Genomic DNA, 63489 nt, shown 5'->3' with positions numbered 1-63489 from the left:
TCTAGGCTGAGTTTTCATGACTTTAGTTCCAGCCCCTCTGACACCATGTATGTGTCCTTCCCTCCTCTGGGCTTCGGAGAGTCTGCCCATCTGGGGACAGGAGAGGGTTCGTTTGGCCTCCTGGCTTCATAAACAATTTCAATCTGCTTGGGTCCAGGGAGATGGAAGGAAGGCCTCTGGCCCCAGCCATACATTTCTCAGCCTTGGTGTCTTTTCGGTGTCTGCTGAGTGGCTGACAAACACCTATAGGCTTGGAAGCTTTACAAACGGCTGCTAGCCCAGCAAACCTCCATCTCCGCAGAAATGTGTAGAGGAAATGTGCAGAAACATCAAAGAACTTTGTGGTGGAGGCCAGTCTTTTCCTCCCGTGTGACTGGGGCGAGTCATTATCCTCTGGGTCCCCTTCCCAATCCGCCCAGGAGGGGACTGGATTTTCTAGATCGCTTATGATTTCATGATTCAGACATAAATTCAACCTAGCTTACTTTGGCACTTAATTTTAGTTTACCTCAAAAAACCCCAAGGTACGAGTTTGATTGATGGGACTTAAGAACAGTGAGGACAAGTGTGGTCCCAGCCCTTGGCCATGAGGAGACAGTCCTTACACACCCCCCTTCCCATTCCTACCTGGTGGTAAGGCATGGACATGCAGCAGAGCCTCTCCTAGCCCTCTGGGCCACTGGTAGGAGGGTGATGCCCTTGGCAGTGCCTTGGCCATGCACTCTGAACACGTGCTGGGAAGCTTACGGGAGCTGACTGCCCAAAGCCCCAGAGAGGGACTCAGAAAGTCACACCACCCTCTGCCAGCCGCATGGCCTTCCAGCTCAGGTTTCCTTTGAAAACGACTTTAAAGGACTTGCCAGCTCAAGGCCTCAGCTCACCCTGCTCTTTGAAAAAGGAGAAAATGATCCCTCTGCTCCCATAGAAACTTGGCAAAAGAACTTAAAAAACAGACAGCTTCAGGAATGACGATTCACAGGCCCAGGGGAGGCTGGCCCCAGGGCCCCTTGGCTCCCTGAGGGAATCCGAGTTTGTTTACATATCCTGGCTGTTCAGTGAAGAGACTGGGGGCAGGCAGTGTGGGTGGCTTCAAGTTCAAACAAAAAGGAAGATCAAAGAGTGAGTAACTGTAGCCAATTGACGATCAATAATAAGTAAAAAGCAAACATCTCTAAACAGATAAGCTTGGGCAAAGGGAATATAAAATTTTTATTACAAAAACTTGACGAGAATGCAACTTGTCACAAATATGTAACTTTCAAAACAGGGCGCCTGAGGTCCTTCTCTATGTTGTGGGATTTTTAAGGGAAAGGTTTCTCAGGACCAGGGCAGTGGTGGGAGGGTAGACCCAGAGAAGCGAGGTGGTTAGCATCAGGCAGAGCTGCTTAGAAGCCAGAGGGGATGATAAGGATCACATAGTCCAAATCTGAAAGGACCTAGGCAGGACACAGGCAGGAACTCACCTAGGGTCACCCACTGAACTGGGGCAGAGAGTGTAGGGCAGGCACCTGCTCCTTACCCCAACCTGAGAAACGAAAGAATAGATATAAATATTCCCACTTTAGAAATGAGGAAACTGAGGCAGGGACTTGTCCGATGTCACACAGCCAAGTCGTGGCCAGCTAGTCTGAGTTCACACAAATGGTTGTCGTTAAAACCTCAATCATTTGTGAGTATCTGTCTGTGTCATTCCTGGTAGTCCTCGTATTGAGCAGTGGTAATAACATCTTGCATCTGTGAGGTGGTTATGATTTTCAAAGCACTTTGGTATCAATGATCACATTCAATTCTCACAGCTACCCCTCAGAGCAGGCATTACAGGGGGGTGGAAACCACATGCCCACCTCAGAAACCCCAGGACAAAGGCCGTGCCCCAAGAGTTACAACTGAACCAGGAGCCCATAAAGGCCGATCAAACCGTACCTGCCCACAGAAACTGTCCCACAAGAAACTGCTTTGTCCTCAGCTCCTGCTGGAGTTGGAACTCAGGCAGCCATAGTCCATATCATGTGACCCACTGCCCTGGCCACTGATTTCTCTCAGGATGGACCCTGGATTCAAGGCCAACCAATCACAGGTAGGCCTGTGGGTCTTCATGTGAGGCATGTAAAGTGCTGCCTAAATAGGGGGTGTTAATAAGTTGGGCCACTAAGACGAGGTGTCCTGGGAATTTGTAGCACAGCGTGGAAACAAGCAGCCCATTCAGTGTCTCTCCAGTGTCAGTCTTTTGCAATCCACCTTCCTGACTTTGCTATAGCATCATTCCTTGAATATCTATGTACTATTTTTCTTTCAATCAATTCACATTTTAGACATAGTTTCCCTAAGTACAAATGAAAGTAAATGGCATCCAAAATAAAAGTGTTCATTCATGTGCCTTCTAGAAATTGTTTTGTATTCTACCAGAGACATTTTGGGAAAACACCAAGAGAATTAGAATAAGGGAGAGAAGACAGACGGAAAGCTGACCCCTGGAGAGGAGCTGGGTTGCGGTAATGGCAGGGCTCTGGAGTGAGGTCCTGGGAGGAGGAAGCTTGGAACAAGAATGACTGTCCAGTATCAAGTTCTAGGAAGCTTTTCATTGATTGTGGACTCTGGTCTTAGCTTTCTAGAAGATTCCAGTCCTCTTATAACCACTTCATCATAAAGTCCCTACCTCCCCTCCTACACCTCACACCATCGTTGGCATGGTCTGTGTGAGTCTGTTTCCTGCAACAAAGGAGTGCAGTTTACACAGGTGCCTGGGTCTCTGGGGAGTCTGCCATTGGGAAGATCCTCACATTCTCTTAAATTGGGTCTAGGCCTCCCGGTAGTGGAGGTTGAGGCATGTTGTGATCCCTCTGAGGGGAGACAAAAAATGGTCCCAAAATACTGTAGCCACTTGGAAAGACAATTGCAGGCAGCTTCTAAGAGGCATGCAGGGGCCGGGTCCTTTTGGGTGCAAGTGATGCATCATCCAGGACCACACAGCTCAATGAAAGAGAAAAATACCTCAGTGATTACCAAGGAAGACACCTCCTACAAAGACAGACACTAAAGCAGGAGGGCCTTGAGGTCTAGGAAGGGGACTGGGGATCTTAGAGCCCCTGAACTACTCTATCACCCTAAATCCCGGGGTTAGCCTCTTATCAAATGAGTCTGATTCATTGAACAGCAATGACTGGCTTCTCAGCACATCTAAGAGATGCATTGCCTGCGTCTCTCCCTGCTTTTTGCATATCAAGCAGGCAGCTTGGTTAAATAACAAACAAGCTTAGAGTCCGCATCATAGAACACCATGACTGGGGGTGCCTTAGCAATTATGATTCCGTTCTCCAAGCTAAGAAACCAGGCCGGAGGGGGAACGGGGCGTGCTTAAAGAGTCACACCAACAATATTTTTTATTTTGAAGAGGTCTCCCGGCTCCCAATTTGGCTTGAAACATCATCGCAGCCTTCAAGGAGTAAGTAGTCAAGTTGGGAAAACCAAACATGGACACATGTAGAAGTAAAAATCACAAAGGGTTGTAACACTAGAGCTAACAACGGACATCCCTGAGGATTCGGGGACTTTGGAGGGGTGTGTTCCGAAGGGCACGTCGTCTCCCAGGGGAGCACAAGGCAGAGGCACCCTCCAGCCTTTCAAGTACTGGCCCTCCCTCCTGTGGAGCTGCAGTGCCTCCTTCCGCCAGGACACAGCTGTCCTCCTTGACGTCACCCGTAGGAGCCCTCTCTCTGGAGGCAGTTCAGTTTGCGAGGGCTGCCAGAATGAGGCGCCGCAAGCTGAGTGACTCAGACAACAGAAACGTACTGTGTCCCCGGCCTGGAGCCTGGGCGTCTGCTCAGGGCATCCACGTTGCTCCTTCTGAGGGCTGTGAGGAAGAAGCTCACTCCACTCTTCTCCCCCAGCTTCTGGCCAATCGCCGGCAAACCTTGGCACTCCTTTGCTTGTGGGGCATCACCTTGCTCTCTGTCACCATCTTCTCATGACATTCCTTTCCCCCTGTGTGCATGTCTCTGTGTCGAAATTCCCCCCTTCTATACGGATACCAATTAAATTGGAGTAAGGCTGTCTGAACGACCTCATCTTAACCAATCACACCTGTAACCACCCTATTTTCAAATCAAGTCACATTCTCAGGTGTGAGGCTTAGGACTTCAACATGTGAATTTGGGAGGTGGGGGACACAACCCCACAACAGGGGTTGTTTGTGGGAGGGGGGCTGGTGACACGCTCTCTGAAGTGGCACCATCCTCACCACTTCTTTGCACTTTGTCCCTGCTGCCAAAGGCAAAGGGAATTGAGGTTTGGAGGCTGGGCACTGGACCTTGCATTCAGGGTCTCTGTCACCTTCACAACCACCTGCAGAGAGGGGCAGGTTTGATTTCTCAGAAAGGGGGAGGTGAGAAGCAGAGAGACCAGTCACTTGGCTGAGGCCAGGTGTGCTCTCCTCTTTCCTTTTTAAGCTGTGTCTTTCATATCACGGGTGGGTCTCACCTTAAAAGAGCACCAGGGGACAGTGTAGCTACGCTCAGTGAGCAATACCACTTCGGTTACACAGAAGGGATCAGGGAATGTTTGCACTTACCCCCTGTAATGATCTAACCAAGCAGCTTTCTGCCATACAAAGCCTTTAAACGTACTCCTGCCCGCTCCCCAGGTGACATTCATGTGCAGCCAGAGGCGAGAATCTCTAACGTAATCCACCCCCTTCAGCATAGGTAAAAGGAAGCCGAGTGACTTTGAACAAAGATACTCTACAAGGACTTGGACACCAGTCTCCAAATACCTGAGCCAATGTTCTTCCCACTAAAATCACTGCTTTCCACTGCCATGATTTTCTATTCCAAAATATGTCAGTGCAGCCCCTACATGATTACATTCTTCATGTATCCCCACACTTCTAATCACTTCTTTGGTGTGACCCCAGGGAAGCTAAAGTTGGACCAAAGGGTAGGAATTATAAAAAGGCAGAGCTCAACTGAATGGAATCAAGGATTTCCAAACAGGTATTTAAGGATGGAGTGGGCTTTGAGCTTATCACTGAGGTGACTAAACAAGATTCACAACGAGTTGGCTGTCATGTTGACTTGTGGGGAGGGGTGGACTAAAGGACACCAAGGCCCCTCTTGAGCTTGCTGTTCTGTAAGATCCCAACCCATTTACAACCTGGTTTCGACCATGCGAAGAGGTCAGGAATACAGGCCCGATATGACTCTCAAGAGATAAGGCGTGGTCTCCAGTTCTAGGGCCATTTTGTTCAGAGTTGGACAGCTTCTGTGGCCTTGAACTGAGCTGCACTCTAGGGGTGGCCTGTATGCATCCCGTTTTGTCCCAGCACACCTTGGCTTGGGGTTTCACACACATCATTTCCTGAGAGTGGGACTATACTCTTCGCCCACTGCTTCTACCTGATGTTCCCTAACTTTAAGTCACGCGGAGAAATGCATCATTTCCCAACTGTACTGGCTTGGGTGGCTTTGTATCCCTCATACACCCTGCTCAGCGTGTCCTTTTTCTCCAAGTCCCGCCCCTCCCCCCAAACCACCGCCCGCCATCACCTCTACCCAGGACCTCCTTCAAGATTGGCCACCTATGAATTTCCTCATCCTGAAAAACAATCTGTGCACATTTGTTGAATGATGGAGCGACAGAGTGAGTGTGTGATTTAGAGTTCCAGTTGGATTTACAGCTCTTCTGGCACCGGGGTTTTAAGAGGCAGTCCTACTAGTGCAGTGTAGGAAACAGCCACAAGGTGGCAGGACAGGTCAAGCAGTGCCGGCTGCGGTGCCACTTTATCTGGTTCCCAGGAATTAAGGTGTGAATGGGGTCAGTGCTATTTTTTTTCTAGGTGGCCTCCAGTGCCTTTGTGCCTGTTCCCTTCCTATAACCCTCTTCTTCATCTCAGTGAAGCCATCCAACGGAACTGGCTGGTGGCCTTATGGGATGTGATTTGAGGTTCGCTGGCCCCAGAGTCTCTCCTTTGGAGACCTACTTGGGTGTGTAAATTTCCACTCTGAAAGTCATTCCTTTGAATTTCAGGTTTGCAGTTCTCCTTGGAAATGAGAGAGTCATATCTCAATTCTCAGACACAAGAGGCCATTCCCTAATAGAACCCTGGAGGGAGGCAGGAGCTTATGTGATGACAATAATAATACATATAACTAATGTTATAGATCACAAATGGCTTTCATTTTCAAGAGGCCACTTAATCTTAACCACATTCTTGCCAGTTAAGGAAGTAAAAACCTCACTTACCAGATGAGGAAACTGAGGTTCAGAGAGGAGGGCCTCACCACACGAGGCTGGTAAGTGGCAGGGATGGGGATGGGCATTCACTTTCTGACTTGCAGTCAAGGGCTTGCCTAGCACCGATGACCTTTGTGGGTCGGTAAATGAGTGAACAAAAAGACGCCCCTCTCTTCATGCACCCTGGTGCATAGCTTTTTGACTGTACAACACAGTCCATGGAGAGAGTTTAGGATTTCAGAACTGGAATTGTCTTTGAGTCAAAATCTCAGATTCTGAATACGGAGAGGGAGCCCTCTGGGCATGTCAGGCACCTTGCCCCCCCTGCCACCGTATTGCCCTGAGCTCCTGATGCTCGGTACCAGGTGTGGACTGGCTGCACACCGGACACCTCTCTGCTCTCCTTTAATGCCTGAAGGGTGTTCCCTAACCTGTCCTCTGCTGATCATAGTGACCCTGGGTAGCTGTGGGGAAGAGGGGGGTGGTATCATCCAATCCCTGTTGGCCAGGGCCCCATCACAGTGAGATCCAGGACAAAAAGGTCCAGCCCTGATTCAAGGTCACTGGTCTTGGTCAGGAAGCTTCTCCGTGGCCCTCAGTCTCTGACTGTAAATGAAAAGACTACAGAGGATGGTCCCCCAAATCCCTTCTGGAAACCACAATACGGGCTTTTCCAGCCTAAGTGACTGGGAGACAGCAATGGGCGACTGCTGTCACTAATAGAAATCCCTTATCATGACCACAGAGTCTAATTGTTGGAGGCAATTTCTCATCTACTGTTTCCAGAGTTTCCTGTGTCCAGACGACCAGCCTTCCCAGACCCAGGATTTGGGGCTTCCTTGTGCATGCCTCTGGGTATCATGACAGTTCTGAAGGGGTATACAAAACGACACTAGTTATCAAACACTAACCTGCTTCACAGTGCATGGGGGCTCCGTTTCTATATATTTAACAATAAGTGTCTTCGTTGAGGTATAATCTTTTCTTAAAAATAACATTTACAGCTGTTTATTTAATTTCAAAATTTATATATATTAAATGTAGAAAAACTAAATAACTTTTATTGAACACTCACAATATGCCAGGATCTTTTTAAAAAAACTTCTGATTTTCACATAATTATAGGGTCACAGGAAGTTACAAAAATAGTACATAGAGGTCCTGTGTGCCTTTCTCCTAGTTTCTCCCAGCAGTAACGTCTTCCATAACCACAGTGCAATGTCAATGCCAGGAAGTTGATATGGTTGGTACAATCCACAACTTTTACTCAGGTTTCACAAGTGTTACAGGTGCTCATTTGTGTGTGTGTGTGTGTGTGTGTGTGTGTGTGTGTGCAGATTCACAGAACCACCATCGCAGTCAAGATGCACAACTGTCCCCTCACCACAAAGCTCCCTTAAGCTACCCTTGGTAGTCATCCTCTGCCCCTCCCTTCATCCCTAACCCCTGGCAACCACTCACTTGTTCTTCATCTGTGTAATTTAGAACCCGTAACTGGCACAGTGGAGATTAAAATCCAGATCTGGCTTTACTAGCCTGAGGCTTTCATTATAATAGTATACTATCTCTCTAAATAGATTCAATATAAATGTTTAAAAACTAAATACAGAAAAGGGTAATAAAGAAAAAACAATGGTGGCCTCAGAAAATGTCAAATGATGAGAACCATACAGACCACATTCTCTCACAACAATGCAATGAAGTCCAAAATCAATAATAAAAAAGGAACTGGACGAATTCCATTTGTCTGTAAATTTAAGAAAACTTCAGCTCTAAACAACTTGCGCGCGAGAGAAGAAGAGGGCAGGAGTTCATTCCAGCAAGGGAACTGAGGGCTGACGGATAGGGTGTCTCACAGTGAAGGTGCGATTGTTTCAAGGCTGTAAACAAAGACAATACGATGCCGCCCGAGACTGAGTCCAGGAGGGCAGGGACGGTGTTTTGGTCGTCCCAGTAGCCTCGGAGCCTCACCCGACACTCCGCACTGACAGGGAGTCAGTAACTGTTTACCAGTAGATTAAAAAATAGTCTCTGCAGTGCACTCGAGCTCCACTCCCTTGGGCGCGAACGTACAGCAAAGCGGAAGGAGCTGTGGGACACGGACAACAGAAGCGAACAGAAACAGGAACACAGGTGTGCAGAAATAGCCCAGGGGACGGATGTCTGTACCTCGGTCCTTGAGAGCGCTTTCCTTTTCCTGAAGCCCTCCGCACCAGTCTCCGCAGGGCATCGGGCTGTAGAGGTCAGCACTCCTGAAATCTGCCAATAGAAAATCCATGCTCAGGAAGTGAAAGTGATGGATCTGGGTGATTACATGTTTGAGACAAGAACTGAAGTCTCCTGGCTGTCTACAAACTTGGTGCCAATAGAGCAGACCCTTGACGTTGCGAGAGAATATTTCCCAGGCTTCTAGGAACCCCGAGTCAAAAACTCTGAAATATTTGCAAAGGCTTTCTGACTTGTGCTGAAATCACAATTAGAAAGAATCGTGCGTTGCCAAATCATGGTTTCACATCAGAAATTAACTGCTTTTTCAACTTTTCATAAAGTTTCCTCCTTTTGGTAGTGATTTTCACACCGAAGCGACATTATAATGAATTAGCAGGGAGTGCCTGTGCAGTGCCCAGGGGGACGTTGCTGCTGAGGTGCTGATTGATGCTGGCCTCAGAAGGGGGCGCTCAGGAGCCAACACAGACTCATAGAGAAGACTTGCTGTTTCATAAATCATGAACCAAGCTGTAAAAATATTGATGGTGTATCACATTTTAAACAATTGTAGAGACTGAAACACATCAGGATTCACTTTTAATCAAATACATTTTATGATCAAATGAATTCTAACGTTTTACCAATAACTTGGTAAAAAAAATGAAGGTCAGAGAGAGAGAGAGGGTGAAAACAATATAAAACTTTCATTTATTTATTAATATGCATTTGTTCAAAATGTTACAATGAGTTGGGTGGATAAATGCAGCAGTTAGTAAGCCAGACTGGATATAAATTCTGGAGCTGTCACTTACTAACTCTGTCACCACCAGTAAATTACTTTGCCTTTCTGTGCCCCAGTTTCCTTATAAGTAATGGGGATAATAACTACATACAGTATTGGCCTCACACAGTGCTCGTGTAAATGAATCGATATATGCGAAGCACTTAGAAACACTCATGCAAACTAAGTTCTCTATCACTATTAACTTTGATTATAACTGAAGTTTATGAGGATTTTCCTCCCAACAACTTTTGAAGATGAGGAAATGATCTGTTGTTTCCTTGCCCAGTTCCTGGTGCCACACAAACTCTGCTGCAGCTTCTGCTCTGTCTCACATCATGTAAAGTCTCTTGGAAGAATGACCTGGGCTGCCAGGTGGCAACTGCTGCTACCCATGGTCTGGTGTTGTCCTCTGACCAGTTTCCATCAGTTGAAGCCCTTCTGGACTAAGCCTTAGGGTTTTCTCACCTTCTTGGACTTTGTTTCATTGCTTTGCAGGGAGCAGTGCAGATTAAGCAACTTCTATGTCTCTCGTATCTGCCTGTCTACTTGATCATCACAGAATTTACTCTCTAGTATAAATTATTTTCAAACTCTCTTTTTCTCTGCCAACCAGCATAAATCCACAGTAAGAAGTTCCTGTCCTCCTATTTCATCTTTTAAAAATCAGCTAGGAGACTTAAGGCACTTCAATACAGATATCCTGTGGATGTATGTGCTCATTGGATGTGTCCTAATGGACCGATAGACTTAGGTGCATCAGCGGACCTACTTCGTGAACCTCCTTTGGGAAAAATGGCCTATAGAAGGGTTATTGACTATAAACTCATCAGAAAACATTTACTGTTCAAATTCTGTGTACAGTTGCTTTCCAGTACACATATCATAAACTGTTTTTCTAATCATCTTAATGCAGTAGGTCTCAACTGGCCATGCACAACATAACTCTGTAGGGAGTTGTTTTTAACTTAAAAATATGTAATAATTTATTATTACTATTTCTTTATTTTTTATTGTTGTTCAAGCAGAGTTTTCTGCCTTTCCCCCCCACTCCTCCCCACCACCCCAGCCATCCCCACCTCCCTCCCCTGTTTCCACCCTGCCCTTGTTATTGTCCATGTGTCCTTTATAATTGTTCCTGTAAACCCTTCACCCTTTCCTGCCATTATCCTCTCCCTCCTCCCCTCTGGTCACTGTCAGCCTGTTCTCAATTTCAATGTCTTTGGCTATGCTTTGCTTGCTTGTTCTTGTTCATTTTGTTGATTAGGTTCCTGATAATTGTGAGATCATATGGTATTTGTCTTTCACTGCCTGGCTTATTTCACTTATCATAATGCTCTCCAGTTCCATCCATGCTGTTGCAAAGGAGGGGAGCTCGTTCTTTCTTTCGCTGTGTAATTCCATTCTGTAAATGTACCATAGTTTTTTGATCCATTCATTTACTGATGGGCACCTAGGTTGCTTCCAGGACTTGGCTATTGTAAATTGTGCTGCTATGAACATTGGGGTGCATAGGTTCTTTTGAATTGGTGTTTTAGTATTCTTAGGCTATAATCCTAGCAGTGGAATTGCCAGATCAAAAGGCAGTTCCATTTTTAGTTTTCTGAGGAAATTCCATACTGTTTTCCATAGTGGTTGCACCAGTCTGTAGTCCCACCAACAGTGCACTAGGGTTCCCTTTTCTCCACAACCTCTCCAAAATTTGTTGTTTGTTGCTTTGTTTATGATGGCCATTCTGACTGAATGTGGTGTGAAGTGGTATCTCATTGTGGTTTTAATTTGCATCTCTCTGATGCCTAGTGATACTGAGCATCTTTTCATATGTCTCTGAACCCTCTTTATGTCCTTGGAGAAGTGTCTGTTCAAGTTCTTTGCCATTTTTTGATTGGGTTGCTTGTTTTTTTAGAGTGGAGTTGTGTGAGTTCTTTACTTACTTGGAGATCAAACCCTTGTCTAAGGTATCATTAGCAAATATGTTTTCCCATACGGTTAGTTCTCTTTTCATTTTAATGCTGATTTTTTTAGCCGTGCAGAAGCTTTTTATTTTGATGAGATCCCATTTGTTATTCTTTCCTGTATGTCCCTTGCTTGAATAGAGTTAAGATCCTCCCATTCCTCCTAAAGAGGCATGTGGATTTGCAAAAAGCTAGAAGTAATCAGAACCAAGGCGAGAGTATCTTGGGAACAGCATTGCTAACTAAGCACCAGCCAATTCATGGGGAGAGGGAGAGAGAAGACACCCTTACAGAGCCCATTATCAATATGCAAGTCTGATCGGGTAGTTGAAGCTTAAAGCAATTCAGTGATTCCACATTTTCTCTAAGACAAAATTCTTAACTTTTTGCATGACATTTAAAAGTCCTTCATAACCCAGGTTCCACATATCTCTCAGGCCTCAACTGTTATCACTCTTCCCCGATGGAGATGTATAAATGATGGATAGGGAGTTTCAAGAATGATTTTAGGTAATTTCATCTTCCAAATCTTTGCTGATGGTTTTCCCTTCTTAGAATACATTTACTTCCTTTTGGGGGGCAGCTGTCACTTGCTTGTTCTTCAAGGGTTTATTCATGCATCATCCCTCTGGAAGCCTCTTTTGAATGTATGTGGGACACATATTTATCCAAGCACATTGCGTGCTTAGAGGAAAAGTTTGGTAGTGTTGCAAAGGAGGAAAGATAAATGTGAAAACTGTGAAATGAAGACAAGATTATCAATAAAAGATGTAGCACATTTGAGGCTGAGTTGGATACATCTAAAAAGAAGGGTTTTAAGAACATGTATCATATTCTCCTTGGTCTATAATTTTGAAATCCATGGTAGATTGGCTCAAATTTAAAATCAAGAGTTCCAGGTGCCACATCTGAAAGGTTCTTAGTAACAATACTGCAAGTTTTATGTCCATTATATACAATGAAAACCAGTTAGCGTTCATCCAGAGAGGGTTCCCACAGCCAAATGAACATAGTAAGTGTATGTGGAGTCACTCAGACAAGGAGTGTGAAAGACTCTTGGGCATCACTATGGGGATGAGGCTGCTAGTATTTTTTAAAATCTTCCTTTACTCTCCGGTAACTGAATGCTGTTACCAAATAAAAATCAATAATGCAAGTTATTGCCATGTGAGTATTACAAGTAAGAGCTCTGAAACCTTTATGGTACAATGAATTAAGCAATTAAACTGGATACAAACTTGAATATTAACTTGAGTTTCTCAGACTTTAACATCTTCTGAACCTTTCTCTTGATCTTCCCTAAAAACCCGTTTCTCCTGTCTGCCTCAGAAATGGACACTCAGGTGCTCAGATCAAACATGTAGGGGGCATCTTTCTCTCTCTCTCATACTTATCATTTAATCTTTTGGTTCATCTTGTTAAAATATGTGAGGAATCTGGCTTTATCACCAAAGTTTGATGTCATCACACTGTCACCCTGGGCAAAACACATCTTCTCTTGTATTGAATAGCATCCTAGTCCCTAATCCACTCCCACCACCCCCACTGCATCCTTGATCATTCCCTGCAGTCTATTTGTAACAGGGCACTTGGATGATTGTATTAAAACTTAAGTTACATCATGCAACTCAGCTGTTGTACACCTTTTCACTGACACAAACGGCCTAGCAGGCCCTGTGAGACCTGGCTGTCAGCTTGAGCACAGTTGTTTCGTCTCCTCCCACTCTCCTGGCTGGCTTGCTCAGCTCCAGCCCCACTGGCCTGGTCACTGTCTCTTGGGCACAGAAGGTGCACTCCCACTGAGGGGCTGTGGGAGGCTGAGAAATGGCTCCCCTAGATTGCCACTCTTAGTGCCTGGCACCTGTGAATGTTACCTTCTACACAAAAAGGGTCTTTGCATGTGAGATTAAGTTAACAATCTTGAGATGGGCAGAGTTTCCTGGATTTTCCTGTGATCCCCACATGCAATCGCATACACCTGTAAGAAGAGGGCAGCGGGAGATCCTACTACACACAGAGGAGAAGACGATGCAAAGACAGAGCAGAGAGAGGTTCTCAGGTGCTGGCCTTGATGACTGGAGGGACGTGGCCCCAAGCCAAGGAATGGGTTCTTCTCTAGGGCTTCCGGAGGGAGTGTGGCCCTGCCAGTACCTTGGTCCTGCCTCAGCAATACTGACTTCAGACTTCTGGCATCTGGAACTGTGAGAGAACACATTTCTGTTATTTTAAGCCACCAAGTTTAGGGTAAGTTGTTCCAGCTGATGCGTGGATCACCGGCCAGCAGTGATCATGGAACGCTGCGGATGGCTCGTCAAAACTGGAGAAAAAACATGCACAGAGACAGACCAGTTTCTGTGGAGAAGTAGGGATGGAATGGCCACCCCCTCTAGTGGGGAGTGCGCTGATTTACCGTCCAAACCTACTTTTATTGGGATCATTTTCCATAAGAATTCAGGTAAAGCACATTACTCTTTGCGAGGAAGTAAGGATCAAACGATAGGTAACAAGGAACTCTGAGGGTCTATTTTGAGTCAGGGTCAAAGAGCTGTAATACTTTAAGGAACAAACTAACTTCCTCCTTGGACCCTTCTCATTCAACTGAGAGAATTCTAAACAAAGAAAGTTTCACAGGAATTTACATGTTCTTTCTTAGGCCTGATCACCCAGGGAATCTGCCCTTTCCAGTGCAGGGAGGCACCACCCTGTCATTGTTTCAGGCTTAGGTGGAGCAAGGGAAGTAAGGCAGCCAAGAGATTAAGAGATTTTCTTGCAGAGCAGGAGGACTCGGGCTTTGTCAAAGCCAAAGGGCGAGAGTCCATCACCCCCTTTTGCCGTAGCCCCCAAAGTCCTTCTTTTGGGGGGCCTCCCACATGATCGTGCCTGTCTTAGATTGTTACCCCCTTGGGGAATCTTACCCATCATTGGCTAACTGACCAAGCATTGGGGTCCAGGCAGGGTGAGGTATGAAGGAGCAGAAGCGGCACTCCTGTCAGGGAGATAAGCTTGTTTCCTTGCTGGCTTACGGTTCCAAGGGCATTCCCTTAGCCTTAGCCTAGGCGGGGGTTACAGTTTCTGATACCAGGCAGGATGGTTCCCAACATCCAGCAGCCTTGGGAATCTGATACATGGGCTTCACACTTGCTGTTACCCTGACTAAAATGTTCTTCCTCATGTTTGCATGACTCTCCTCTTCATTTCTGCTGTGTTTTCCTCAAATGTCACTCTCAACTGAGACCTTTCCTGCCACATGGTTGAAGCTGCAACCTTCCTACCCCTTTCCATCCACACACTCCCTTTCTCCCATCCTGTTGATTTTCTAAACCTACGTTCTGTTAACATCTACCATAGTTTTTGTTTTGTCATTTTTTACTCTCCGGGAGAATATAGCTCCGTGACTGCAGGGATGTTTGTCTTTTTTGCCCCATTGTCCTCAGCACCTAGAAAAGAACCTATACACATATCAAGTACTCAATAAATGTTTGTTGAGTGTTAAATGAATAAATGAAACTAAAGCATATAATATATCATATACATGATTAAATTACCAGAACATAAATTACTTACTACTCATAGCTTGAAATAAAGTGATTTGACTGTATGTAATGAGTAGGACATACAAAAATATTAATGATTAACAATAACCATAATTACTGTAAAATTATATAGCATTTTGATAGTCTTAACAATGGTGTCATAATTTTAAACTTTTTATTGACAGACAAAACAATGATTTATATTAGTAAAACTAATTTATGACATCATTTTATAAACAGAAAGTTCTGAAATTATAGTTGGGCTAAAATATTTTTGCAATAAAGCAATGTTAAAAACACCATTGGAAAATGTCAGCATGAACTTATATGATTTAAAAAACAATGTCCTTCAAGTCCAGCTGCTGAAGGGCTTTATGAGCAGCAGCATCACCCCCAGCGCGAGACTGGTCTGTAGCCCCAGCACAGGGATGCTTCTCACAGTGGTGTTTGCCATGTCTGGTATATCTGAGTGAAGCAAGAACTTTATTTAAAAATTAGCTATCCTCCTCGAGAGCAGCTCCGGGTAGATTCAGAGCCTCCCCTCTTTCTGATAACTAGCACTGTGTTCAGATGACAGTGGCTGGAAGAACAACCTTCTAGACCTGTGACTGTGAGCCCAGCTCCAAGAAGCAAAGAGTGTCACAGCTCCCCTTCAATCCCACTCGTGAAGACGGATTACATGGCTCCTGTGTTACTGGAATTCACATCTAACGTGAATTATAAAGGACATACACAGTAAGGCCTATTTCAGCCTAACAGTGCTTTACCCTTCTGTCACATTATTAACACTTTTAGAAATAACATTTTGAGAAGCATTTTAAAACTGGTTGTCATCAGAAAGCTTGTTCCTTCTAAACCTGTCTTCCAAATATGGGAACTAGACTGAGTAGCAGCATCCTTGCTGCCAATCTCAAAGATGCTGTCCTCTGAAATGTTGTAGTGGTGCATGATTTATTTTGTTAATTATTATTATCACAAATGTGTCTTTCTGCCCAAATATGCAAGAGAATTCAGTAAAAACCATTTTGCTAGGACTTGAGGGCTGGATCTACAAGGGACGAGATTAAAGTTCACCATATTTATGTGCTGACCCCAGTTTCTCATGGGCTTCAAACTACATGTACTTTAAGAGAGATAAGGGCAGCGGCCTTGAAATGCAGATCTTCCTGGAGAATCTAGAATAGGTGGTCCTAGGATAGGACACTGAGTCCACAGAGCAGTTCAAAGAAGAGTCGGAACTGAGCCCAGGGTGCCTGACTACACCGCACCACAGAACCCAGGTAACTCCATTGCTCTAGGAGGGTGCCATCATTCAGGTGGATGCTGTAATGGATTTTATTATTGTCAAAATATTTGGTACCCCTCTGCAAAATGCCCCACCCACCTTTGGCAAGATATATTTCCCTGCTCCATTGCAGGGTTGGCTTGATTTGGCCAATGGAATGTGAGAAAAAGTGGCTAAAGTAATTTGAGAGTGGAAGCTTGGAGAGCTAGCTTAAGCTTGCCCATGCTTCCTTTTTGTTCTGCCATAATCTGTAGGACAGTCCAAGGGGAGTTGTGGCTGTGTGTGTGTGTGTGTGTGTGTGCATGTGTGGAGCCTCGGCTCCTCAGAAACTGGTGGGTTTTCTAGGTATCGCTGAGGAACTCTGGTGGAGGCCCTCAACCTCCTGGGCAGAACTTAGTGTAGGCTGTGTCTCCTAAAAGCATCACCAGGCCCCTGAGCTCGACAGTCTCTTCTCATGGAAGAACTGATATTTTTCCTTCTTGAACCACTAAATCCCTTACTCAACCCATGCTATTGTTATTACCACTATTATTATTACTATTGTCATTATTATTTTCCTTTCAGGAAATGATCCTGTTCCCACCCCACTCTTTTGATTTATGTACTTCCCATAAAGAGCATGACAATTCTTCACCAAATCTCTGCCTAGAATAATAAAAAAGTGACAGTAGATGTGGCCACCCTTCACAGAGACTTGGGGGTGCCTGAAGCATGGACAATAGCATTTGGACCCTTGAATACCAACAAGAACAGAATTTGCCTGCATCATTCTGGCTGCAGAAAACTGATAGTAGAGCAACAGGCAATCTCCCCTGGGAGTTGTTTCACTGCACACACTGCTTGAAAGTTATGAGCTGTTCTGACTATGTGAATGCCCCCTCCCTCCCAGGGGCAGAGGTCACTCCCCACCCGAGCATGGAGCTGGAGCCATGCCACCTCTGAGCACTGCACCCTGGGGATGAGAGGCCTTCCTAACTGCTCTTGAAAAAGATTCCTTGGGGACTTCAGATTTGCCCAGTGGCACCTCCCATGCACCTTTAATTTGTGGAGAAATAGGGAAGAAAGAACATAGCTTGTATTTCTCCTATTTTTTTCTTAAGAAATATTCTGAACTACTCATTCAGTTTTTCTCAACCTCCTCCCCCTCCTCTACCTTCTCTCCCTCCTCCTTCTTCTTCTCCAGCCCCAAGATGCCTGTTGTTACCGCCTATACTCCCAGCAGTAGCAACGGCTGTTTTTTCTCAGGACTGGGGTGGGTTGAGGTGGTATTACATACATCCCAAACGCCGCCCCGGCCAAGACCATGTGTTAAAATCTCGGGTAAGCGTATACAGAGTTTTCAATACCCCCCAGGTAATATCTACTTACACTCCCCCCAGCTCTTCATTTCTTTTATATTTTAGGCTCTGTATTGACATTCTCTATATTATTCTAATAAGTAACATTTAAGTAATGGATGTTTTACAAAAGTATTTACTAACCCTCATTCCAAATTGGAGAGGGGACTAGTTCTCTTATCCCTATTCTCCTTTGTTAATTTTGTTTGCAGAACATAGGTTAATAGTGTTTTATTTTATGATAGAGTAAAAATTCCTTTATTTTAAACAGTATTATATAAATTAACAATACCACAGCAATGCATAACAAAACTGCCAGTGTGCAATGCGGCTACAGCTATAGACATTTATGCCTTAGTGAACTTTTAAACTCTAGCTTCTACAGGAACCCAGTGACATTTTCAGAAAATTGAAGTGGTAACTGTGTTCATTAATTGTATCACAAGTGAGATTTTTTCTTTAGAGAAAGCAGAGCTGTTGTACAGAGAGGTGAATTATATTTGTTTCTGCTTAGAGGGCTCCCACTCTAAATTAAACCTGATTCTAGGCCTAAGGAGCATGGCATGGCGTCACTTGGGCAAAACGAAACAGGTAAACCCTGCCAACTCTCACCCTCCATCATTTCAGGGGTTTTTTTCTTTGTCATTTGTTCTGGGAACAATGGAACAGTATTTCTCAGAGATTTACTCCTCAAGTGTGCAAAATATGACTGGATTTTAAGGCCTTAAACTCCTCAATTCATCCCATTCCTAGGAACCCAAGGGTCCTCAGGCCTCGCCTGGGTGATGGCTGGCCCAGGGAGGTGGGAGCAGCCCAGTCCTGAGACCTGGGCCACTCACTTCCCATTTCCGAACTTCAGATGTAGTAATTCACTGACAAGAGAGCTAGATTAAGAGGTAGAGAATTTAATTTAAAAATCATATTTTAAAAAATAAAGTTCCTTTCTAGAGCTGTCAGTCAAGGGCTCTAACTCATAGTTTTGTCCCTTCTGAGGTTGTCAGTACAAAACTAGCAGATGACATCTCCCCATTCCCAGAGAAAACCCAGTGGTCTTGTCCCCGACCTTGCCTCACCCAAACATCGCCCGGACACAAGTGCCAAGTCTGCAGCTCAACACTGGACACTACTCTGTGGTTCCCAGCATCCCTTCTCGTTTCTGCATGGTCTTTGCTGCGTGTGCCTCCACGTGTCTGGGGGCCAATTACAGACAGAGGAGGCCTTGGCAGCCTGCAGCATAGCACTACCTGTGCAGGTGAGAGGAGTGAAGTCCATGGGGGAAGTGACCAGATGTTAAGGCCACACAGACATTGGGGCGGACTTGGCATAAGCTGCCAAATCACCTAATCATTTCTCTGCTGAGGTTGCCTCTCTCCCTCTTGTGATTGCGTCTTCATTTAGATTATGCAAATTTGTGGTCAAGCTCCTTCCTAGTCCCTGAAGTCTCTAAATTGGGCCTTTGGGAGTTGTGGGTACCCTACTGCTTGGCCTCTCAACATCAGCGCAGGCAGCGGGACGCTGCAATCCAGAATGAATTTGTTCCTGCAGCAACTGCCTCAGGGTGGCCTGGGACCAGGCACCAAATATGAGTTTCAATAATTCTACGACTCTATGACTCTAAAATGTTATTACTGTGCTTTTCACAGCAGGTTAAATTACATTCTATCTCACTAACTAGTCTCAGATCTCCCTGAGCAAAAGCACCATGTCACTTCTTTCTTGGTCCCTGTGCGCTGGGAGCTCAACAGTACTGCGATAAATGAACAAACAAGATTCATTCTGGAAGGCCTGCTGTGAGTCTTGGATGAGCTACATAGAGCTGTGTACACTTCAGTTTCCTGATCTGGACGAAGCTAACCCCAGCCTGGGATGGCACACAGGTCAAGCAGTTAGTGCCTGGCACATGGTAAACGATGGTCCCAGCTCATCCGGGGCGTAGAAGCTGCAGGCTCTGCATCTCCATCCCTGTTCCTTCTTGGCTCCCTAGGGTGGCAGAGTTGCCATGGCCCATGATGGGGGGAATGCCTGGAAGGGCAGTAGGGTGAAGCAGGGCTGCTGAGTTGTCATTGCCTCCTGGAGGTTTCTGGAAGTGAGGGTGAGTTTGGTCTGGGCTGAGCCTCCCACCCCCAGCTTGCTTTATTTAGTTGGTGTTAACACCCAGCCCTGCCTCCCAAGCTCAGCTCAGGGCCCCATAAGTCTCCCTGGAGACCTCTCTCCTCCTCAGCCCTGCCTTTTGGCCCCCTGCTTAGCTGCCATAGTAACAGGCTCCAAGGTGACAAAGGCGGTGGCTGGGTCCTGTTTCCTCCTGGTCCCAGTGATGAGTATTTTCAGACCACAGAGACTGAACCACTCTGCACCTACCTGGGCTGCTTCTGTGTTCTCACTCAGGTGGAGCTCAAACTTCCACCCCTGCCAGCAGGGCTATGTCTACCAGTCTGACCACTTGTGAGTGGAAGAAAGTCTTCTATGAGAAGATGGAGGTGGCAAAGCCAGCTGACAGCTGGGAACTTATCATAGACCCCAGCCTCAAGCCCAGTGAGCTGGCCCCTGGCTGGAAGCAGTACCTGGAGCAGCATGCCTCAGGCAGGTGAGAGGCCCGGAAAGCAGGCCCTGCAGACAGCCCCTGGAACACAGCCCTGGGCACCTTCCAAGCAGAGGCAGAGATGTGGGAACCTCCTCTGGCTGTCAGGTCAGGGTAGGGGGCAGAGAGGAAACTGTGAGGTAGGTCAAGGAGGCCTTGCTTCTAATCCCAGCTGTACCACTGACTCCTGGGGTGACCCTGGCAAGTTATATTCCTCTCTTTGTTTTCCACAGTAATTGAAGAGCTATAATATCTTCAATGCCCCTGCAGTCATAATCCCTTAAAGAGTGGTGGGAACTGAGGGGAGGAGGCTGCAAGGTCTACTAGGGAAAGCCTTAGCTGAGGATGGGAGCTGGTGCTCTGGTCCCAGGTCTGTTCAGTCAGCTCCATCCAGTTTGATTTGAATACAAAACATGTACTGTTCACCTGGATCTACAACTAGCTAACTCTGCCCACTTGGGCAAGTCACTTTCCTTTTCTGGGTCTCAGTTTTCACATTTGCAAAATCAGGGGGTTGGCCTTAGATGATCAATCAAGTCCCTTCCAGCTCCATTATCTGGGAGTCTGTGACAAAAAGACTTAGCTTTAGGTGGGACTTCCCATAGGTCTATAGGGCCCAGCATCTGACATACCTTATAGGAACTGTGTGTTTGCCGTTAGTGCCAGCAGTCCTAAGGCAAAGGAGACTCATCCATCTGAAGCCCACATGCCTTTCCCTCTTCTACTCCGTGATGTGAGATTGGGACGACAGCATTTGCTGCCCAAGCTGCCTCACACTCATCTCCAGGGTCTGTGCAGACCTCTTCCCTGGGTCCATCGATTCAAAGACAGGCAGAGCTGTTAGGTCCCTGGGAGGCCAACAGGTGGCTGTGCTCCAGGGGTGCAGACGCACAGTGTGTTCAGACATGTTTTGTGTGTGAAGCCCCTCAGGTGCCCTGTGATGTGGACGGTGAGAACAGGAGACAGACTGTGAATGGGGAGTTTACGTTTGTGTTCTTGTTCCAAGACCTGTAACTGTTGGAGTGAACCTGTCTTTGGGACAAAAGACAGAGAGGCGGAGGTTGGTTGGTTCAATTCAATTCAAATCAGTTCAAGAGACAGGTATCGGACACCTGTTGTGTGCTGGGTCCTGGCTGTGTCTGACTGGCTGTGTGCACAGAGAGCTCTCGTTCTCTCCGGGCTTCTGTTTCATCTCAGTAAAGTGAAAGCCTGATGGTCCTTAAGGCCCTCTACTGCTAGGTCTGATATTTTGAGATTTACAATCTGAGGTTTGTCTGGGGGGTGGGAAACAACTCTGAATTGGTCTGATGTAAGGAGGTGTGGAAGGAGGAGGCTACAAACATGAAGCCTCTGAGCTGGCTGGTGGGAGGAGTGCAAAGGGCTGGAAACTTGGGCGCAATGGCCCAGGAGTTTAGAGGCCGAGCTCCCTTGCCTCAGGGATCAGCTGGTCCTATTTCTGGCTGGTGACCTGTGTCCCCCACCTGGCCTCAGGCAGGACTGTAGGACTGCTGCTCTGTCCTTATTCTGTGCATAGGCTCGCTCTACCTCTAAGCCTTGGGACACGAGTCCTGGTTCCCTGCAGCTCTGGCCGACATGGAGGTAAGGGCCCTTCTGGCTCAGGACCAGTCAGGCTGCTCTCCTGGCATCTGTGTTTGGGCTGTGCTAGGTACAGTTCTGTGCTTATGCGGGGTGTGGGCTGCAGGGCTCAGGGGCAGGCTTCCCCAGAGTGGGTGAGCAGTGAGGGCAGACTCAGCCCAATAGACCCTTGACTGCCTGTGAAGCCTCTGTCACAGGGGCCTGTGAGAGGTTCATCTCAGGGATAGAAAGAACTTTCCTGGAGATATCAAGTGCTGTGTCACTGCAGGTGTGAAAGCATTGGGTGGGGGCTGGTGGTTGGATGATCCCCAGGCCACTTCTCTCTGTTTCCAGAGGCTAGGACTCTAGGGGACCCCAGGTTAGAAAACATGGTAAGTGTTGGTGTGTGCACGTATGTGAAAGGGGTGCAGAGCAGGATCCGCTTTTCCAGTTTCCGCTGCAGGGTGGAGTGGGGCGTAGGGATGCTAGGCCAAAGAACAGAGCGTGTTCTTTGTGAAGGAGCAGGGACCAAACTCTACAATCCTCCTCCTGCTTGCCTCTCACCCACCCACCTGTCCAGCCAGTGGATTCTTGGTGGTCTGTGCTTGGCACAGTTAGAGGGATCTCCTCTTCACCCTAGAGCAGACATTCACTAGAGTGAGATATGCTGGTCACCGCCCCCCCCCCCGCCCCCCTTATCAGAGTCACAGGAGGTCTGACCTTTTTTATTGGACACTTTCACCCTGCATTCCCCAGAGGAGGAGTAAGGTCCAGATCAGGGGAGTGAACACTGCAACATCCCATGCCCGTCCCGAACACATTAGGCTTGGAGAGAGCTGGGGCCACCAGTGAGTGTGCAGATGGCAGGCTGGAAAACGTAGCAGGAAGCCAGATGGCTCCTGTGCCAGGCTCCTGAGGATGCTGTGCTGCTCTAGGTCCCCGGGAGCCAACCTGGGGAGGTGGAGCTGGCAGGCTCAAGTGCTAAGGAAGCCAGCGCGCAATAAACTCTGCTTCTAGCTAGAAGCCCAAGTGCACAGGCACACAGGGCCCTTTCTTTTCGGACTCCTCCAAGGCAAGCTGCTGCTAGGAGGGAGGCCCATCTTCTCTATATCCCTCTCCCCTGCCCCTGTCCCCGCAGGTTCCACTGTTCCTGGTGCTGGCACACCTGGCAGTCGTCCCACGTGGTCATCCTCTTCCACATGCACCTGGACCGTGCACAGCGAATGGGTTCGGTGCGCATGCGCGTCTTCAAGCAGCTGTGCTACCAATGTGGAACCGCAAGGCTGGATGAGTCCAGCATGCTGGAGGAGAACATCGAGGGCCTGGTGGACAATCTCATCACCAGCCTGCGCGAGAAATGCTACGATGAGGACGCTGGCCAGTACCGCATCCACGTGGCCAGCCGCCCGGACAGCGGGCCTCACCGCAGCGAGTTCTGCGAGGCCTGCCAGGAGGGCATCGTGCACTGGAAGCCCAGCCAGAAGCTGCTGGAGGAGGAGGCGACCTACACCTTCTGTGATGCCTCCAAGACAAAGGCCCAGGAGGGCTCGGGCTACAACTTCTTCTCTCTCCGCTGGTGCCTCTTCTGGGCCTCTCTCTGTCTACTCATTGTCTACCTGCATTTCTCCTTCCGTAGCTCTGCCTTCCTTTAGTGGAGCTGGCTGGGGGTGAGAGGATGGCACCTGTGGGTGAGAGAGAGGAAGACCCGGTTCTGGTCCTGATTCTGCCACAGGTTCAATATATGATGCTGGACCAACTCAGTTACCTCTCTGGACCTCAGTTTATTACTCTTCAGAGTGAGAGGTTTGCTCTCCTCTAGGAGATGCTTAATGGTCCTTTCACTGAAATCTACAGTGATGAGCCCTGACTGGAGTGGCTCAGTGGGTTTGGTGTCGTCTAGCAAAGTGAAAGGTCACTATTGGGTTCTGATCAGGACACATCCCTGGGTTGCTGCTCTGTTCCCAGTCCTGGTGCATGGGAGAGGCAACCCATCGATGTTTCTCTCTCACATGAATGTTTCTCTCCTTTTTTCCCTCCCTTCCTCTCTCTAAAAATAAATGAATAAAATCTTTAAAAAGAAGCAAATATAATTTACAGTGATGGGGTAGGAGAGAAAGTTCTAAACCCACAGAGAGGGAGCTTCTCTCTCCACCTCCATCTCTACCCCATCTCTTGCTTCCTTTCCGTAGCCCACACCCCAGTAGGACCTCATTCGGTTCGGTCTGGCCCCTGCCTCATTCTCAAGCTCATCTTCAGCTGCTTCTGACCATCGTGCCGTGGTTCCCCTTGGAGAGGTTAGTGGGCCCACCCAATGCATCTTCAGTCAACATTCAATGTGTCTTCACCCAACCTAGGGATCTTCCAGGTGACATTGTGGCTGTCTTTAAAAAAAACAACCAAAACTTTATTTTTATTGTTTACACTATTACAGATGTCCTCATTTCTCTCTCTGTGGCCTCCTCCACGCAGCCCCGCCTCTCCCCTCCCTCAGGCCATCGCCACCCTGTTGTCTGTGCCTGTGAGTTATGCACATATGTTCTTTGGCTGATCCCTTCACCTTCTTTCATCAGGAGAGGCAATGGTCAAAAGGAAGCCTGAGCAATGAAGACAGCACCTGTCTCCCAGCACCTTCCCCTTTACCCCTGGAGAAGCTGAAAAGGCTCAGTTTTGTGCTCCAGCACTAGAGTCCGCTTGGTTGGAATTATTTAGAGCTGCAGTGTCCAATATGTTAGTCATTAACCAGAGGTGACTATTTAAATTAATTAAAATGAAATACAATTTAAAATTCAGTTCCTCAGTTGCAGCAGCCACACATATCAAGTGCTTAGTAGCCATGTATGGCCAGTGGCTACCATATTGTACTATGCGGGTATAGAACATATTCACACAAATTTCTATTGGACAGCACTGGTTCAGAACTCGAAATTCCCACTTAAATGTATGTGGACTCATAAAATAAAAGGTAGGTAGAGATTTAAAGGTGCACATGCAGCCTTTGGGGGCAGGGACAATCACGGTGGTATGCAGTAGAAACACAAATGAGTATGTAATGACTGTACGTCTGGCTGTCAGTTGGTTGGGATCTGTGGGTCTCAGTGTTGCCTGAATTTATTTCCTGGGAAGAGAGACCTGCTGAAATTCACTGCAAGGCATTGGCTCTGTGTGTGTGTGTGTGTTTGTGTTGGCTTGGGGCTTGGAGAATATGTTCCTGTGTTCTGTAGAAATTAGAAGCTGTGGCACCGCTACTCACACAGGATGTAGTATCATATGTGACACTGCCATCCTTATGAAAATGCCTCGGAGCAGATTCTATAGCTGTCTAATTTCCTGGGGTTGGTGCTGGAAGGGGCAGATGAAGCAGATCTGTGAATGTGGAACTTCCAAGGACAGTGGGGTTTTGTGTCTCCATTCAGGGGAGGCATGATTAGTGAAGACAGCACCTGTTTCCCAACCCTTTTTCCTTTTCCCGGTTCACGAAACCACCCTGTTGGGGGGAATGCATTTGCTGTACCCATTCCCTCAGGCATAGCTGTGACTTGGACAATTTGACTCATGGTCTGGTGTCAGATGACCATGTGTTAATTACTGTCTGGAATAGGAAACAGAATCTCTCTTATTCATAACCCAAATTGTTCTCTGACATTCACACCTTACTATACCCTACCTTTAAAGTCTCGGCTCTAAGTAGGGTCTGAGAACTGAAGATGAACTTCAGGGTGGGTGTGTTTGGCTAGATGTGTTCACAAGGACAGAATGCTTTGGGTACCCTGCCATACCTGCCCACTGGATGTGCCATCTGACTTTCTTCTTCTCCAGCTGTGGCAGGGGGTTTCTGGTGGCTTGACCAGATTCCTCTGTGGACCTGTAGAGAGCTGGGCAATCAGGAAGAATTTACCTGTATAGCATCAGGGTGGAACGTTTGTGAATGAGCAGGCATGTGAGGTGAGTTCACCTCTGGCAGCTACCAGGGATGCTCAGCTGGTCCTGTACAGTGTATGTGCCCTGTGGGGCATTGCTCAACTGCAGACACATGGTAGCTTCTGGAAAAAGAAACACCAGGGGCCCAGGAATCAAGCAGTCTCCAGAGGACTGCCTGTCCCCTGCTTTGGTCCACCCTGGGAGTCTCAAAGGGACAGGATTGGGATGAAGTGACATTAACAACACCGCATACTGAAATTGTGGTATGTGGGGCTGGGGTTACACCTCCAAGCTGTGTAAAAGCAGGGGCAGGCCTCAAGGGTCAGAAAAGCCTCTGAGGTGTGGCCTGGCAGTTGAGGGACAAAGAGCCACTGAAAATGGAAGTGATGATGAGTAATTGAAATGAGATGAGGTCCAAGGAATGTTCCAGAAAATATGCATATTCTTCTCTTTTTATCAGCTCATTATTCTTATTCCTGTATCTTTCATATTTAACTAAAATGACCCTCCTCTGACCTCACATCCCTCTAACTATTGCCATGTATTTCATTTCATCCTCCGAAGCCAGGTTTCTTAAAAGAATAGATTCTATTTATCTCTACCTCTTATTTTCTCCTTAATTCCTGGAAGTTTCACTTCCACATCCCTGAAACTCGCCCCATACCTCATTGCCCAAACTGCTGGCCACTTTTCTGTCTGTGACTCACTTGGTCTTGCTGTTGTTGCATTTTGCATTTTCTCCTTGAAAATTCCCTGACAGCCCCAGCTCCTCACTCCTACTTCTGTTTTCTCTCCACTGTGATATTCTTTCTCTTGCTCATCCTTTGTACACTGCTGTTTCCAGGGAGTCTCTTACTCTGCTAGTTTTCCATCAGGAGCATGTACCCGCTCATGACTTACGTCTTCACTGCATATGAATTCCTGGTTGTGATAGCTCCTCTAAGCATCTCTACTGAGCTTCAGGCCCTTGACGAATTGGCCTCTCCCCTAGGAGCACCCTTAGCATGACCAGAGCTGATCTCATCGTCTTTCCATCCAAACTTGCTCCTTCTACTTCTCAGAAATCTGGGAGTAATTCTGTGACTTTCTCTTACCACCTTGTCCCACCTTACCTGAATCAGTCACCATACCCTCTTATTTGTTCTTTTCAAGTACTACTGGGGTTGGTCTCCTTTCTTTCCTTCCTGCTTACTGCTGCCCAAAAACATCATCGGTGTCCCTAGCCCCTATAGCCTCTTTAATACTCATCGTGTCTGTAGATTCCTTCCTTACAGACCATCCTCCACCCTACCACTATCTGGAAGTGATTTTCTAATGATTAGATATGACCAGCTTACCCTGCTCCTTAAAATCTCCCAGAATTCTCTCCTGCTAATGGTAAAACTTAATCTCATTAGCCAGGCACATCTCATTTCCTAGATAATATTAATAACACAGAAGATTTATTGAGAAGGTGCTTAGTAAACATTTGCTATTACAATAATTTCCTGTGTGTGAAGTGCCGTGCTAAACACTTTGTGTGCATTGTCTTATTTAACTTTTGAAACCATGTTTTGAGGCAGGCACTACTATTTCTATTTAATGGCTGAGGCTTAGAGAAGATTAGAAATTGGCTCATGGCAACCCAGTTATTATGGCACAGTGCTGAGGTGGAAGTTCAGGGTCTCTCCAATTCCAGAATTAGGTTCTCAGTCACTTGGCGATCCTGTCACTCGGGTTAAGCCAGTGCTCATCTAACTCTGATGCCGACTCTCCTACAACACGTTTCCCAACTGTCTTTCGAGAGCTTTCCATTCAGCGTCAGCCTGAACACTAGCTGGCACGTGAAGCCTCCTCTCACAGCCCCAGGTGGCGTCAGGGCCTCACCACCTGGAGGCTACCTGTGCTACTGTACTTACCGCGTGGTTTCGTCACGCTGTTGACACGTGTGTCTGCCCGCCGCTGCCAGTTGTTTTTCATCGTCCGTCCCCAGGACCTGGCACAAAGGAACTGCTTAATCAGGGTGGTGGGCTGACCAAACTCTTGTCTTGGGTGCGGTATTCTCCACCACACCTTTCCCCAGCGAGAATCATCCTGTGTGTATTTCATGTACAGCGAGACTCCCAAGCTGGAAGTGAAGAAAATGCTGACTTTGTGCCAGCCAGTAGGTATCATTTCCCCTGAACTGCAGCCCGTGAAATAGGCACTATAATCATCCACACTTACAGAGGGGAAATTGAGCCACATCAAGGTGTCCAGTTTGGTGAAGTTTGTGAGCTCGTTGGTTTTCATCTGGTAGGGAAGCCCAGCCTGCCAAGAAATACATAAATAATTAAATAAGCCTGTTTGACAAAAACAAACTAACAAAACCCCGTAGACACGGACAACAGAATGGTGCTTACCAGAAGGAAAGTGGTGTGTGTGAGTGGGGGTGGGGGGTGGGTGTTGAATTGGGTGGAGGGCGTTCTAATTCGTGGTGACGAAAGGACACTTGACTCCAGGTGGCGAGCACACAATGCAACATGCAGATGATGTTTTGAAGGACTGTACACCTGAAACTCACATAATTGTATTAACCAATGTCATTCTAATAAATCAAAAAATAAGCCTGTTTGGGCTCAATACATTATATACACTGAGACTCCGGTCAGATCCTGGACAAGGACCACAGTACTTTGCCCAGAGAGCAGAGTCACCCGCTGACATCCAGGTGACAGCTGGACTTCATGCCAGTACCTGAAGACAGAGGGGAGCTAGGCTTCTAGTAACCTGGCAGCAGAGATGCCCGAAAAATGTGCAGAAGCTTCTGCCTGCATGGCTGACAGAGGTTCAGAAGTGAACTCTTGCTGGTCCCCAGGTAGAAATGAACAGTGTGCTCACAAGCCTCATCGCTGTCATAGTTGTCCCCCACCCCTCATGAGGCCTGTATGACCTGTCAAGAGAGGCCTCTTACCATTACGATTTTGTTTCTGCATGTATCCTGTCACCACACCTGTGTTGTAGGTGCTACAAGAAGGCAGTGCTCTGTAACCCTGTGCCGATTTGACGCCGTTGAGAAGGCAAACGCGGCTGCCCTGATCGCTGGCCGGCAGTTGTTTGCAGAGTGCCTGAGGGAGAGGACAGTGAGGCATGCAAGGGATGCGGTGCTGAGCCTCCTGAGATCTGGGTACCAGTTCAAGCATACAGGGGAATGAGTCGAATAAACCCATTACCACCCCGAAAAAACGGCATGGAACATATTCTAGGGTTATACAGCTATACTCCTTCAATTTCCATTCATAAATCAACATACCTCTGCTCTGTTCTACTTTATCCCTGGCCTGTCCTAAACTCCAGCAGTACAGAGACAGTCGGATTTAGAGGCTCGCAACATGCCTCATCGTTCCTCAGGGCTGAAGGGCCAGCGATGGCCTCTCAGGAGCGCAGTCATGCAGGGCTGCGTTTCGTAGAAGTGGTCAGGAGGTCAGGCTGGGGCTGGCAGGGAGCTGAGTACAGGCCAGCTGAGTGAAGAAAAAGGAAGATGTCCTGGCTGGCGTAGCTCAGTGGATTGAGCGCGGGCTGGGAACCAAAGTGTCCCAGGTTCGATTCCCAGCCAGGGTACATGCATGGGTTGCAGGCCATAACCCCCAGCAACCGCACATTGATATTTCTTTCTCTCTCTCTCTCTCTATCTCCCTCCCTTCCCTCTCTAAAAATAAATAAATAAAATCTTAAAAAAAAAGAGAAAAGAAAAAGGAAGATGTTTCACATGCAGGAAACATAAGCAAGTAAGTGCCAGAGAGGACGGAATAGAACACAAAGGGCCAGAGGAACCTAAGAGTGTAACAGGGTGCGGCCAAGGTGGGGCCCCAAGTAGGGATTTGTAATGGGGTCCAGAACTTGGTGTCCAGGAAATATTTAAAAAAATAATATATATATAATATATATCTATGTCCTCACCCCCACAAGTCTGAGCTGGGGGATGGGACGCTTGGAGCAGGGCCAGAGTTGTTTTGAATACCAACAGTTTTGCAGCTAACCTCTAGAATGGTCGTTTAACATATCTATAACTTTTAACTGGTTTCATAGATATGTTAAATAGCTGTGGCTGTGCTTTGAGCCAGGGGGATGGGAGTGACTTCAACCCAGGATATAACTGGGAGCCAACTTCCCCCTGGTTAAAGCACCTGCGTAAGAGCTTGGAGATGATTGGCTCCACATGACAGGGCCACACCTGCCCAGACTTACTTTGGTAGCCCAGTAAAGCTGGAAAAATAGAGGAATGCTGGCAGCTGTGGCCAATTGTGGGAGGAGTTGGAAACGGTGCAGCAGAGGAAGATTGGCGCTGGGATTTTAACCCAGGCAGGCAGCCATGCGGGGTTTTTTTGGGACCACATGGATTGGACAGAGAAGAACCACAGACTTCTATTTCTTTTTCAGAGATATGGTACCCCAGACTGGGCAGAGGGGGAAGGAGGGACTGTGCGTTTGTGGGTATTCTAAAGGACTTTGGGAATCTCAATGAAGACATTAACTCATTACTCTTAAGTTTGTATAACTCTTTAAATAAATAATCCCTTTCCTTTTCACCAATCTCTGGCATTGAGAGACCTCTTTCCCTGGCAGTGGGCAAGGTGAACCTAGTACGGGGTGGGGGACCCCTGGAGAACAAGGGTGTTTCCATTCGGTAATAGTATATCGTTCACCCCACCCCCGCACATGGGTCTCTTCTGTAACAGGAGCACTAGCTAGAAATAGGGCAGAAAACCAGGTAGGCTGGAGGTGGGTGAAGACAACTGTTCTTGGCTCAAGCCAGGAGGGAGGGGGGAGAATAATAAATATTTTATTGTCATTTTAAAAATGTGTCTTTGAAAAAACAACAACAGTAGTGCTGAACAGAGGTCCTACCCTTGTGCCATCTACAAACATTGGGATGACTAAACATGCTGTGTGAGGCTCTATGTCTATATGAAGAGGAGCATGCGGTTTCCCCTCCTCATTCAGATCTTTCTCCACACGTCTTTCCTTCTCATTCACGTAGCTAAGAATATTCTTAGTTCTTCCTTTAGGTAGAGAAATGAGCAATCTCTTCAAGTGTTCCGTGGGCAATGAGATTTTGGGCTGCAAGTCAAAAAACCAATAACTTGAGTCAAACAACACAGAAAGCTTTGTTTATTCAATGCTGGAAATAAGGGCAATTAGCTAATTGATTAAGCAGTGAAAGCAGGTGATTTGTTTCTGGTACCAGTTGTTCACGCATGTTGAATCTAATTGAGAACAGTTACAGTATAGAGGATTTTCATTTTTGCATATTTGTTCCTGGCTGTTTGATTCTGCAATAAGAATGAATTACTTTCTTAAAGATGCACACAGACATACATCAATATCTGCTATAGCTAGCAAATTCATCAAACAAGAATACATATTCCTAGTAAGATAAAATATATAAAACCTTTTATTATGTATGTACATGTGTTCGTGTTCATGTATGAAAATGTTTTTAAGAAAGATGAGACAGTGAAAAGCAGCCCACGGCATCTGGGAGCTGGCCTGACACTCACAGCCAGGTCGCGATGCTCTGCTGTTGAACATAAACAACTCCACAGGACGTCAACCTCAGATAAGACCACTCTGGGCTGATGCCAGGTCAAGGCAAGCATAAGACCACTCCATAATCGTGTCTGAATACAGACTGAAGCATGAACATGGTCCAAAACACAAAAATGACTACACCGCCCCCATCCTGGCCAATATTAGCGGCTGCTACTTCTTTACCCATAATAGCTTTTGCCTTGTTCTTGTCTTCTTACCTTCTAGGTGAGAATTATTGATACCCACATTGAATTAGCTCTACTTTCGGATATCATCCAATTCAGAGCAAAGCCTGCATAACAAGAACCTCTGCCCACCTGCTGTTGATACATGCCACAGTGCTATAGTGTGCTCTTTCTAACTTCCTCTTCCTGAGGTGCTTCATGCTTCCTGAGTGCACCCTCACTCACTGCAATGAGTACAAGAACCCAGCTCAGTTCAGTAATGCATGGGTTCCTGGTGACCTTTGGCTGAAGGGCATGGACAAACGACACATCTCTTCTTCACTGTCTGTGGGGGTACTCAGATGTCTCAAGGAACTTAAAAAATAAAACAAAAATATGCAGAAAGATTTTTCCTGACTGAGACATTTAACTGTGAAAATCAAATCATTAACCAAAATAAAATAAAATTCAAGTGTTTGGAAATCTTAAAAGGGTGTTCCTATATCTTAGGATAAAATAAAAAATATATATTTGCAGTTTATTTAGAAATTAAGGAGGAGAATGCTACATATAAAATTATTTTGTTTCAATGTTCATTAATTGTATAAAACCTTATTTTACGGTATTGTTACATTTTTAGAAAATCATTTTTTCACAGAAAGTTATGCAACAAATTTTATTTGATTATTGATTATCTTTGCATTTTTAGAAAATATATTTTCACCTATATTCTTGTATCTATTTCATGAAAATTACATAAGCTATTAATTCTTTTGGTAAATGAGGAGGAATTTCACATACATACTTCCCTGCCAACCTGGATTTCCAGTTTTTTTAGAATAATTTAGTATTTCATAATTAATTTTATAAAATATTCATACATTCTCTTTCAAGAATTAGTTTTAAAAAAGAATTAGTTTAGACATGCATTTTTTCATAATATATGAAATATATTATAATCATATAATATAATTATATTATAATTAACAATAATAATAATTATCATTCCATAATAATTATTTAGGAATCAACTTACATTTTGCATATTTATTTCTCCCCACCATCTTTATTGCAGCCCACTCCACTTTGAATTTTTAATTTTGGTTTCTTTCCTCTCTTTCATGTGAGGTGCTTCTGTGACTAATATTGTCAGAGCAGACATGTGGCTGGTTTACTGGCCTCGGCCAGGCCTTCTGTTGTCTGTTTGTGGCCCCCACCCCACACAGCCTGGCCAAGCATCACATTCTCTGATCACAGTCTTTCACATGTTATTCCTCTCCAAATCTGGTAGGCATTATTTCACTGTTTTCTGGAATTTATTGAAGCAGAAAAAATTATGGTATCAGCCTAATGTATCTTTTCTATTACATTGTCTGAGCTAATGTAAAAAAAATTACTGCTGCAATAGCCTCACAAATCTTGGAGAGCATTCAAACTAGAGTTGGGAAGGTTCTGCTTGTTTCTTTGTTTTATTGTTTCTTATGGTAATTTTGTCCATAGGGGAGAGGGAGGCATTTACTCTGATTGTTTAGATTGTTCATGTGTTTGAAGTACAATTTTTCATCTGCTCAATGACTATTCCCTGCTGATGTTTATAGCAGGGGAACTGGGGAGTATTCTATTAGAGATTGTGTTGTGTCTCTTCAAATTATTCGGTCTCAGACAAAGGAAGAAAGAACAGGCCTTATTTTACTAAGGTTTTATTTACTAGAAAGGAGGTCTTATCACCGAGGGAGTGGTGGGAGTGAGCCTCACTCAGATGTGGTCACCCTGCATGGTCCTAGGAGCATGGCAGAACATTTCATTTTTTGTGTTTTGTTGTAGATCAGGTCATAGGAGATTCTCCCACTGACTGGCATGAGTACCTTATTAGGAGCTGACTGTAGGAGACAGCACCCTCTTCCTTAAAATTTCATGCAAACTTATTCTGGCAATTAGCTCAGCGACCAGATGCTCCCTGTCTGGGGACCTGGTGCAATTCCCAGAGTGGGATGGGGATCTGCCCCAATGGGCTGACTGTCTGTTGGGGACTGCCCTGACTGGTATCAGAAGCTGAAACCCCCACCTAGGCTAAGGCTAAGGGAACTGTAGCCTTACAGAACCCTTGGAACCGTAAGCCAGCAAGGAGACAAAAGCTTATCTCCCTGGCAGGACTGCTGCTTCTGCTGCTTTATTCATAACTGAACCCCAAAAAGCTTGGTCAGTTAGCCAAAGACGGGTAAGATTCCCCAAGGGGGGAACGACCTAAGACAGGCACGATTGCTTTGGGAGGACCCCCAAAAGAAGGACTTGGGGGGCTGCAGCAAAAGGGGGTGATGGACCCTTGCTCCTCGGCTTTGACATAGCCTGAGTTCTCATCGTCTGGGAGAAAATCTCCTTATCTCTTGGTTGTTTTAGTTCCCTTGCTCCACCTAAGCCTGAAACAATGACAGGGTGGTGCAGCTCTGTGCTGAAAAGGGTGGATTCCCCCGGTGATCAGGCCTAAGAAAGAATATGTAAATTACTATGAAACCTTCTTTGTTTAGAATGCTCTCAGTTGAATGAGAGGGGTCCAAGGAGGAAGTTAGTTTGTTCCTCAAAGTCTTACAGCTCTTTTACCCCAACTCAAAATAGACCCTCAGGCTTCCTTGTTTTCTATGGTTCCTTACTTCCCCCTAATGAGTACTGTACTTTACCTGAATTATTATGCAAAATGAGCCCAATAAAAGCAGGTATGGACGGTAAATCGGTGCACTCCTCACTAGAGGGGGTGGCCATTTCATCCCTACTTCTCCACAGAAACTAGTTTTGTCTCTGTGCATGTTTCTTCTCGAGTGTTTTTGTCGAGCCATCCACAGTGTTCCGTGGTCACTGCTGGCCGGTGACCCAGGCATCAACTGTCCTTTCACTTGCCCTCACCTCCAGACCCTTCTCTCTAAGCTTGAGAATGTTAGTGCTCTTCTGCTAGGGTCACAGAAGTGGTCTGTTCCTCTTACTCTTTAGGTCAGCTCTCTCTTTGCTTATGGAGATCCACAGGTTGGTCCACACTCAGTCTCATCACAACTGCCACTACATCGCATGTACGTTTTTGAGTGTTTCGGGAATGCTGCATCTGTGGTTTCCAGTAAATACAGATTTCTCCCTACTTTGCATCTAATAATGTGCCCATGGGGGGGATTTGAAGAAATTGGAAGGTTTTGGAAGTAGGTGCATGGGCTGAGTTTACCACCTTAAACCTAAACTTACTACTTCTAATTTGCCTTAAAAAAAATCTATCCCTGTAAACTAATTTGAATCTCTACTAAAACAAGATAATTGTAAATAAACAACTGATATAGATTTAGATGCCTACTAGGTCATCTTTAAGTAATTATTCTTTTAAAGATTAGAATATTGTATGTGTACATCTCTATTCTTTAAGGAGTTCCTTTCCTAGCAGTGGCAGATGGCTGGTTATCTGTGAACACTGTTGTCCCCTTTCCCATAGTGACAGGGTATTAGCTGGGCACATGGCTAATACCTAACAGCAAAGGGGTCTGAGATAAGCAGTATATTAGCTGGAGAACAGAGATTGCTTATCTCAGACCCCTTTGCTGTTAGATATGGCTACAGGACTAAGTTCTGGCTGAAAACTATGCTACATAGAAGTTTTATGTGTTGGGAACTGCCCTGCCTGGTATCAGAAGCTGTAACCCCCGCCAAAGCTAAGGCTGAGGGAGTGGCCTTGGACCATAAGCCAGGCAAGGAGAGAAAAGCTTATCTCCTTAGCAGGAGCACTGCTTCTGCTGCTTTATTCATAACTGAACCCCAATGCTTGGTTGGTTAGCCAATGATGGGTAAGATTCCCCAAGGGGGGAACAATCTAAGACAGGCACGATCACATGAGAGGCCCCCAAGAAAGGACTTTGGGGGATAGAGCAAAAGGGGGTGATGGACCCTCGCTCCTAGGGTGTGATAAAGCCTGAGTCCTCATCATCTGGGAGAAAATCTCCTAATCTCTTGGTTGCCTTAGTTCCCTTGCTCCACCTAAGCCTGAAACAATGACAGGGTGGTGCAGCTCTGTGGTGAAAAGGGCTGGTTCCCCCGCACCCCCCCCCCCGCCCCCCGCCGCCCCGCCCTGTGATCAGGCCTAAGAAAGAACATGTAAGATCCTGTGAAACCTGCTTTGTTTAGAATGGTGTCAGATGAATGAGAAGGGTCCAAGGAGGAAGTTAATTTGTTCCTTAAAGTTTTATAGCTCTTTGACCCAGACTCAAAATAGGCCCTCAGACTTCCTTGTTATCTATTGTTTGATCCTTACTTCCTAGCAATGAGTAATGAGCTTTTACCTGAATTCTTACTCAAACCAATAAAAAGCCTCTCCGGAGGGGGAATGGTGCACTCTCCCCACCAGGGAGGGTGGCCAAGTGGCAAGCTCCCCACGTGAGGAGTGGCCCTGCTGTTCCTACTCCCCCACAGGACCTGGTTGTCTCTGTGTATATTTTTCTCGAGTGTTGACGAACATCCGCAGCCGAGATGGGTACTGCTGGCCGGTATCCTCTACATATATGTGAAAAGTTTTGAGGTAATTTCCTAAAGAGAAAGCATTTAGGTTATCTACTGCTGTTCAACAAAAAACTTAGTGGCATAAACAATAGCAATCATTTTATCATCCCTCATGGTTGCTGTGGGTTGGGAAAGACTCAGCAGAATGCTTCCGATCCTGGGTCTCTTAGGGCAGTTGCAGTCAGACAGTGACCAGAGCTGGAGCATCTAGGGTTGGCTGGGTAACTCTCTTGTTTCATATGGTGCCAAGACTTCTCCGTGCGGGCTATTGGGCATCCTCACAGAATGGCCACCTCGGGGCAGTCAAACTGCCCTGGTGGCTGAAGGCTTTAAGAATGAGTATCCCAGAGAAGGAAGCAAAAGTTAATATTTCTTTTATGACTCAGTTTGGCAATCACAGTTTCAAAAATAGGAGGCAAAGACCTTCAGTTTGTAATAAGAGGTATGGTAAAGGCACTTTGTAGGAAGACCATATGGAATGGGAGGTGTTACAGACATGTGAGGGCAATGCGCCCTCCCACAGATAAAAACATGTGTCCTTTGCTCCCTTCATCTTTCTCCTCCTCTTCCTCCTCCTCCTCCTTCTTTTTTTGCCATCCTGCTGCCTCATATGGATGCTGCTGTCTTTGATCATGAGGTCAAGACCCCACATGGGAGAGGAAAAAGACAGAAATGATCTGGCACCTGTTATCAACAAGGAATTTTATGCAAGAGAGAAATAATATTCTCTGCTTTTAAAGTATCCTTTGCTGTCTTGAGTTTTTGGTGACCTGGAGGCAAAAAGCAAACCCAGCCACAGTCTCCGGGTTCCTCAGTCTGTACACGGGAGCTGCAGCCACAGCGTGCCACATGTTGTACCGGAACACTCTGTGTGTTTTTGCTATTCCCTGCCTTCCAGCACAGTGGTCTCCAGGCCTGCCATTCTCTGGTTCTCATTCTTTGCCCAAAGCTGACTTCTTTCCTTCTTTTAAGTAAAAATGTCGTCTTTTAAGCAGCTATCTCAGACACCTAGAGACAGAATTAAGAACATCGTTCAGCACATTCCTACAACCTGTTTCCTGAACCTATACCTAATAAATTCACACTTGCTGGTATGATAGCCATTAGCATATTTTTATATCTCCTGCTGCATTGAAAATTTCTGGAGGGCGAGAAGCACTTTACATTTATTTTTACAGTCCTTCTGCTGGATTGTTTCCAGCACACTTACCTTAAAGTCTTCCAGTGAATTTCAATGCTTTTGTTTTATGAATCCCTATTAATCTAGCTCCATGGTGATATGAGAGAATTTTGCATTCATAATTCTGTATATTTTTTTTTCTTAAAGACACCCCTGCTCCACACCAAATTTTTCTATGCACTCTAGGTCCCAACATACTGGGATTCACTTTTTTCTAGAAAATAGGAAATTAGAAATGGTCCCCAAGGTATGAGTGACTTTGAGAGAAGGACTTGGATGTGTGTGAACTGCGAACAAATGGGATAGGAGGAGGTTCGAGAGAGGCTGAAATGTGTGGCCATTGTAGGGAGCAGAGAGCCCATACATTTCCTAAGTGTGAGGCATCATTGGGGAATAAAACTGAAGAAGTTGGAACCACATTCCTGAAAACCTCAGAAACCTGTGTAAAGGGTATGGACTGACTTGCATTCGGAGATTTGAAGGGAGACAATTATGTGATCAGATGTGTTTTTAGAAGGTGAATCAGGCCATGCAGTGTAGAATGGGTTTGAAGGGGTGGGGTTATACAAAAAGAGAAAAGGTAAGTTTAGGAGCCAGTTGTGTAAATGTGATCACTGAAGACATTGATTGGCATTAGGGTCAATATTCAGTTAATATTTGACCAGTACTTTGTGAAAGCTTTTTAAAAAAGATTTTTAAAATTTATTTTTAGAGAGAGGGGAAAGGAGGGAGAAAGAGAGGGAGAGAAAAATCAGTGTGTGGTTACTTCTCACATGCCCCCATTGGGGACCTGGCCAGCAACCCAGGCATGTGCCCTGGCAGGGAATTGAACCAACAACCCTTTGGTTTGTAGGCCAGCACTCAGTTCACTGAGCCATACCAGCCAGGGCCATTTTGTGAAGATTTTATATGTTCTGGGCAATCTTCTAGGTAAACCAGGATGTTAACTCAGCCTCTGTTGTTGAGAAAAGTCATTTTGCAAGGAGCCAGGCATGCAAACAAATTATTACTAGACAATAAGGTGATTGCTACAATGAAAAAAAAATATGTACAGATAGTCCGGTTTCAAAATTATTTAGATGCATGGATCTGCTTTGTGTGCTGTAGCTTCTAGGACAGGATGTATGTGGTTTGCATCAGTCTTCTGGAGTGACCAAGAATAAATCTGTGCAGAAATGTCCAGCCTCTTTTTAAGAAGAAATGGGAATTAAGATCTGGAAGGCACAGCTCCATGTGGGTGTGGAACCCAAGGCCTGGAGGGTACTAGAGCTCATCTCCTGCGTCCTTGGATCTGAGAGCACAGTTTTCTGCAGCATTGCTCAGAACCCAAAGCTGACAGCTGTTTCCCTGTGACTCCTGCTGTCCAGTGTTGCTGAGCCAATGGTTTATTTTTTTCTCAAGGCATGGCATGGCACTGGCTCATCAACTGATCAGAATGGTTTCTGAGTAGGGTGTGCAGAGCTGGGATCAAAGGAGACAGCAGCGATCCCCCTTCAGCAAATGAAGCAGATGGTGATATAAACAAGTTGAGACTGAGTGGTTGTGAAATATGCCTGAGGAATGGCGGTTTGGTCTTTTCTATCTGGAGAATATATTTCTCATAATGCTGGAGGAAACCCTGAAACTCTTTATATTTATGTTGTTAGCATCCAGATCAACAGCCACCTGCCACTAATTCACTGTGCGGCTTTGGGCAAACCATTTCACTCCCCTGGCCTTTTATCGACACACCCACCCACCACTCCTAGTGCCATGCTAAGCCTGGTTTCTGGTTTCATCAACTGATGTACATTACATGGAAACTGAGAAACTTCCTGGGAAAAATTCCACTGCATTCACAGTTGGGATTTAGTTAGTCAAGGTATTTGTCAGAAGGAGGTGGGGTGAGGTGGGTTCTTGCAATAACAGCCAGATTGCAAGAGATTCTAAAGCCTCTCAGGAGAGTCTACTGTTTGGAAGAAATGTCTGGAGGATGACATTGACTCGATGAAGGGGCTTGAGGTTTGGAAGGGAGGAGTGGTCCCACGTGGAGGATGCCTGACCCTAATCCTGCTCCATGTGGTCCCTTGGAGAATAGAAAAAAGAGAGGTTTAGCTAGTCTATTAGTTTTTCATAGCTGCTGGAACAAATGATCACAAATCGATGGCTTCAAATAACAGAAATTTACCCTCTTGCAGCTGTGGAGGGCAGAGCTCTGAAATCAAAACATCAGTCAGGCCACAATTCCTCCAAAATGTCTATTCTTTTTGCCTCTTCCAGCCTCTGGTGGCTCCTGCCGTTCCTTGGCCTGTGGTGGCCTCACTCCAACCCCTGCCTGCATCATCACATGGCCTCCTCTGTCTCTTCTGTCTCCTGTAAGTACACTGATCTTTGGCCCTAGGACCCCCTCCCCCCCGCCCCCCCGCCCACATAGTCCAGGATGTCAATCAGCCCGACATCCTTAATTTAATTAGATTTGCAAAGACCTCTTTCTCCACTCCCAAATAAGGTCACATTCATTCACAGGTGGTAGGGGTTAGGATGCGGACATATCTTTTGCAGGGCCACCATTCAACCCGTTACAGTTAGTAAACACTAGTTTTTAACAGCCAGGGGCCTCAGTTAATAATGTAGGCCCTGGCTATTAAAACAACAGTGAGATTCTCTAAAAGGGTAGGAAGCAGAGGGAAGAAAGGAGAGGAGAGGTGAGCCCAGCACTGAGTGGTAGGGCCTAATACCTGGTGCCACACTAGGATCACACAGCAACCTATACACTCCAAGGATCTGGGAGAGAGCAGCACGCATGGACCATGGTCCAGGGCAGTGCATTTCAAAGTGAGACTTATGACTCAGTAGGGCGCACAGTTAATTTAGTGGGTCATGGCCAGCATGAAAGAGAAACAGAAACAGAAAAGAATGGAATGTGCCAGAGTTTACTGCCAGTAATAAAGGTAGGTATGTTTTGAGAACCATGGGTACAGGTGGGTGGATTGGATTATGATGTAAAATACATTTCTTATGTAAGTTGTGGTCAAAAGTTTGAAAACCGCTGGTATAAGAGACCCTGGTGTGGCACTTTAGAGCATCACAGAGAGAGAGCAGTGATCCAGGGAAGTGTCCTTGGTTCTGGGCACACCAAGTGTGAACTCTCAACAGATATGGGACACCCTTGGGAGCCTCCTCCCTCTTGGAGGCATCTTGCAAAGGGAGTGAGATTCTACTGTGTGGGTATAAATGTGACTACGTTGGTGACTCTGAGACCAGCCATAAGTGTGACATTGATGGTGAATACAGGCTCATGAGGCTGGAGGGCATTCCGATGACAGGTAAGAGGACCATTTGTATTAGGCCTGCGGTTTTGGAATCGCGTTTTCCCTTCAAGCCTTTGTTCCTCTGAAGCTTTATGGCAGAATCCAGTTCAATGAAACAGAATGCCTGTAACACGCTCCCCCGCCCCACCGCCTTCCTGCCATTTGGTAGTCCCTCAGGCCTGCATGCAGGGGGGTCTGGACCCATTTTGGGAAGCCTATAGTGACTAACATGGGTTAGAAGGTGTTTGCGGTCCCTTCTAGTGCTAATTCTTTGGTTCTAGGGCTCAGATAGAATTCTGTATAATTTACCAGATCACTTCTTTTGGAAGGCAACGATTGAGTTTTTTCATTTTTTAATCCTCAGCACAGAGTTTGGCATGCAGTGTTCAATAATCACATGTTTGCAGGAAGAGATTTCCTTTGTGCACTTCTTTGCAACTCCAACATCAAGCCCAGTGTTCTCTGCATAGTGAGTGCTTTTAAAGAGTTAGTGGGATACATGAAGAAATGAGTAAAATCCCTCCCTAAAATGTTAGCTGAAGCTGTCTTCTGCAGTCCAGCCAGCAGAGGGCAAGAGAATTCAGTTTAACAACAGCTGCCTGTTCTGTGTGCTGCAGCAGTCACACACAGCCACCGCCAGGGGGAGCATGTTGGGTGGTTTTACGGGATTAGGAAATGCACATCTGGAGAAGGATGGAGACACCAAGCATGAAGGCCTGCCACATTAATCCCCAAAGCTTTCTCTGTTGGATAATGTTCTCATCAGGGAGTGGGGTTTTGCTTCAGTCTAACTGTGAGGTACATAGAGGCCAGGACCGAATCATCTTTTAACGAGTTGGCTCTAAGGTATTCAAGAAACTTCACAGAGCACTCAGGATGTGGAAAGAATACACAGAGAGGCTCTGATTCTCTTATGTCTGTGCATATTCTTTCCACGACACAAGTGCACTATGGAGTTTCTCGGATCCCTTCCGTTCTCTGGACTTCAGTTTTCCCATATGTAAAGGAATGGGTAAAACTAGGTAATTTTTTCTTTTCATTTTTTAAATTAATTAATTTATTTTTACTGTATTTTTCCATTACCATTTATTCCCCTTATACCCCCCACCCCCCACAATCACCACACTGTTGTCCAAGTCCATGAGTCCTTTTCCATTTTTGCTCAATCCTTCTACCCCTCCCCTCCCCTCCTTTTCTGTTATCCTGCTCTCTATTGATGAGTTTGTCACTATTTTGCTTGTTAGTTCAGTGTGTTCATTAGATTCCATGCATGAGTGAAATCTTATGGTATTAGGACTAGATACTTTTGAAGGCCCTGGTCTGTGGGTGCATCTCCTTCTGGCCCCAGTTCTGTCTCTTCCCTCAGCTCTTAGTGTAACATCAGGACATTCCATGGAGCAGAGTTAAGTTTGCCACGTTCAAGTCAAAGGTGGGATGGGAAGCAAAGGAAAGTTGGGGTTAAGTGAGAAAAGATATGAGCCATAGAATAAAAGGAAAGGTGAGGAGATGATGAGTGTAAGAGCAAGGAGGGGAGAACAGAAGATATACAAGCTTACATGTCAAATCTTCCCAGTTGGGGCCCAGGCACCAAAGGTTTTCGGTGTTTCCCAGGCAATCCTGGTGCAGAGCCAAAGCTAAGAGCCAGAAGCCTAGATTAATACTCACGAGTCTGAGTATGGGGAAAGTGAAGTGGTTGTAGGGACACATTCACTCCACAGGGCATTTCTATGACTATATAGCCTCTATCATTCTGTTTCAATGTACAGGTCTCAGAAGCACCCCAAAAAGGACTTTGCCCTCTCTTCCACACTGTTCCAGGGCATAGGACCCTTGGTTTCTTGACCCTATTTTTCCAGACCCAGCTGATCAGGATAGCCTCTCTCCTGCCAACTGCCCTGGGGAAGCTCATGGAAGGCCTCAGATTTCACACCTCATATTTGGCAAACTAGGTCAAATGCTTGCTCAAAATTTTTCAGTGGTTTTCTTACCCCAGGCTTAAAGGATCTGCCTGCCTCACTGGCCTCATCTTCTGTCCCTCTCTGGTTCACCCAACCTACCCTGGTTCTCTTGCCTTGTTGCTGATGTTCAGATGAACCAGATACGCTTCCACTTCAGAGTCTTCATTCCCTTGTCTGGTTGATAGTGACTTACAGTAAATGTGAGACTCTACAAAGAAGTGAGTTAGCCTTGTTATTCACTTCTATTGTGGACCATGGGCATATGCCTACTACAGTGGTTAATGGGTGCATCCTCCCTGGGCCTTTCAAAAGATATAAAGACTCTTACATTTTCAATGCTTCAGTTAGTTCTAGTACATAGGAACAATGACATTGAGCAATGTTTAAGGTTTGGTTTTGTTGGGGTTTTTTTTTAAAGCTCAGAGTAGATTTAGGGATCAATAAATATGTGTTCCTAAATGTATCAGCTACCTAGAGTGGGGGTCAAATGATACAGTCTTCAGTTACCTAAAGCTTATTATGATGCTTACATATAAGACTTCACATGTAAGAAGGGAGAAGTTTACCTCCAATCCAACCATTATTTTTAGCAACTACTCTGTGCTTCATAGTTTTATGGTCTCTGAGGAGGATACAAACATGGCTGAGACAAGGTTCTGCTCAGGGAATCTCTCATGGCTGAGACATACGGACATCCACAGCACAGAAATATAAAGTAATCTGTGAGGGTCTCTACTAGGGGCACAAAAGATAGTCTTGAGCACAGGAGAGGCCACACTGATTCTAAAAGAGAGCTTTTTGGAAGCATCTTAGAAGAAGCTGTAAGAAGAATGTTAACACTCAGAGGCAGGTCAAAGGTATTCCAGGTGGAAGGAACAGTCTGCACAAAAAATTGAGGCAGGAGGCTGCAGGGCACACACAGGGCACAGCCGGAGGGTGGTGCCTGGGGGAGTGGAGCAACAGGGAATGACGCAGAGTCACACTGACCAGGAGAGACAGAATCTGAGGAAACTTGACTGCAGGCTGCTGTGTTTGCACTTGAACTGGTTGGCACTGGGCAATCATTGAAAGCTGTTGAGCTAAAAAGTGACATGACAGAGACCAGATAGGAGACTACTGCAAGAGATCAGGCCAACACAGGACCACTCAGTTCTTCTCATGTAAAAACATTACCTTTATGGGCTTCATTTATTCCCTCCTTCGCTCTTCATTATCCATTGCAGTCATGCTAGGCTAGGCTTTGTGGAAGTTGCTGAAGGCTAATTTGATAGGAAAGTCTAACTCCTCTACTACCAGCCACTGTAGGGGAGAGGGGTAAGAGGATGACCTGGGACTCTTTCAGCATCAATCCAGTCTTGGAGGACTGAAAATTTTCATTGTTGTGCTCCATGGTGGTAGAGTTGCTATAAAAAGAACAGTCCTTGTAGTATTGTCAGGCCCTTATCCTTCAGCAAGAAGTCTGTATGCTCAGCATAGCCTGCCCCATGCTTGATAACATTCACCAAACAGCCTGCCCATAGTGGGTGGGTCATTTACTCCAAATTGATCTCTTGCTCCCAACATTAAAGTCAAACTTTAAGTAAATGTTGTTGACTTTCTTTAGCCAGCTGTAAATCTAGAAGACAACTGAACAAATGAATTTATACTAAAGTGTTAATAGCTGCCAAGTTTTAATGTGCCATATCTCCAAGAAAAAGTAAATAAAAGAGAAGAGACTATCATTTAATGGGTCAGTCTGAGCACCCATCTGCTGCATTTTTGTGGAAGAGATCGGCCTGAACCGTCAAGTCACATCCTACCTGTCCCCAGTGTGTGGAAGGCCTGCCTGCCCAGCCTGCCCAGGACATCAGTGGGGACATTCCAGCTCCAAGGGCTGGCTCATTGAACAGCACTCCTGGGCTTAGGCCTGGCTGCCTCCATGAGAGCAGCAACAACAAAAACATGCCTTTTATTTTTAAATCATGTTGCATGGGTTACTGAGCACTTCCACTTAAACTGTCTGATATGGCTCTTAAATCATATTTTAGCAAAAGCAAGCATTATCAAGCCCATTTTAAGTGGGAGAAAGCTACACACTTAAGTCTAAGGTCTCAGACATCTAGTCCAGGGCTCCTTCCACTATTTCATGTTTCTTCTCCCCACTGCCTATAATTCTTATTCTTTTCTGACTGGGAAATAAAAAGGCTTTCCATTTGCAAAACATCCAGGAAAAGTCTTTGTCAGAAATCTATTTCCTGTACTTTCAGGAACATGTGGATCTTGAAGGTATTTTAGAGAATGTTACCAATTGTTCTCATTTCCTTACTTTGATATTCAAACAAGCCATCAGAATGTTCTGTCAACTCTATTTCAAAATAAACCTCAGACATAATGTCTTTGCCTCATTCAGGACAAAGCCACTCCATCGACTCTTGCCTGAACTAGTCTGGAGCATAAGGTGCCCAGCAATAGCCACAAACCACTTCCCCTACCATGGAGACAGGCCCTGGTTGGGGAAGTATGAGATGCCTTCACACTAAGTCAACCAGCTGGGCCATGGGTGTCTAAGGGAGAATGTGCTCTTCTCATCCTATCTCCTCCTTTCTCTTAAAAGGTTTTACATTCCTAAGTTATCTCCCTCTGTTTACTCCCGCCCTCCTGCAGTTAATTATTTATCTAGCAGAAGACATTACTTGAAACAACCAAATTAGTTCAATTCCTTGTTTGAAAACCTCCAATGGTTTCCTCACCACAGTACTGAAGGCTCTCTGTGGTCTGGCCCTGCTGCCTTGCTGGCCTCAGCTCCTAGCCCTGTCTGATCTGTTTGGTTTCCCTTGCCCCCTTGCTGTTGTCTGAATGTACAGCATACTTCTACCTGGGGACCTTTGCACAGATTGTTCTTTTACTTGACAAGGAAGTTTCTTTATTCAGATATTTGCATGGCTAGCTGCCTTGCCTCATTCAGGTCTCTCTTCTTAGACAGTGCCTCAGAGGGGTCTTTCCCAAACCATTACACTCCATACCTTACTTTAATTCCTACCAATTTGAATATATATATATATATATATGTCTTTCTTGTCTTCCTCACTATGATGTTTTCTATTTACCTCCCTAGTATATCTTAAGCAGTGCAGATTCTCAGTCTTAACTGTAGAAAAAGTTTGAGTTAATCAATTTTATAGATGGAGGAAACTGAGGTCCAAAGAGGTAAGGGCATGTCAGCAACATAAGCAAGAACTGAAAAGCAAGTTTTCTTCCAAACAGGCCTGTGCAATCACCACTGAACTGCCTCCTCCCTGTGTTTATATTGGAAAAACACAGGTTTGTGTTTTTCCAGTATAAAGTCCTGATTTTGCAAAACAAACAGCATTTTAACATTGCAATACATTCTATTTTGTCCTTTTATTTTTTCTATTTTTAACTCTTTGATTATCAGGGAAGAAACTGTGAAGGTTATGCATCAAGCCTTCACTTTTGCAGACGGGAAACCAAGGCCCAGAGAGGGAGTCCACAGCTGGATGGTGGTAGAATCAGGACTAGAACCCAGGGCTGTCATCTCCCAGTACCAACACTTTCTACTTCCCTGCATTGGTTAATATTGTACATCTGTGTTCACTCGCAAGTTTTACTGTTTCCCATTAAATGAGTTTCTACTCCTCATATTGGCAGGTAGTCACCCCAAAAGTACATTTCACAGGGAGGTGGCAAACCCTGTCCTGGCCAGAGGATCTGCCCAGGAAAGAGGCCTGGACGCCTTCCAGAGACACTTGCAACCTGGATGCAGGCTGCTCAGCCGGGTGTCTCAGACATTTCCAAGTCAGGGGCCCATGAGACAGTCTAAAGCAGAGTGACATACTCCCTTTGATTGTGCCACTTCCTGCTTCTGTGCCATGTGCAAGGCATTTATGCTCCCAGGACTCCAACTTCCACCTGTGAGATGGGATTAGTCTGGCCTGATGTGAGGATGACAAAGTACCTAGTGAACCACGGGGCTGTGTAAGAATGGGGGAAAGTGACTCTTGGTGACTCCTGGTAACTAAGGTCTGGGAAGTAGGGTTCCCAGTACAGCCCCAAACCAACACCCCCTTCCAGCCACTGGGACTTGGGTGGGGGGTTTGGGGGATTGTCAGGAGGGGGATCAGGCTGAGGGAGTTGGAAGGACCTTTGTGCTAAATCAAATTCTATGCAAAACTTGGCCATGGGGGGGTCTAAGGAAGAATTCATGTCACCTTTTGTCCTGGCACTATTTCTCTCTTAAGTGGTTCTTAGACTTCTAACAATGCCAGGATTACAAAACAAAACAAAACAAAAAACACAGAAGTCTTGTCATCCACAGCCTCAGCACTTCATCAGGGGCATAAGGGAAACCACTCAGACCTCACTGTTCCCACATAAGTGCTTAAATAGCTGGAGATCAGGAGTGGGTTTTTTTGTATGTGGTTTTTTTTTTTTTTTTTTTTTTTTGTGGGGAGCAGCTAAGGAGAGATGGAAGAGGAAGAGAGCAGAGGCAGGGATTGAGGTAGGTATTGATTAAGCAGGGTGGGAAGGAATGGAATGATGCAGAGAAGGTAGGAAAAGAGCCAAATTAAACCAGACTGAAGTCAGAAATTGGTGGTGGAGAGGGAAGAACAACAAAGAGGAATGAGGACAGGAAATGAGGGGAGAAGACAAAAACAGGTTGATTAAGGAAAATTCTGAGAGAGGAATTCAGAGAAAGGTTAGGGGAAAGAAGCAAGAGGACAGAGGGGAAAGTGCAGTAGAGAAGCAGGAGAAGGATCTGGAAGGAGAGCAGCAGTCCAGGGAGGGAGGTTGAAGAGATCCCAGAACACAGAGTGAGATAGTAAGACTGCTCTTTGCTCCTTGGCTGGGTGCTATTTTAGCAAAGCTCTTCTCTATTCAGTGGGGCTGTCTAGGGCCAAGTTCTAAGTGCAGGAGATGTAAAATTATTTAGGGGTGCCTTGGGGCAGTTGGGTTGATGTAAGTAGACTCTGAGTCCCCCCAGTCAGGAGCCAAAGAGGTTCCAGAAGAGAGAGAAAATAACATGTATTCCCCAGGTTGGATCTCTCAGCCTAGTGTCCTTGTTCTCCCAGACTATGCCAACACATGTGAGTGACTTTCAGTGCCCCACTGGGGCTTAGCCTTTCTTGCCTGGATTTGTCAATCCCAGGAAGCTCTAGCACAGCATCCTGTGCATTCTCTCATTGCCTTGGCTTACAGACACAGAAGGAAGTGGTGGCAGTTATCCAAGACACCGAGGAGGCCCCTAAACCCTCCTGTCTATCAGCATCACGATGTGCGTCTAAATATCGAGAATACATATATGGTCCATGGTTGGTGATTGTGTTAGCCAAGTTCTTTACTTCATTTTGTTTCTGGAAACACACATGCTTTTAGCTTTTCATGAACTTGAAGATCATAAAATATCAGCCCTTGAAGAGCTTGCAGGGATTACCTGGTTCATGCCAGGACTTTAGCTGGCTTTTCCTTGATAAGAAATTATTTTGAAAAAACAAACATTAGAACTGTCAGAAAGCTGATCTGGACAGCAAACAGCTAACCACAACTAGAATTCTAAAGCAGCATTTGTTTCTTTCTTCCTTTTCTTTTCTTTTTTTTTTCAGTTGATTCAATTCTTTTTTAATTTTATTTTTTAATTGCAATTGATATTCCATATTATTTTAGTTCCAGGTGTACAGCATCATGGTTAAAAAAAGGGTGAAAGAATTAAGAAATACAAATTAGTAGTCACAAAATAGTCCTTGGGATATAAAATAGAGCACAGGGAATCTAGTCAATAATATTGTGACAACTATGTATGGTGCCCGGCGGGCACTACACTTATTGGGGGAATCACTTCATAAGCTACATAAAACAGCACTTCTTGACCTTCCTTTCTATATGTGTGTGGAGCAGGGGAGTGCCGGGTAGAACTAAGGGTCTGTCGATCCTTGCCCCACACACAGACACGTAATGATGGTCCCAGGTGTGCAGGGAGTTCCTGGACTTTTGCATTCCAGACTGGGGTTGGTTTCTGACCTACAACTACTTCTACTGGCCAGGAATCTGTTGGAAAACTCAGAGCTGAGTGGAAAGAACCCTGGCCTTGGAATGTGGAGGTCTGGACCTTGTTCCAACTGTGCAGCATAAGATCCAGAGCACTTCACTGCCCACTTCTAGGCTTGGTGGTTAACACACTGAAGTCAGTAGATGGTTTCTGAGACCATTCTTCATCTCCAAGTTTCTAGCCACCAACATGAAGACAATGTCATTTTTTTTTTTTGGTTTGGTAATTTTTCTTTTGGTCACGGTAGGAAGACAGGTTAACTGGAAGCTTCTCAGTTGCTGAGAAAGAGGAAGAGAGGGTGCCTCTAAGGCAACTTCTCCATCATAGGGGAAGTATAATTCTTTTACAGTGCATTGCATCATCGCCTACAAGACGTTTTATGGAGATAACGAAGAAAAAATGACCCCACTTTTCTAACATCCAAATTCCACTCTTAAATTCATTCTTAGAGGAATGGCTCTGAATTTCTGCTTGTCACCCACATATACTGCTGCCTTTGTTCAGCCCTTCTAACATGCTGGAGTATGGTGATAGAGAGTCATCCGATACATTTCTGTGTGTGCAGTTGTGTGTGGCAGCGTATTTGTCTCTTTGGGCTCAGTATCTGAGCTTCTGTGTTTAACTGGGTGCGCATGTACGTGCGTGAGTGAAATTATGGAATGTGTATTGCGTAGCACTCAGTGAATATCAAAGACTGTGTAGAGAGTGTGGCATGGATGGAATCCTGTGGGCCTGGATCACATGCTGTGGGTATGCGGGATTTTTTTTTTTATTTTAAGTAAACCACTTTGGATTGTGTAGCCTCCTCTCACTTCTGTGATTGATTTCACGAGGCTAATTGTGCGTAAAAGCGCTAGAGAGATCTGGGGGCGCCTCCTAGTCTGACGTCAGAGAGAGAGTTTAAAAAGCAAGGAGACGGTGGAGAGCACACAAGCCGCTTTAGGAGTTGGCAAGGTTCATAGCCGTAGCTGCAGCCTGCAGGTCCGCTCCTAGAGTTTGACCAACCGCGCTTTAGCTAGGCTTCCCGGCGCCCGAGGAGATGCTGTCCTGCCGCCTCCAGTGCGCGCTGGCCGCGCTCTCCATCGTCCTGGCTTTGGGCGGTGTCACTGCCGCGCCTTCGGATCCCCGACTGCGCCAGTTTCTGCAGAAGTCACTGGCTGCTGCCTCGGGAAAACAGGTAAGGAGACTGCCTCGACGTTTTCTTTCTTCTCTCCGGAATCCCTCTTTTAGCCTTGCCCCTGCCCCCTTGGGTGGACTTAACAGGTGCTCCTGAAGAGTTTCGGTGCTTTTCTGGGTCTCTCAGCTTTCAAAGCTGTTAGGAAAACTTTCCAAGTCCAGAATTCCCTCTTACCACTTTTTTATCCCCCCTCCCACATCACCCCCTAATCAGCGCAGCCCATCACAGGTGAGTTCCGTGGCATTCAAGAAAATTCCGAGTCCTGGGTAATTGAGCAGGAAGGTATTATGGCATCTATCCTCGGTGCTGACCATGGGAAGTGCTGACCCAGGTGCTGAAACAGCGCACCTCTAATTCTGCTACCGTCCTTAGCAATAGCTCCTTCCCATGCAGTCGATGGAGGGATACCAGGTACTGTACAAATGAAACAAAATGTATTTAAGACTGTGAAAGGCCTCATTCCCCACAGTTAGTTTAGTAAGGACGGTAAGAAGAATTCCAGTTTGTAGCTTATGTTGTGGAAATTCAGTTAAACAAACTGTTGGCTCGTGTGTTTTTTATCTTTGCAGAACTGCTTTAAGGATCTGTCATTTCTCTCTATGCGTGTGTTTTAAGCCTGCAGAGACAGAAAGCTTGCAGAAATGTTTGATTTTTTCAAGTCTCTTTGTGTAACTTGGTGATTATAGCAACTATCCGTATTTTTATATCCTTAATGATTTTAAGTGACAGAGGTGCACAGCTGTGAAAATTGAGTTTTGGGTGTGGCTGACTCTGCTTTCCAAACTGTGCTTTTCCATTTCTTCTCCTCCATCATCGTTCTCCTCATTCTCTATCTGTCTTCCTTCTACCTCGTACAGGAACTGGCCAAGTACTTCTTGGCAGAACTGCTGTCTGAACCCAACCAGACAGAGAATGATGCCCTGGAACCTGAAGATTTGTCCCAGGCTGCTGAGCAGGATGAAATGAGGCTGGAGCTGCAGAGATCCACCAATTCGAACCCAGCCATGGCACCCCGAGAACGCAAAGCTGGCTGCAAGAATTTCTTCTGGAAGACTTTCACATCCTGTTAGCTCGATTAATCATTGCTGTCCGTATAAGACCTCTGATTCCTTCCCCGAAAGCCCCATCTCTCTTCCTTAGTTCCCCAATCCTTATAAAGACCCTTACATTAGAAATTGAAGACTGTACATACAAAATAAAATTATGATGAAATTATGAAAAGCAAAAATTTGATTTTTTATTGAGTAAATCTTTCTCTTCAATAATACACAATTAACTTCCATTATTATTTCAGTTGAGTTATTTGAGATATGCACTTCAAACCTCACAGACACACTATTTAGAATTCCTTGTGCTAATAAAGGTTATGTTTTAAATGGTAACCCTTTTAGTTGGAATGATTTCAAACTTAAATAAGTTCAAATAACTCTATGGATGATAATTTTAATCCAGTGATAATTGTGGAAAGGGGCTATCACAAACACCAATTACATATTAAAGCAAATTAAAATTATATGTGGAAGTGGATATTAGTATTTATGGGTAGGCAAGCTGACACATCCAAGCATTTACCAGTCTGATATGTAAAATACATCATATATGGAAAAAACAGGGGAAAGCACTTAGAAATTAGAGAAAAAAAGCTGCCTTAAATAGCTAAAATAAAGGTCTGAGGCTTTAAAATTTGTTTGCAGTCTGTGAACATTTATATAGAGAAATACCACTGCTTTTATATCTTCTTTGACAATCCTCTCTGTAACTGAACAAGGTTAAATGATTGCCTCTGTTTAAGAGTAAGATCCCAAAACTTTCTTCGGGGGGAATACCAGTTTCATTGTGAATTCAAGCATCAGAATACTATGGATTGCAATAAAAAAATGTGTGTTGGGCTGCCCTGTGAATGCTACACTGCTGAAGTTATCGGAATACGGTATCATAATCCCAGAATAACTGAAGAAGAGATCCTAACTGGTCTTTTGATTTTATCAAAGTGAATCAAACAAAAATGCAAGCAATAATAAAATATTCAGTACATGCTAGCTATTATTATTAGCATGGTAATACACTTAATGGTACTGCTAAAAATAGAGATAAAAAGATAGTTAATTTATCTTACAGAGATCTTAAACAGATATCCCTTCAGGGATGTGTATTTTAACTATTGCCTCTATTTCTGAATAGCTGCTAGAAAAATAAAGCAAGTGTAAATACATAAACTCAATATAAGTCTCCATAGTATGGAAGCATATCAATATCTAAGAGGAACTTCATATTTTATAGAAAATATTTGTTAGAGAATATACATTTTTAACATGAATATGGTTTAGTTGATGTTAATTCCTGAATAGCTGATCAAACAAGAAAATCCAAGCCACTTTACTAATCTCTGTGAAAACAGAACATCCTTTCTTTATCTGGTGCATCTTTTATTTACAATACATTCAGAAGGGAATTAATGGGTGTCCACTTAGGGGATCTGCCTGTGTTAAATGCCTTGTGCACATATGGTTACCAACCAACTCCGTGTAGTAACAGAATCACATTATTATGATTAAAGCACAGAAGGGAACACGACTTAATTGTTTTCTGAGTAGTGCATAGATTGTATGAGTGCCGGGGGAGGGGTTAAGTTTTATTATCATCGTTAGTAGTCAGTTCCCAATAGTAATATGGTGGTGACAGACAAGAATTATGTAGTCATGTACATTTACATTTGGGAAATGTATAAGTACATCCACATATACATTTATTCTTTATTTAAAGCTTAAATTAAATGGGACATTTGATCAGGGTTAGTTATCTTTTAGCCTGTTTTCCCACCTTCATGAGTCACACCCTCTGGTTGTGTTAGCAAGGGGACTTTATATCTCTTCCACATGTGACTGCCATCATTTGCTTCAACAGGCTAGAGAAGTGCTGGTTTTTGGCCATTTTAACTAATATATGGAGCATAGATTTTATAAATATCCAGAAGGTTGCACTTTTATTTCCCATTTAGTTAATTTACCTTTATCCTAAGCTTGATTTGCTGCAAGAGTCTAGCATTTTAGCCTATTTATCGTCTAGCCACAATGAACCTTTCAGATTGCATTTTCTTTCTTCTCTGCCACAACCACAGGCTTCAGGAATCCTGAAAAACTTGCTATTTCATTTAGCATGGGAGAGCTAGAACAGGACACTCTTGTTTTCTGGGCCTCTGTCCCCACTCTGAAAATAGGCATGTAAATGGAACCAATCCCTTAGAGTTACAGGGATTTACTGAGACCATGCACTTAATGTTTTTAGCACACAGTGAGGACTTGGTAATTGCTTGATGTAATAACTGGTGTTTATAGTCTCTCTTTCTTTGTCTCTGTGATTCCTTGTCCTTTGTACAAGTCCAAGGTAACCCAGCCCTCAGGATGTGTTTTATGTGATTCTTGCTTCATAAAATTCTAGCTCACTTGGGATATCTCCCTTCTCTGAGTATGTAACCTGCATCTCTTCCATAGTGCTTATTTAACACTTTCTACCATTTTTAATTGCATGAATATATGTGAAAGAGTAGTTTTGTATGAACTTGCAATGATCTATGCATATGGCACATTGAATATGCAGTGTCTTGCACATAGTAGGTTCTCAGTGTTCATTAACCCCATATAATTTTATTAACCAATTTAAGTCCAATAATTTAATTAAAAAGAACAAATAAACAATTCATGCACTCGCAGTCCCAAGTGAAACAAATCTCTGCTAAGCAACAACATTTGTTCTTAATGCTTTAGTTGGCACAGGAGAATGATATTAATGGCTATTTTACGTGATGTGACACCAGAAACAACAGCCCTTGCTTATGACTTTAATAACCATTGAAACATGTGATTAGCATACTTATTTTTGAAGCTTCAATCAGTCCAGTTTTATTTAGCCATCTTGTAAATTTCCTTGACAGGTCTTGCTTAACTGTCCACCAACCAGGACCAAATTTTTGGCACTACAGCAAACTATTGTCACTATAAAGACACTTTTATTTCACAGTGACACAAAGGGTGCCTTTAATTCTGGACTCACCATTCATTTTACTGGAGACTGACATAAGGAGAGGTGAAATTGTCTTCATAAGATACTTATTAAACTGACACAGAATCTAGACAAAACCTAAGTTTCCCTTCTTCTACTCAGTGTTATTTTGATTATTTTACCACATTGTCCCACAAGAAATCTACCCTTCTAGATAATTGATGTATTTCATTGGTTGGATGTGAAGACTGATTTTGTCTCTGGAACTTTACCTCCCACTGGATATATGGTCTGCATCTGAGGGAGAATAAGACAATTGATACAAAATGGATTCCTGTCATTAAAGAAAGACATTAGGAAGTAATAGTAAAGATACTGATTAAGAGGAAAGTGACTCAGGAGGGACAGTCTTTACTAAACTACACCCAAGAAACAAAGGATGATTCTGTCTTGGAGAAAAAGCAGCTGTCTCAGGCAGCAGATGGACTCCCCCCCTAGAGAGATGGAATCATTTGTGGGGAGTGGTCTTCAAAGAAGTTATGATTCCTATCCACAGGACTGGGGCTCACATACCTCGATGGCCACGTCCAGTTCTTCAGTAAGTGAGAGCGTGCCTTAATTCCAGGTGTTCAATTTTTGATCACCTACCACGTCCTCCATGTCAGGGACTCACTGGAAAGTGGAAAAAAAGTTTGCATGATAAAGTCTCTGCTTTCAGGGAACTGAGTCTAATAGACAAGATTTGCTAAAAATGACCACATGATGTAATGGTGATTTATACAGCATGCTAGGAAAAAAGTGTGGTGCTAGAAACTCTGTCCTTTCTTCTCTGAAGTGTTTTGTTTAATAGTTTTTAAACCATGGTTTGAGAGTCTAAGTGATTTTATTTTTTGAATAAATAAGTTATATAAATAATTACAATGATACAGGGTACACTTTTACAACATAGTCTAGGCTGGAAAACAGAGGGATTAAATAACTTACCCAAGATGTCACCAGCTGGTGGGTGGTGGGTTTGGAACCAGGCCATCTGATTTCCAATTTTGTGCTATCCCCACATACCTTACGGGGGGAAAAGCAAGTTCATGGGAAGGAACAACTTGCTGTGTAAATTAAGAGGGGGCCATTCCCAGGATATCTTAACTTAGCTCTTCTGTATATCATACTATTGTCAGAATACAAATGGATTTAAACTCTGGGGTTGGGATTTGATTTTCAGACTTCATTATGTGCATAATTTCCAAGGAACTGTTTATAATCTTTCTTTTTGCATGTTCAGTATCATAGTCTTAGTTAATCATTTCAGGTTTTAAGCACTTCCTTTCCCACTCAGTCCCGTATACAGAGGTTTCATTACAAACCAGGCTGTAAGCATTTTTAGCCTGAAGCAATTACAGATCTATGAGTCCAGACTTCAGTCTATAGGCCTTGGCATCACCCTCATTTAGGACTAGGTGGTGACCATACCTTCCTCCCTCTAGCCTTGCAGGTATATTCTGTGAAAAAGGTGGCTAAGATTTGGAGACCTGAGAGTTTTCACTGACATTTGTAAATGAGGTCAACTCTTGTTAAGTTGGCTTTTATGCCACTGAAGTGTATGTACCGCCCAGTGTCTCAGATAAATAATTTAGGTCACATTAAGCAGTCCTCTCACTCCTATTAGTTTTGCATGTTTCTGGCACATGGTCCATTAAAACAGTGAAATTGTTATCCAGATATTCAATAACTCTATTAAAATAAATGATATTTCAAAGAAATGCAGGCTTTTGAACTAGGGTTCAAATAGAGAAGAAAGATCATCCATTCCCAGTTAATTGCTGTTTAATTCTATCTTTCCTGTATAAAAGTATATAAAAGCACATTTCAGTCCCACTTTATGAAAGAAAACATCAAGCTACCCTAGATTTGCTATCTCAGGGTAACAATTGATTTGACTACCACATGCACATTATGAAAGTCAAGATTTACAAATTTATCTAGGAATAGCTCTACCTCCCCATTTTTCTGTCTACATTTGCCCATTCACTCCCCAAACAGAAGGATGAGAAGCAGTGGTTTTACCAGGCATCTCACCAGCCTCTCCTTCATCATTATTTTTATTTGATATCATACATGGGTTAGCATGATATACTCAAGAGTAAGACCACTCAAGTTCTATAGGCTTCACAAAGTCTTCTGGAACTTCCTGGCTCTCATGATCTTTCTCTCATGTGATTTATCAAAACATTTGTTTATGAATCACCTCACTGTCATTATAGTGGACAGATTCCTGCTGCCGTTGCTGCTTTTGAAGATTTATGCCAGAATGGATTAAACCATTTAGAATATACTATCCCCTAGTCATGGGGACTGGTTCATGTATGAGCACATGACAAATTACAGTGAACCTTAGGAATTTGGGGGCACTGCAGGACATCTTTTCCTTGCTGATTGTGGATGAGACACATGGAAGCTTTTGCCAACTATGGGGAGACTGTCCATGCTATGGGAAGATCTGTGCTACAGAAGGCAGAATTGAGAGCTGCAAGGAAGCTGGGTCTTTGGTGGTCTCAATGAAGTGCAACGTTAAGCTTAAACCAAAAAACAACAAAAAGATTTTTACCTCTGAACTCTTTATACATATGATGCAATAAATTCTCTGTATTTTTAAAAGTAGTTAGGTTTTCCTTATTTAATCAATTACTTTCTTATACACATGCTTAGGGCTACCTCATATTGTTAATAGTGTGTGGATGTGTGTGCATGTTTATACATGTGTGTGCACATGTATACATGTATGATCCTGTGGTTATGTCTTTGTTTAAATATCTATAGCTATTTATATGTTTATGCTTATCCTAACTTTCCAGTTAAGATAAAATTTATGAGAGGAAAAAGACTAGACTTTACTAAACTTTTTATTTTTTTGAAATTTCATTACATGAGGACTGTCCAGAAGGTATCTAGCCATGTAATATGAAAAAAGAAACATTTGTTGAAGAAGATACAAGATACAAGAAGCATTGTATCTGGACAATGATGCCTCAGTCCCCTTCAAAATAGGCACCTTGGGACCTCACACTGTTATTGCAATTGCCATCAGATGCCCCATCGTATTTTCCTGAATCTTATCTATTCACACATTCTATAATTCATAAACTAGGCATCAGGGCAAGAATTTATACCTCAGTTTTTACAAATGCAGAAATTGTTGTGCAAGATATTGAAGTAATTTGACCAAAGTTACAGATAGCTTACATGGCAGCACTTAAAATTAAGACTAAATCTTCTGAAGAATTGAGGAAAGCTGCCAACCCATTTCAGTTTTAGGGACACCAAATTCAGTTGAACAATGCCATATATCTCTGTTGGTCAAGCCCATTTGATTTCTACTTTCCCTCTGCTGCTGGTTATGGTAAGCACATCCACCTCATCTCTAGTGATTATACCCCACAACTTGGGCTCTGCTATTCTATGATCCCATCTTACCCAACAAGTTCAGGTGGGTACAATTCTTGCTGTCATTCTGGGACTAGAGTAGAGCTTCTGTGAGCTTCTCAGAGCACTTTGTGGGAATTCCCATTCACAGCCTCCATGAAGAGAATGTTTCTGGGTCTTCACAGGGTAGGAGATATGAGGAGGTATTACCTGATGAAACCACTGCCGTATTCTGATCTACTGTTCTTGCTTTTGTCTACTCTCTTAACTTTGGGCTTCCCTCTGCACTCTGCCTTAAGTCTTCTGACTTGAAAGTTATATCCTGCTAAAGACGAGACACATGCCTTGAGGCCTTCCCTGAGGAAGGTCTACCTTTCTAGGTAACATTTTATTTGCTTTTCTAATATTGTCAAAATTAATTATTTTCTATGCTGTTTGGTCATTATCATACTGAAGACTGTATGAGTGTGTGTGTGTAGTTTTTATTTTTTATATGATTACTTCTTTTGGTTTATAAATGCTTATTGATATGTATTTGCTAGGCGGAAGCTACACAGATTAATAAGTTAAAATCTCCGCCCTCAGGCAGTTTAAAGTCTGAATGAATGTTCACTAGTTTACTAGACTATAAAACTTTGGTTTTCAAAGTGTGGCCCTCAACCAACAACATTAAAATCGCCTGATAACTTGTTAAAAATGCAAATTCTTTGGCCTAACCCTAGCCCTACTGGATCACAATTTGGGGAGTGGGTCCAGGAATCTGTGTTTTAAAAAGATCCTCCAGGAGATTCTGAGGCTTGAGAATAATGGGAAAGTAACAATAATGAAGATGATATTTAATTTTAAAATGTTTATATTTCATTCCAAAATTTTTATTAAAAAATTAACAAATAAAGTGGAAATACCTTTTTATCTTTTCCTAGGTATGTTCTCATTCCTCTGTCTTTTTAGAGGAGGGCACTAGAATAAATCGGTGTATTCTTCTTCCCTATGGTTTTATACTTTTATAAAACCATACATTTGTATGCACTCATAAATAATATGTTGTATTAATTTGTGCTTTAACAATCTTTATAAATAGTAGCTTATGTTATATTTTGAAATCTCTCCATTTATATTTTTCGGTAATTTTAATTTTGTTGTGCAAATACATCAGAATTATTTATGCATTTCTCTGTTGATAAATATTTGGGATCTTTTCAAATTTGAATAGGATAGTGAAGCTGTTGATGTCTTCAGATGTTTTTCAGCACCATGAGATGCATGATCACTTTTACCAAAGAAAAAGAGTTAAAATCAAAATAATTCTGCTAATCTCATATTCCCTTTTATTTAGCCATAGGAATTCTATGCTTCCAGGAAACTTTTACATTATAACTTGCTACATTTGAAAATCTATACATATAATTAAGTCCATCTATTTATTATCTCTCTGTTCTTATTCATTCCATTGAGATTTGGCTCACTAGAGTTGCTTCTTTGGAAATTCTCTATAAAGAGAATACTCTGAGCAGGCATTTCTAAACTCTCTTGATTCCAGTTGGCATAAATTCCCATCAGGTAGTTCTAAGGGAGACAGAGAGCTGAACAAGTCAGACACTAGTTGAAAAACCTGAAATGTGCAATTTCATTCGACATCTGAATATTAAGACTGACCTGGAAGTTAAAGAGTAAAGATTTTACTTGCCTGGGTGTTTTTAGTCACAGGGAAAATCAAGTGTTTATTGGGGCTAGGCCATGAGTCATTACAGCTCTAAGCCATGTAACCTGCCAGAGGCCTCTTTAGGAATCTGGTAAACTTAAATCTGGTGAATTTCATTACTTAGCAGTCCTGACCATTTCCCAGGGGTTCCCAATGCCCTTCTGATTCTGATCTGAGAGCTACCACAGAGCTGTGTGTTTTGGGATCTAGGAGAAAGAATCACAGTATTTCTTAAGTATGTGCTAATCCAATATTCAGTTCTTGAACTTGCTTGACCATATCCCCATCCAAGAGTTATCCAGACTCCCCCCCCCCTTTTTTTTTTGCCAGTACCCAGACTCTTCTTAAATTCCTTTAGTGATTGAGGACTCATTCCTCCTGATGTATTTTGAGGCTGACAGTGTTAGTCTAATTACTCTTTCAAAGAAAGCCCTTTGAATACTTGCAGAGAGCTCCCAAGCTTTGGTCCCCTGACTGTACCCATATGTTCTCTTCTCCATCCTAGCCATCACCCTCTTTTTCCATTTTTTTATGTGACACGTATTCTAATTCTTTCACCCATCTCTCTGAAGTTGGCCTATGCTTAGTTTTTATTCATTTTTCTGAAAGTAAGATAGCATCTAAAGTTCTAGGAAAGGAGGATTATAGAGCTACAGGGTTAAATATGTCATTTTTTGGTGGACTCTGGCTCATGGTACATTGACTATATTGATTAGCTATTGGTTAAAATGAAAGCTGATCTGTGCTGGCTTTTTGGTTCCATTACTGTCACCAAACCATAAGAGGACTTATTTTTTAATAGATGCAAATGGCCAAAGAGGCTGGCAGAAAAGAAGGGTGCCCTGCAAGCCAAGAATAAAGACTTCCAAAAGATGAGGAAGTTGCTTATCACCATTTTGACTGTAAACCAGGTAAACAATATTTCCCCTTCATGGGGAGAAAACTGAAATTTAGAGACTTAAATGACTCATTCAAGTTTATAGGGCTAATTAGGGTCAAAGACAAAACTAGAACTGAGGTTTCTGGACTTTCTGTCCTGTGCTTTCTCAACAACAGACCACCACAACTGTGCCCCTGCAAAGAAGCTCTGGAGCAGCCACCAAGCTCTCTGGGGAGGAGAGATGGGAGCTGAGGGAATGATCTGAGCTGAAGAGCAGGTCCTGTGATGGTTGCTGCCCTGCAGCCTTCAACAGCCAGCAGTCAGCTCAGAGCCAGCGGGTATAGAAGCAGCGCTGGCCTCTGAGGTGGGCACCAGCCTGGAGGCCAGCTCAGCCTTTGACTGGGCTTTAGCCAGGCTGGGCCTCAGCCAGGCTGGGCCTCAGCTCCCTCCTTAGGGAAAATGAGAAGACACTCAAATATATAGTATCCCACCTTTAATTTTATGATGCTCTTTTAATGATACTGCTGATTGGGTTTTTCCTCACTACAGAGGGAACATATCCTCTTAAACTTGCAACTCTATTTCTAAGTATGAGGGCAAGAGGATGATGAGAGGCACTGAGGAAGAACTGGAGACCTTTATTTTTACAGACATAGGTAATTTAGAATTTTACCAGCTTCTCTAACACCAGGCCACATACCAATCATGCTTCTTAAGCCCTTTCTTCTTGGGTAAATATGATGGGGAGGCAGAAGAGTTAGGTGTGGAGGCAGGGGCTGGTAGAGCATGAAGATTGAAAACAAATCAACTATAGTGATAACAGTAAAAAAATAATGAAGCCACACTAATTAAAAATAGCTGAAGCCCCCAGAGATGCATTTAAAAGCAATTACATTGGATTGTTCAAACTAAGAACAACAAAGAAATGGCTCTGCAGACTCACTCCATATTCTGAGTACCTTTTAAAAAAATAATAAACCAATATTAGAAGAAAGCTTTTCCTTTTGCAAATTCTCCCCTTGCTACAGAAAGAGAAAAATAGAACACTTTCACATCATTTTCCTCTAGTCTTTGCATGCTGGAATAAAAGAAGAATGGAATTAAATTCACTTTAAATGTTTTCCTTCTGGGCTGTAAAGCTGCTGGCATCATTTATCCCAGCCCCAGCTCTTACATAATCTGGGTGCCACAGGAGCCCTTGGAAGTCATTAAATAAAAAGAAGATATCAAATAATAGGAAAGAAAGTCAATTAAAATGCTAGACCCAATAAGCTAGTCAGAAGGCTTGACTAGGACCCCAGAACCCAGAATATCAGACATTAAGGAATAAAGAGATTCAACTGGTAGAGATTGAGGGTATTAAAAGAATGTTTTTAGGAGTGGAGAGTAGACCAGGGTTTCTTGGTCTTTCCTTGTGCAGAGGGGGAATGGAGATAGTATACATGTGGACTCTGGCAGTTCTAAGGCTCCCTGAACCTTGGAAGGAAAATGGGTATTGGGCAGAATGAATAGAGGGGGTACAGATCTCAAATATAGAGATCCCACTGGAATAGGAGACATCTTAGTCTGGGGGCTAAGATTAAAGGTTTACCTCCTTTTTCCATTTCTTTTTTCTTGGCCTGTATGACTATGACAGTGGGCTTGAGGGTCTTAATATTACTGAGGGTCTCTACTGGAAGCTGTACTCACTCTGACATGCAGCTGTGTGTTTGTGCACTCTAGGCTCTAAAACATCAGGCTGAGGTCCTCCCCAGTCCAGACAGAGTCTGATTCACCCTAGGAAGCACCCCCCAAATATATCCCAGAAGGTCATCCTCATGGCTACAGCATGGAGACAGTGCCCACCTGATTCAGGATCTCACAGAATCTCTGGAGTCCTCCTATCACCTTGCATCTGGCCTTGGTTGTCCCTGGGACACTGGCTCAACCCTGGGCCTACCTGAAGGTCTGGCATGGTATAGCACCAAGCTTGCTCTTTTGCACTGTTTCCAGGGTAGGCTCAGGGCAGGAAAGGCCAAAAAGCATCACTAGGTTTAGGAAGGGGCTTAACAGCCAGGTCTTGGCCTCCCAGGAAGGGCACAAATCCCCAGAGAATGGGAGTGAGAGGTCCCACTGCACAGACCTTCAAGGTGCTACCACCTGCTCATTGCTGTGGCCCTAGGAATGTGTGTGTCTGTCAACGGCCATGCTGGATCTCAGTTCCTGCTGGAATAACCTTTGGGGATTGTGGAAAAGAGGGGCTAATGGCTTCCTGATCTCAGATCACCTTGCTGAGCCCTCAGGTTAATTTTACTTTGAAGGTGTCAAATCCATCTCCCATTCCTACTTTATGGGACCCTCAAGCCACTTCCACATCTGACTATGTGAAAGGTGCTTGTGGTTGGCTGAATAGAGCCCTGAAAAGAGTTCCAGGTCCTAATCCTTGGATTTCTGAATATTACCTTGTATGGCAAAAAGGACTTTGAAGATATAATCAAGTTAAGGATCTTGAGATGGGAAGATGATTCTGAATTTTCTGGGTGGGCCCCACATATAATCACAAATATCCTCAGAACAAGGCAGGGAGACACTGAAATAAGACTGTAAGCTGCTGGTTTTGAAGATGCAGGTAGGAGCCATAGGCCAAGGAACGCAGCTTTAGAAGCTGGAAAGGCCAGAAAACAGATCCTCCCAGAGTCTTTGGAGGAAGCACTACTTTCTGAGATTGATTTTGACCCAGTGAAACTGATTTCAGACTGCTGACCTCCAGAACAATAGAGAGTAAATGTGTTGTCTTGAACCCCCAAGTTCGTCAAGATGTGTTACAGCAGGCAGAGGAAACAAATGCAGGGCACTCCTGTCACACTTGGCATTTCTTTTAGGCTGAAGGATGCACAGACAAAAGCAATTATTTTTTAGTACTTGAGTTTGGCACACACACAGGTTCTATTCTATTTGGTAGATTGGACTAGGTGTGAAAAGTGTCAAGTCTTAAAGGGCCATGGATACAGGAGTGAGTACCCAGGCCTAGGACCAGGGAAAGGTCAGAGCAGATGAAGAGGCTGCTTTCAAAGCCCAATCCCAGCATTCACTGTTAAAATTCAAGGTTTTTGGTGACAGGGAGAATCAGTGTTGTTGCCAAATCGCATGATGTGAGAGGTAAAGACCTGACTGAGTGAGGGAATTAACTAAGAGGTTTATGAGAAAAAAATGGATTTGATGGCAAATGAGATATAATATCTTAGGGAGAGTAATGCATCAAGGGTGACTAGAATTCCTAACTGAAGAAGGTGTATATGCACAGATTTCTTGTACATGTCAAACCTGTCCTATGACAAGGTGGCCACAGCAACCAAGTAGGACATAGCTCAAAGATTTGAAGAGAATGTTAGAAAATACTGCTTTCTGGAATGGAATTACGGAAGTGTATGAAAGTCATCATTTATGATGATGTATTTCCAAGAAGTAAAGTGATGCCATTTGAATGTTGCTAGTGAAACTATAGTTGTTTTTCTAAATCTCTTTATTTTAAAGGTAGCAATTTTATATGTAATTACTATAAAATATATGGTAGTCCTGAAGCTTCTAATTGGTCCTAACAGGAACATGTGTTTAGGTGTTACTCTGACTGATGAAAGGTAAAAAGTGTTTTTGTGACTGATTAGGGCAAATAATAAAAGAAAACTGGAGAAGAAAAATCACCTAATGATTATATTACTTTCTAAGCAAGAGAGAATCTATCCAGATCTGAGCAGCTGGATCTGGCATCATAACAGGCCAGTCATAATTTATTAAGGTTTGCCATACTAGAAAAGATACCTAATCTAATTTTCTCTTTCTGACACTTTTATCACCAAGAACCTTCTGATGACCAGTTCTATTTTCAGGGACTCTGATCTTAGAAGTGGGATGTCCTGGATTAAATAATGCCAATACATCACAAATAAGAAAATTAGTGTCAGGCTGAGCTCTCAGACTCTTGTGAGTTTGGGTAGCTTATGTCAGCCCCACAGAATGTGATCCCCACCCCTGGATGCCCTCATTCAATTAGGGCATAAATTAATTTTATTGTTACCAATGTATTTCTTGCTGTTAATAAATTACCACAATTTATTAACTAAAAATAACACAAATTTATAATCTTACAGTTCTTAGAGGTCCAAAATCAGTTTCGAGGTGAGTAGGGCTGTGCTTGTTCTGGAAGCTCTAGAAAAGAATCCATTTTCTT

The 63489-nt window shown here is 44.2% G+C and overlaps 2 protein-coding genes across 2 annotated transcripts; both read left to right on the top strand.

Moving 5' to 3' along the window:
* The first annotated feature begins 19747 nt into the window (after positions 1 to 19747).
* On the top strand, positions 19748 to 23132 carry RTP2 (receptor transporter protein 2). The gene is made up of 2 exons (XM_045852063.1): positions 19748 to 19911; positions 22619 to 23132. Exons 1-2 carry the CDS (start codon positions 19748 to 19750, stop codon positions 23130 to 23132), a joined length of 678 nt encoding a protein of 225 aa, XP_045708019.1.
* A 25900-nt stretch (positions 23133 to 49032) lies between these two features.
* SST (somatostatin) lies at positions 49033 to 50512 on the top strand. The gene is made up of 2 exons (XM_045851755.1): positions 49033 to 49284; positions 50142 to 50512. Exons 1-2 carry the CDS (start codon positions 49147 to 49149, stop codon positions 50352 to 50354), a joined length of 351 nt encoding a protein of 116 aa, XP_045707711.1. The 5' UTR covers positions 49033 to 49146; the 3' UTR covers positions 50355 to 50512.
* Positions 50513 to 63489: the final 12977 nt, after the last annotated feature.

Source organism: Phyllostomus hastatus, unplaced genomic scaffold (genome assembly GCF_019186645.2).
Source record: "Phyllostomus hastatus isolate PE091 unplaced genomic scaffold, TTU_PhHast_1.1 phas_contig_86, whole genome shotgun sequence".
NCBI classification, from domain to species: Eukaryota; Metazoa; Chordata; class Mammalia; order Chiroptera; family Phyllostomidae; genus Phyllostomus; species Phyllostomus hastatus.
This window is presented reverse-complemented; position numbering and strand designations above follow the sequence as displayed.

Excerpts from the sequence above, each read along its gene's own strand:
- RTP2 (XM_045852063.1), top strand. The coding sequence starts at position 19,748 with ATGTCTACCAGTCTGACCACTTGTGAGTGGAAGAAAGTCTTCTATGAG. Across the intron at positions 19,912-22,618 it reads GAGCAGCATGCCTCAGGCAG|GTTCCACTGTTCCTGGTGCT; the intron begins GTGAGAGGCCCG and ends CTGTCCCCGCAG.
- SST (XM_045851755.1), top strand. The coding sequence starts at position 49,147 with ATGCTGTCCTGCCGCCTCCAGTGCGCGCTGGCCGCGCTCTCCATCGTC. Across the intron at positions 49,285-50,141 it reads CTGCTGCCTCGGGAAAACAG|GAACTGGCCAAGTACTTCTT; the intron begins GTAAGGAGACTG and ends TACCTCGTACAG.